The following is a 72089-nucleotide window of genomic DNA, read 5'->3' as shown; positions in this document are numbered from 1 at the left end:
GAAGCTCTGGAGAATGCATAGCTCAGTCCCAAACCAACAAAGATTTAAAGATTAGTTAATGTGAGTCTAGTACATCTGTTCAACCTACCAAGGTCCCAGTGAGAGGAACAAATGTGTATTTTGTCTCCTCAGTGGTGGAAGGGAAGGTGCTGCTCTGTTCTAGCTGACAAGCACACTGAAGATGAGGCCTGTGGTATCTTTCTGGAGGGGGAAGGCTGCAGATATCTCAGATGGCTCAGTACTACGTATGAATTATTGTAATTCCCATGGCTGCTACAGCCAGTGCCATGTCTTTATCCAGAACGTAGCTCAATGTTTGCAAAGATGATGTATAAATGACATTAAAGCTTCTCTGTGGTTACAGCTTGTGAAGTTATAGGACTGTCTTGCATTTGGTAAACTGCGATTAATTAAATTAGGATGTACATTAGGAAGTACCAAGGATGTAACAAGTAAATACATTGCAAATTAATTAACTATAGGAAAATACTGTCTGTTGGAAAAGTAAGCCGGACAATGAATAGCATCTGAAATCCAGCAACTGTTGTAGTTTAAGTGTTGGTGACTTGGACAAGGAGTTAGTGAGCAACAGGCCCTGACCAGCCACTGTTTGGAAGTCAGAACAGCCCACAGGTCAGCAGTCACCTGATGCAGCAATTCGGTGGGTCTCTTTCCCATGTCTCCAGCCACCACCCTGCCACCTTGTCACCTACATTTCTCTCCAACAGCATACAACATTACCTACCTCCCTTCCTGTCAGCAGCAACCTGGCTGTCCTTTATCCCTTCACTGACAGAGGCCTGGCCCTGACATGTACACCAGGCACAATGCTGTGCAGCGAGCGTACCCTGTGGCTGACATACTGCTCCGCCAGCCCTGGCTGCACGCCTGTGAGCTGCCTGGGTGAGCAGTGCATTCCCTCCCTGGCCATCCCACCCGTGTTATCTGTAAGGGTGGTAAGTGAAGGAAAATGCTTAGCAGGACATGGGAGGCCCATCTGCCATGTAGTCTACAGATAGGTTCAAAGGAATGCACAAAAACTATCAACTACACACACAAACAAATGACTTCCTTATAGGCAGCTTTCCATAGTTCCACAATCCATTTAATTTTTTTTCCCTGTTTCTTTTCAAGGCGAATCTTCTAAGTGTACAAGCACTTCAGAATCTGACTAAAACGTCCAGACAACTTTGCAAGCAATTTCTCTGTGGAAACTGTAAAGCTGAGGAGACTTTATAATGTCTCATGTTTATACTGTAGATGAAATATGGTACTCTGTGTTTTATTCTCCACATATGAACAGATGTGTTACCATAGTTTAAACACTACAGTAGGTCACTTAGATGAATTAACATTTACTTGGAAAAACAGAAGGCTTATTATTCAGTTTACGTTTATAAATAGTGTCAGTATCGTGTCAATCTGTATTTCTTTGTTTCCACGTGTCTCTCTCCCATAAGTGTCTTGAATTAATCTTACAATTACATTTTCTCATTCTTTGTAAAGAGGAATAAAAGATGCAAAATGTCATACCTATGGAGCAATATTCATTTTCAAACACTTTTACCTTTTTACATTTATTCAGTAAGATCTTATTTTGGAAGAATGTACATGAGAAAAATAGCAGAACTTAGCTCTTCATGACTGACTAATCATGCATAAGCTACAATTGCAGTTACAAGGAGTATGTGCAAAAGCATAGAAGAATATGCACAAGACAGAAATACTTCAGGAAAAAAAAATAAACTATGTCCTTGAGCATCTCCAAATAAAATCCATTCTATGTGTATTTATTAAAAGATAATGACACAATGCATAAGCTTTTCTCAATACCACTGTCCTTTAGGTTTGCAGTCCATAAAAGGTGCAATCCAAGGGGCTTGCATGCCCCAGATACATGCTAAATGGTCACTCGAACTCAGATATCCTCTCAGGTTAGATATTCTCTTCACAGCTGCTCTATAAACAAACAAAAAAAAAAAGATAAAACAATTCCACCAGACAGACCTCTCTTTGTATGACTCAGAACCACCCTTCCTGGCTGATTCCTTCCCCAGCCAAATGACATCTCACAGCTTTTCAGTCTTTCCCCTCCGTAGCACAGTCTCCATCTTGCCTAGCTCAGCACATCCCACAGTTGTAGGACCTTGTTAATGCAAGACCTACCAGCCAACCAGCTGTCTTCTGTGTCGTTTTACCTCTCAAACCTTTTCCTCAGGTTTAAGGCCTTCTCTGTGTAAGTAGGGCTCTACTAACAAAATCTTGCAGGAGGCATGAAGAGTAAGATTTTTGCTCAAAAAATCTTACTCTTCAGTTCTGCCCCCACTGCAGTCTATGGTAAAACTCACTTGGGCTTTAATGCTCACAAACTTCTGTGACATAGTCTGAGAGGCATATAAGAAAATAACAGGATAGTGTGAAATTGATCCAGGATTTCATAAAACTGAGAAGTCATAGATAGTGGCAGAGATAAGGGGTGCTGGAACTGATGTTCTCCCAAAATATGAGCCTGTTGCTGCAGACAGCTGTGAATAACTACAACTTGCAACTTCTCCCATGTATTTTAGAAAAGCCTTGTGCTGCTTTTACTGTTGCTACAAGAAATTGCCTAGCCAACAAAAGATACTGTGACAGAAATCTCATGCTTAAAGAGATTATAGATGAGGTATTTAACATGCATAGCACCTGGGATCCAGTTAAACGAGGAATGTAGACTGCAAATGCTCAAGGGGATCTATTAGCAACAACGTCCTGCAGTGAGAGTACCCAGCAAGGTAACAAAATCATTTGTAATAAGGGTATTCCCAAGAAAAAATAAATCATTAATGTGTTCCTGCTGTGCTAAGAGTATTCATGACTTATAGAGAGACAGTGGTGGTAACTGGGCTGGAGGAGCAAAACAAGGGGTTCTTTTTACAAGATTGATGGTGTTATTTTATACCAACCAGGTACAGAGGGCGAGTAAAACCAATATGTCTAATGACAACTCACTAGAGAGGTTATTTATGCTGTGCCAAAAGATTTCAGATGAATTTAAATAGCCACCCACCAAGGAGGTGTAGAGACTTGAGACTTAGTTTAGTTTCCAGGCTTATTGCCACTAAAAGCTGATTATTTGTTTTATAGAAGCAATGAGATTTGATGTGTGTTTGATCTTCTAGAATCTCTCTTAACCAGTATCATGGGGTAGAGTCCAGCAGGAGCTTGGCATGTGATCCAGAATTCTCAACATTTTGCGTGGCTCCCACCAAAGACATTACTCTCCTTTACATGACCAAGGGTGAGATTGCAGTCCTACATTCAAAAACAAACAAACAAATAAATAAAATAAAGCCATTTCAGATGCTTTTATTGTAATAGTCAGGTCAAATTTCAGAATCCTTTTTGAATGTGGGAGTTGAGTCCCATGAAAACAAGAGGCTTCCTATCAAGTCTAACACACATTTAATCAGAACCTGAAAGGAAAGGAAACTAACTTCATACATCAGCTCTTTCTCAAGTTATACACTTTTGACAGTAAGAGTCTGTGTAATCTGTGACTGACTTTCTTCTAACATACTCTATTTTTCATTGGCTTACTCTTTGGGATGCCCTTTGATAACAGGGAGCTAATGGATTTCCTGGCACTTACAGGCTTTTGAATTTTGACTATCTGCTTCACAGAGAATTACTTAAATTTGCTAATGTTTACTGAATGTTTCTGAATCCTCTAAAGGAAGGCTTTAGATAAGGCGATGGTATTGTTGTTTTTCAGCTCTGATAGCTTAACTTGGGATTTGCCTTGATGCTGAACAGTACATTCAGCATATAGATGAAAAGCTTCCAGACTTAGGAAAGATTCAGTCTTACTTGTTAAGCAAAAGAAGGGGGAAAAAAAAAAAGTTGGTATTAATTATTTTTAACCCCCTGATGATGATATATGCAGTTATAAAGTGTTTCATTTCTAAGTGCTGAGAAACCAAACATTCAGATTTGACAGCATCTCTCAATAGTGTCCTTTGAAAATGGTCCTAGGAGGGGGGGGGGACAAAAGATTGATTTATTCCAGAAGCTCAGCATTTACATTAACAGGAAATATACCCCAAGATGATCTGTTATAAATGACTACCTAGTTCCAGGAAATTAAATGCATTACTTTATGCTTTTCAACATGGGGTTTAGGAATTTAGATAAAGAGTGATTCTCTTTATGGAAGAACATGAAATTTTCTCATTTCCCATTCCTCTTGAGACTTTGGTTTCCTTTTTTTTTTTTTCCCCCTCTAGTGGCGTTGTTTTTTTCTATTCATTCATTCTGTCATGTCAAAATATATTAGCATTCTTTTGAAAAATTATAAACAGACTGAGAAGACAGATGCTTTCAGCATACTCATTAACTAGTTCAATAACTCCATTTTATTCCTCTCTCAGGTTTTTCTTCCTGGAGTACAGTAGGCAAGCCATTGTCTTCTCCCGCCCCCAGCCACTGCATCTGGAAAAGGGAAAATCTTGAGTAAAGAGATTGATACCTTTTGCATCAGCACAATAGTCTAATTTCTGTTGCAAAGGTGATCCAAAATGCCCAATTCTCATTTCCAGGTTACATGGATTTCTCTTAAAGAAAGCAGTTATTTCTTGCTTTCTAACAGTCACTTTTGTGTAACTTCTGCAGCTGTTGAAACCCACAGGTCTGGCACATTAATTCTAGCATATATGATAGTTTTGGAATGTTACTGGAGCTTCCGCTATATTACCCTTCCTATCTGCCTTCCAGTTAGTAATGGTACAGCAATGTGTCCAGCAGTGTGCACAACCTTCTGAACAACCCAGTACAGGATAGATGGACACACTGGTGCAAGCCCAGTGAAGGGCCGCAAAGATGACTAAGGCACCGGGGCATCTTTGGTATGAGAAAAGGCTGAAAGCTGGGACTTGTTAGCCTGGAGATGATGCTCAGGCAGATCTTATCCATGTGTAAATTATAGATTTGTTCTCCATGCAGCATCATGGCTTCAAGGGTGCTTGTGGCAATTAGAAGATAAAGGCTTAGTGCAGCTCTGCAGTTTCTAAAATAGTATCTCATCGACATATATATATATATATATTTATTTTTTTTTTTAATTTTTGACTGATCTGTGTTTAAACCTATCCTCCTCTCTGAAAAGTCCAAGAGCATGTCACAGGACAGTCACATTGAAAACATGTATATGATAATTTAGCCACAAACAAAGCAAACTGTCTTCAGAAGACAATGTGTTAAGGAATCCCTGTTGAGTTATGTTTGCAAAGTAACAAGTCCCACGATAAGAGGCAGAGTGGAAAGAAATGTAATTGAGCCAAACAGACTGGGGGAAAGGAAAAAAGAAACAAACACAAAAAAATACTAATCTTTAATTTTCTGTCTTAGAGCTTCACTTCGTTTTAGAGAAAATGTAACTATCTTCCAGATAGCTATATCTTTCTTATTATATTACAAAAACCTGTGATTAGATGAAAACCTGCACACTAAGTATCTTCTTCTGTGCAACACTTTTAGCAGCCCACTTGTTTATAGCTGTATTTGCAGTCATATTTCTACAGATTATTTTTTTATTTTTATTTCTGTAATCTGAATGCATATTCAGGAACTGAAATGGGATTTTTGTTTATAAATGATTGCTGAATTAAGTCCTTAATGATAAAGCTAGAGCAAAGCTATCAAAAAAATTATATATAGAGCTGACACTGGATTCTGGGCTGCCTTGTACCGTGTAAGACATAAACCAGAGAGCAAAATAATGCATATCCACAAAGTCTGTTATTCTGTTTTTATCTGCTTTTGGTTTAACTTTTTAATCCTTTGGACCTGAAAGCTGTCTGACAATATGCCTAGGAAGTAAGCAGTGATCTATATTGTAACAGCTATAAAATAAATGACAACACCAAGTGGAAGATTCTGCAAAGAATATGTTATATTAGAGTTTCAAAAATGCATCACAGGTACCATCAGATAAACAAGAATAGGCAGGAACCAGCAAAATGTTAGGAATAAGGAAAGAGGACTGAAAACAGCTGTGGAAACAAATATCCTCTCTACAAATAATATTTTTTATGTCATCTTCCAATTCTTTTATGTATAGCAGTATCTGCTTGAGGCAGTGCAGAAGGTTGCAAATGAATATATCCCCAGCACACCAGCTGTTGCTCCATGGTTAGATATGTTATTTTATGTCAGGCAATATTTAGGTTTACAAGAAACCTCCCCACATTGTTTTGGAATAGGTGGCTCGATGGGATTCCATTGCCAGAAGCAGCAAGATCAAATGTACTGTCTCGGATTACAATTACCAACTTACATCGCCGAAGCAGGAATTAAACCCACAGTCAAGAACAACAGGATGCAGAAGCAATAATCCCACCCTGTGTAGCCACCCTGCTGATTCTTCTTAAGCAAAATTAAATGGGTGGATATTCATTAAACTGCTTGGAACATGGTAACCTGCCAGGTCCACTGACCACACTTGATTTGGGTGGGTGGGCACCTTGGTGTGAAATCTGATTAGTAGGAGATAGCTCAAAACCCTCAATGAAATGTTTTGTGAAATAAGACAGCCCTGCTGTGCAATATTATTCTATCTCAGCCATGCCCTGCTGGGATTGCAAATAAAGCAAGAGTAGTTATAGCTATAAAAATTTACCATATGACTACAATGCAGCAAAATAATCGAACTTCTTTTACTGACAACACTCAACTTGAATTGTATCAACATCACCAGAAGGAGGAAAAACTATAGCATTCCCTATAAACTATTATTTTCACAGTTTTTAACATGGCTACGAAATGTGGGGACCCATTCTTGCGTAGCCAAGTTATTGGCCATCTTGATTGTTTACATCTGGGAAACTATTTGTTGCACATCAAGATGGTTATCCAATTGACATGGCAGCATTCAGACTGTGAAAGCATACAGACTTCTGAATATATACACTAGCATGCTGATGTAAAATTGTATGTCTTAGGTACTTTAACTTGAAATGTGCTTATTGTCATAAGACATACTAGGGTGCCCATGAACAACTTTAACTCATTTTTCCCAAGTGTTTTGGCTCAATCTCTTTGACCAATGCCACTTGTACTCCTGCTTTTAGCACCCATTTTCTAAAATCTTTTAAGAAACAGTGCAAAAATACCTCTCTGAAAAGCTCTTCTAAAAGCTAGTGTCCCTTTATGCTCCTGCTACTGAAGATACGTCAGTAAGAAAAATAAAGGCAATATAAAAAACAACAACAACAACAAAAACAACAAAACAAACAAACAAACAAAAAAAGGCACCTTAAGTTTCTAGGACATTTTACCTATTGACAGAGGGCATCAGTTTCTCACAGAATATCAGTATGTCAGTGGGCCCTGTCCAAGCTTCCTCCTACCTTTGACTGTCACTGTACCCTAAAATTTACTCTCAAGTTAGATTCATACTAACTAGGTACAATTTTACATTCATTGTTTTTATAGGATCACTCTGAAGGAAATCACAGCAGAGATGAAGGGTTGAATGAATGCTGCTTCATTATTGAAAGCCAAACAGCTGCACCAAGGAAAAAAAAAGAGGAAGAAAAAAAAAAAAAAAAAGAAAAACAAAACAAAACCAGGCATGGCAACTAGAAAAAAAAAATCTTAGGTATGTCCCTGCTTTACTATAGCCAAAGGAAATTTGTTGTACATTGAAGTGTTGGAGCTTTCATTACCTCACACTGCACAAGCACAGTTGCTGAGAAAAATCAGGTTTTCTAGAAGTACTGTTAGAATATGGCCCCTCCAGATGTCCCATTTAACAGCTTCTCTACTCTAAGCCTCAGTTTCTGAGGGTTACCTTTTTTATCCGTAGGTTCTTCCCACAGGAAATGAAAGTATTGACTCTGACTTTTTTAGCAAGATGCACAATGCACTTGAAGACCTAGACACAGAGGAGAAATGTTAGAAATGTTGTCTTTAATAAGGTGAGGAAGGTGACCTTAAGATCTGTGAATTCACTAAGAGCTAGGTTAAATTAGCAATGGAGAAAAACTCTAAGACTGTAATTTCTAGGGAGACTGCTGAATTTTCATTTTAAATAAGGTGTTGTTTTATTTTTAGTTTTGCAACCTAAAGAAATAACTAAGTCATGTGTTCCCTGTAGTAATTAAACCTGTAAGTAAATTGGGGCACTGGAACAGGCTCCCCAGGGCAGTGGTCACAGCACTGAGCCTGCTGGAGTTCAAGAAGGGTTTGGACAACACTGTCAGACACATGGTCTGATTTTTGGGTGGTCCTTTGTGGAGCCAGGAGTTGGACTCGATATTTGTGGGTCTCTTCCAACTCAGGATATTCTGTGATTATTCTGTGATTATGAAAGGCTGTTCCACAGAAAGGAGCCCACTCTGTGAGTGCTCAAACCTATGCAACCTAAATCCTGCAAGTCAGTAGGTCATAATCAAGTGGAACTCAAATGTATTTGTTGAGACATCAGATGAAGTAATGTCCTCATTTCAAGTTCATAAAAAATGTTTTCGTGTCTTAAAACACAGATAATCGATAAGTTATATCCATGATTTGTGCAAAGAGAAGACGCTTTGCTGTAGCAAAACCCACAGACATGCTCCTTTGGATGAAGGAGAGAGGCTTGTAAAAAACCTTGTCAGGGAAATTAAATCAAATGTGTTTTTGCAATTTTCATGTAAATCTGATGTTACATTGGTACAGGCCATAGGCATAAGTTAAAATCTGTCCCCTCTTCCTCCTAATCATATTGAAGACATACACGGTGTTATCTAGTTGTTCAAATGGACACTTCTCTTCTTCCCTGTGTCTGAGCTACTGATTTGGTAGCTTGCTTCTAAATGAACCTAAGCTTTGCGCACAAATAAAATAAGATTGGAGTTTGCCACTGAGCTGGCAATCAGGACAAAGCCAACAAGGAATCTTTGTTCAGTCTTTTACTGACCTCTTCTTCTTCTCAATTCCAGAGCTGGACAACAAGAGAGCTTCGATGTAAGAACTGTAGAGAAGAAATTGTCACAGGATGAAAAGTGGTAGAGCCAATAAAGCCACTTTGTCCTCTCCATGCCAACACCTTCTTGAGACTATGCAAATTCAAATATGTGCAATATGAGCTTCAGTAGAAGATTGAGCTCTATGCATAGGCAATTCCTTGCAAGAGCAAGGCCTCTTCCTCCCCTCCCCTTTGCTGTGTACATGAGACAATGAAACCCAAATACAAGGCACTTTCCACAGAAAATAGACATATTAAATTACACAGTAGTGAAAGAGATATTTCTGTGTGGCACCTTTCTTTCCTCCTCGTACAACCACATGAACTGCATCGGCATCTATGACTTTTTGATATTTGATTTTTCTTGAGGAGAGTAATTCTGGTACTGTTTCCAGGGACACAATAGGTGTTCTGTTTATCTGGTATGGGATCTGAGGGGTTATAATAAACTGTGTATTATATTAAGTTATTTTTGCAATAGTACTTGTTTAAGTCTACTCCTTACGCTGTATTTTTACTGTCAAGGTTAGCTCACATGCCACTAATTATTCTTTTTAATTAAGTTAAAATTTTAACTGTGTCATCAATCAATTTTGAGAAATTTAATTTTCTGTAACAATGGCTTTAGGAAACTGGTAACATCCACAGCCAGAATAGCCATTAGCATATGTAAATGGAAAAACATGGAAAAGAAGATGAGACCTGTCTGTGGCTCTGAAATTATCAATCTCCAAGACAAGATAAAAGAACAGCTTCCCTGTGGGAGACAATGACTTACTTCTTCATGACAGTTATTTAATGTCAGTGTACTTTATTTGGACAATAAATAAAAGGAGTTCCCCTGAGCCTGATTGCTTGTATAATGTACTGTCTTATATAATTATAAGTGAGTGAGAAGCCAAGCTGGTGTGTGAGGAAGCAAAGTAACTTCATCACCCACCAGCTCTTCCCATACTGTTGGCTGCTCACCCCAGGCAATTGGCAATGCTTCTGTGGCTAATACAGAGTTTTCCACCTGCAGGCTGCCCAGCCACTGTGCAAACACTAATTGCACAGCTGGCTACTCCTCTCAAAATGGGTATGAAATTGAATAATGACCACCTAGATTACAGTGAGGTAATAGCTTGGGTCTCTTCTCAAAATTGCTGATGTCTCTACTCCTCTGCCAGATTTGCTTGAAATTTGGTTAACAAGTCTCTGGAGTGGATAGAGACTAAAAGACAGGCACAAATATAACCTGCATAAACTTCATTTTTTAAATAAAACAAGCTTTAAAAATTCCATGAATTCATCCCTAATAAAAAAACTTTAGTAGATGCCTACATCTGGTGCAATAATCCCTAATTCAGAAAACTAAAAAACCTTTAAGGACCAACCCTATGGACCAATTAACTACAAGTTAGATAAGTGCTACTGCCTTCAGCAGAATTCAAGTGGGATTGATTCTGTTTTAAGATAAGAATACAACAATCTTAACATCCCAGTTCTGAGAGCCATGTAGGACCAGATGCTAAAGACATCAACAAATAAATGACATGCTAACATCCTCAGAAGCTGTTTAACTCTCAGTGAACAGCTAGGTGTTTATATTCAGCTAGAGATTCAAAATTTTAAGAGTCTAGATTTTTTACACTCATATATAGCAGATGAAGGATTTAACTTGCCCATTGATGTTTCTAACTTTAAATTTGTTGAAATATTCAAACTAAATCTGTCTATAATGTCTATATAAGTGTCACAACAGGACAACAATTTTTTATAAGGAACCCAAGATCCCCACAATATGTAAAATCCTTTTACAGAGGTGTAGGAGACTGATTCTGTCCCCAGTAAATTCAATTCCTGACAGTATAGTCATAAGGAGAAGTAATAATGAGGACATGCACTTCCTTTTGAGTAACCACAGCTGAATAGCAAAATAAGATGTGATATATCACATTGCTTAATTCAGCAAATAAGTTTGTCCATTTGTAGAGCCCTGTGTTAGAAATCTTCATCAAGGAGCTGTTTTTCATCATCACCAGAAGCAAAATACCCTTCAATCAGTCCATGCGCACTGCAGAAAGAAAAGATGACCAGGAAAACATTTACCCTGGAGTACATTCTGCATTTGACTTGGTGAAGAAAAGTTGGTTTCAAAGTCATCATTATTGTCTGAAGATCATCATTAAAGCTATTTTTAAAATTATATCCTTCACAAGAAGCTACCATGCTCTAAATCTTTACAGCACTCTTCATGCCTTCTGCATTTCTACTTAGTTCTATTGAGAAAGATTTTTTGAGATATGTGAAATGTTGTCATACAGTTTTGGTTCTCTTTAAGGTCCTGAACTGGTTCAATACTGACATCTAAGTAAAAGAATGCTATAAATATGTAAGGAATGTTTCTCATATTTTCAGAGTATTTGGACTTTTATTAAAGTAAATTCCAACTGTAGAAATTAAGCACATTAGGTTATCCTTAATAGGAAAATTAAATTATTACATACAGTCACCTCTTTGTCCACTTGTCCACATATGCTTTCTGCTATATCTGGCTTAGAAAGTTGCATAAAATAAGAGATATTCCTATATAAACAAACAAACTAACCAAAAAAAAAAAAAAAAGTGATCTTGTATGAGTGACATAAAAAATGTCTTCAAAATGAACTGTAAAATTAAAAAAAAAAAAAGTGTTGTCTCACATTTCATATTTCATGTGGGACTTCTGTTCAATGGGATTCATAGTCTTCAAGATTCTTCCAAATATACTGTTCTTTGAATGATGATTTGAACGATGGTTTCCTCCGTAATAGCTTGTATGGAAATAATGTAAATACCAGGGTAGTGGTGAATATGTTGATACAGTTCCAGTTTTGCAGCAGCTCTTTAAAGAGCCTGAATAACCTCCAGGAAAAAGTGTTTAGAAGGAAGGAAGAATTATTCCATGGCAGGATGCTGCTGTAGCTCTGTAAGCACAATCTACATGGATTGGAAAGCTTATGAGAAAAATGTTTATTCTTACATTTTTGTAGAATTTTGGCCCAAAGCGCTCTGTCTGCTTGAGAAAACAAAACAGAACTTGTCCTTAAGGTATTTACAATAACTCCTAGAGGTAACCAACCTTTCTGTCTGAAAGGTTCTCTAATCTTTTGCAGTTTTACAACAGAATATACAGCAGACCAACATTTTAACGGGAGGAAAAGCTAATCCTATCAATAACAAGAATGTAGCTTTTATTTTGTTATCATACTGCTATGAGCAATGCTTCCAGTTTCTCGGTTTGTATTGTTTTGTTTTAATTTTCTGGAGTGTGTGTTTTAAAAACCCGCAATAGCAGAGCTTTGTAAAAAATAAATAAATAAATAAATAAAAATAAACAGATGTTTTTACTTTTTAGTACAACTGGGTCTCAGTGGCTTGCAGCTATCCCATCTAGTGTTTTTGTAATGGCTATAACATTTATTCATTGAGCTTTTAATGGAATATTTTAACTGAAAACTACCTGTAGAAATAACCTACCACGGAAATAACCACAAACACACAAGCACACATGCACGCATGTGTAGCCCTCTCAGTTCCATAGGCTTCTAGTGGGGAATGCCTTCGATCACATTATTGGTTCCAAAGGGCGGTGCCACTAAGCAGAAGGGTCACACAGAGCCAAGGTCAGAGAGCACATCTTTGTCCTGAGCTGCTGACAAAATATGCCCTTCCCAAGCAGCTGAGAAATGCATCTCTAAACAGTTTTGACAATTGCTATTAGTCAGTTGACTCCTCTTGAGCCTGTGGGTTACAAACATTTACAAAAATGTCATGAAAAACGCTATATTCTTTGTTAGAGTATTAGTGAAAATCTACAAAACCTATCTTTTGATTTATGATGGGGTTCTGTAAAAGCAAGCACTTTGCAGACATATTCCAGTACTTTGTCTTCATTCATGGAAGTATGTCTAGACAGCTATTGGTATTCTGCAAGCTATACAAAAAAAAAAAAAAAAAAAAAATTCAATAAAATTTATAAATACTGCTAAAACTACTGAGTTTACACTTGTACATTAAGCTCAGAGTAAACTATAAGCAGTTACATTCATTGAAAAATGTGAATTTTGCCATGGAACAAGGCACAAGGTCTCATATGTGAATGTTAATTATTCCATGTACACACAGCAATGTTTTTCACAAATATGCTCCATTAGACTGACCATATCATGTTAATTATGTTTTGGTTTTATTTAGATAAATTTCCACAGGTTGGAGATGCAGCCTTAACATTTACTGTACAGAGAATAGCCCCAGAGTGAAATTACAGCTGAATAAAATGACCTCTGGATCAGAAGATATTCTGCTTTTATTCCCAGCGGACGTTACATTTGCAGTATCTGAAACTTCAGATCTTTTAAAAATATTATTCAGATTGTTTTGTAATAACTGATAATTCTTTACTGAGATACTGAAAGGTCCAGAAACAACTGTAGAAAATATTAAAGATTCAAAATTTTCAAAATCTAACAAATAAACCCAAGTAAATATTTAACTGATTTGGAAATAACTCTGTGGTAGAACAAGACCAGGTTAGAGAAAATTTAAACAAATTGGATGTACACAAATCTATGGGACCTGGTGGGATGCAGTCACATGTGCTGAGGGAGTTGACAAATGTCTCAGTTATTTTTGAAAAGTGATGGCCACCAGTGGAGAGTCCTGAGGATGGGAAGAAAGCAAGTGTCTCTCCTTTCCTAAAGAAGTGCAATGATGACCTGGGAACTACAGGCTGGTCAGCCTCCCTTTGATCCCAGAAATGGCAATGAAGCCAATCATCCTGGAAACCATTTCCATCCTGGAAATCATTACGTACACTTTATATGTGAAAGGCACACACACAAACAAATATATATATACATAATTCATGTGTGTGTAGATATATATATATAAAGTTAAAAAGAACTGCTTCAAAACAGTATGGGGGCAAGGGACAGGGCTCAGAGAACTGGAGATAAAATTTAATATGAGGAGAAAAAAAAAGGAAAAGGAAAATTCCTGGGGTTTAACTGTTTTCCGGTTTGTACACTAAATGGTAGTCAATGGTTTGGAATATTCAAAATTGCCCTGACCTCTGCTAGGCAGAGTGCAGGGAAGTGGTGGGTAATTTGTAGAACTGGCCAGAAGACAAAATGTTTTTAAATGTACAGAAAATAGGTGAAAATGTTTCAAATGTTATTTGATGTTTCCTTCTCCTGCTTTCTCCCTCCTCCCCCAAGCCTATTCTGGTCATTACCATGTCTACATATTTAAGTGCATGAATACACACATACACACTAAGGAGATTAGATCACTCAAACAAGATGAGAAATCCCAGATGCAAGCCATGGATGTCCTCTGTTTATACATAAAAGACAACCCCTTGGGGAATCTAACTGCTCTTCAATTCCAAAACATTTAATGGTTCAGAGAGGATGTGGATCTTAATCCTGCAAACACTTAAACGTGCTGCAGTGTAAGCTGTTAATAGTCTGAAGAAGTCAAGTGTGTAAAGCTAAGTACATAATTTAGTTGCAAATTTGAGGTCTTAAAATACTACAGAATGTATGGCTTTTAAAACTTTTAGTACCTTTTTTCCTTAGCAATAGCACACAAAGCAAGAAGAGATAATCACAGCTTGAAAATCTTCTCGCAAAATTCTTGTAAAACCTAAAATTACACTCGGAAGGGGCAACTTTTATAACCTTTATGGCCACAGATGCTGAAAATACAGTGGTCTATGGATTATCTTCAAATACACAATGCTAAGGGTCCAGCTGAACAGCAGGATATCTGTTCTTAGCACAGCAGCAAAACAGAAAACAGATAGGTAAGAGCATCACTAAGTTATAGATCTATAGAAGGGAATTCCTAGTTTTACAAACCAGCAAATGCAAGTAATATCTGTAATCTAAATGTGAATCATCAAGGGGGAAAGATGTCAAATAAGGAATGTCTGGTTATATTGCCTTTCCAGAGGTTTCAGAGATTGGATATTTTAACTTCAGTGAGCCTGCTCTTAATGGGTAGGGGAGTTTGAAATCCTCAAAATATAGATGAGCTGGTTCCTATGCATGTGGGGTTACTTGGAGAAGACAAAAAAAATAAATAAACCAAGGACTGATATGGAAAAATGCTACAGGGAACATCGCTGGTTTAAGAAGATACTTTTAGTTTGGAGACTGTAGTTACACACAAGAGGGACAAATATTTATCTCTGCCTCCCCTACAGTACTGTCATTCTTCTTGACTGAGAGCTCTTTTCCCTGTGAACAAGTCTGTATTACTATGTAGACAAAAATGAACAGATCTTAAAACAGCCTGTTCCTTTGTCACACATGCCTAAATACAGCAAAAATAAAGTGTTTCATTGTATTGATCACTTTGATTCTAAATATCTTCAGTTTTGAGCAACAGTCCCTTTAGGTTAGTAAATAATCAGATCGCATTTGCTTTCAGATAGTTGAAGTACAGCATTGACCAGGATACTTATTCTTCTCATCTGAATGCAGAGGGCATCAGCTAGGAATAGTCTTAGTGGGACGTAGTGGATGCATTTTAGATATAAACTCTTTGTTGACCTGTATATGATGCTATAAACTGTGATATTTTATATTCTGACAAGGGACTCATAAGCATTAATCTCCATTGCATGTCAGAGCAGGCTACAAAACAAAAATTTAACAGGTGTTTGAGGACTGTTGGGAGATATGGGAAGTTTTATTATCCAGTGTTTTTCATTAGACCCATGTTTTGATTTTATGTTTGTGGATTGTATTTGGAGTTCATGACAACAGATCATTAACAAAGTATTGTATGCAAAGGAGAACTAAAACCCCACAGATGAGACTTAAAAAAAAAAACACTTTAGTGTGAAGTCTTCTTTTCATAATTGCTTCAGCTGTATTAAAATCCTGTCAATCCCGCCCTATGACCAATTTCTGTCAGCACCAAGCCACACAGTTCACTGGGACCACACCAGTGAAACTGGGGCTTTTACAACACCTAGCATTCACCATTCTCCTCAACCTTTCTCCTCACTTTCTTTTCTCAACTTGCATTCAGACATTTCCGTAGTTTAATAGTACAATTTGTCTCTGCTTTTTACATTTTTTTTTGGTATCTTTTATGATGATTTCATCTGACAGTTTCTGAAATAACTTGATGAAGGCATTCTTTAAGCCCATGGGTGGTCTCTGAAACATAAAACCAAACAGTAGCCTAACAGGAAATTATTAGAAATAAGATAAATTTATTTAGAGATTTTCAGGCTCGTAAAGAAATATATTTAGATTATCAATAGGAATAGGATGCTCTACTACTGACAGTGACACAGCATTTGCACAACTTTGCAAAATTGTTTATGAACATTTTGTTTATTACAATTTCAAAATGAAGCCTGTGCTTTGTTCCTGTGTCAATAGATTTCTGTCAGTTCTAGTCATGTTCCTTTCCTTTAAGCATTTTAAAAAACAATGGTGTTAACCTAAAAATTCAGATGGCCAAACCATCAGAGAGGGAAGTTAAGAGGGCACCAGAGATTGTGCTTCCAGTTTCTTCAAACTACACATGATTAAAAAACTTTTTCATGATTTGCTGTGCCAAGAAAGTGCTATCTGCAGTCAGATATCTTACTCCTCTCCACGAGAAATATATAGATCTATCTGGGCAACAGACAGGAAACATATTTCCCATTAGTGTGTGATAGGGAGAATCTGTTTCTCTAATTACTTTCTTAAAGCCTTAGCAAAGTCCAGTGGAAAACTGCTCCTGTCTGTGAGGACTTGTTATTTCTCAGTTTCTCCTTACTGTTTGAAGAGACACATGAAAACAGAAATTCTGGGTGAATCCTCAGCAAGCTTCAATCAGTGCAACTCTAGCCAGCTAAAGCTGGTTGATGATCTGTTCTGCTCCTCCAGGGTCAATTTGTTGTTACCTTCCCATTCCTTATTGTATACATATAATTCCACTGGCTTCACATATGACATACACTAAGTAGAATTGCTGAGAAATTTTCCAAAACCATTTTTCAAAAATCAGGATATACTGTTTTGCTGAAGCTGTGATTTCTATGAGAAATGTATGAGTTTTCCTATAAGTATTGCCTGGAAAATGTTCACTTATTTCCATTTCCAGTCATAGCTGGGCTAACAGCACAGCAGCAAAAGCTGAGGAAACCTCACTCGTGTGCTATCTTTCTTTCATGATCCTCAGCCGCAAACTCTCTCCCCAAGCCAGGAACCAGACCTTTTTGTAACACAAACCCAAAGAATGTGCTTTTTCTGCTTTGGTGAATGTGTCTTTTCCTTGCCGAGCTAGCCACACTTTATTTATTTGAATATTTAGTGTTGTTAGTTAACCAGCAAATTTGGAAGTACTGCTACCAGTGGTGCCATGTCCGTGTTTGGCCACAGTTGGAGCTGGCTACTCAGTGAGACTCGCAGCCAAGTAAGCCAGTCCCACGCAAAAGGTAAAAACTTGGATGAGAAATGTAGGCCCAGAAAGAAAGAACAGAACTGTTAACACTACAGTCTGTGAGGTTTGGTTTTAAAATCCCCCTTCTTCTTGAGGGATTTCATCAAAATGCATTTTAGTCTTTGTAGGACCAAAGCCTTTGATACTAACAAAGGTAATCGGAAAATTTGAGAAACATATTTTGTTGGTTGTTTATCACATGAAAAGGTTATATGTGTCAAGAATATTTTCTTCACTTGCATTTTAGTAGAGCACATAATTTAGTCAAGACTTTTATCCAGTAATGTTAATTTTTATTTGACAAAAATCAAACATAGTAGTTCAAACAGAAACACACTACAGTCAGTAAGGTGAAGAATATGAAGTTTATGGCTACCCACAAGACTAATGCTTTGGACCTTATCCAAGTAGTGTACATAGTAGTGTACACAGTCTATACAGGCTAAAGAATTAATTCTATGTTTCTCTACTTTTTAAAAATTACAACTTATTAAGTTTAATTACACAAATATCACCAGAGATAGAAAGAGAAGAAATGATACTTGAGAGCTGTATCATACATAAGCGATCAATATAATTACATGTCACTGCTGCAGTTCAGTATGGGTAAAACAAAGATTATTCCCTTAATATCCCATCAGCCAGAGTACTTCCCAGACTTCAGAACATTCAGCACATTCTGCAAAAATACAGCTGATAGGCCTTTGAGTTAAGTTTCAAGCTATTATGTAATAAGCAATACAAAAGTACTTGAGAAACATAAAAGAGCACGGGGCTGATCCAAAGCAATTGAAGCTAATTAAAGCCTACCACTGATTTTATTTGGCTCTCAATAACCCCTTCAAGCACTGGAAATGGATTTCCTCTGATTTATACTAAACCTTATACTGCTTATCCAAACCAAATTACATTAGATTTTTACACTGAAGTCCTTTACTGCATAAGTCAAATGTAGTGTATACAAAAGGTCAAATATGAAAGAGGATTAGGAGCTAAAACATACCGAAGATGTCATTACTTCTGAAAGCTAAACAGACTGTCAACACCGAGTACATTTACAGAGCAGTTTAAAAAATCTTCTCTACAAATTTTAAAAGTGTTTTGAAAAACAAATGCCACTCAACAGCCATGCAATTTTCAGAAAAAGCTGCCAGCAGAATAAATATGAGCAAGTTTAACCTCTTGTAATGATGTAAAGTTAGCCAAAGAATAATCAAAATAAATAAATGCATATGACCATTACTGTTTCTCTGCTTCTATTTATTTGGTGTTGAAGATAGAAATGGGAGACAGAATCAAATGTCTCATTCTGAACTGAAACTGCCAGCGTCTTAGTGTGTCTTAGGGACATTTCAGGACATTAGTTTTAAAGCTGTTAGACCATGTTTTGAAATCCAATGAACCTTAGCTAAGTTAGAAGTCACATAACCCACAATTTGAAGGGAAGATTGGAATTTGACTTTAAGGACAGAATTGATTAGATTAGACAAAGAATGTTAGCGATTTATTGTTTCAGAAAGGACAAGTTCGCTTACCATTCACATATACAACCTGGCACAACTGAAAAATAAATTATTTTTACAAACAGAAAGAACTGAAAACACTAAAGGGCAAGAAAACTCGTCGCTCTCAGATGCTTTTGGATTTGCCCAGAGCTGTGGGCTATCTCTCAGCCATCTGCTCCTTACAGGAGGGATGTTATCTGCTGAAGGCAACTATTTCCAAACATTCTGCATTTGGCATTACTACAATGACCCTTTGAAGCTTTGCAGGGAAATCTTCCCCAGCTTCCAATTTCTGCTCACAGCTTTATTTGGAGTTACCATCTATGTTCTATCTCTGCACAGATAGCAAGTACAGCAACATAGGCTTAAAGGGCTTATTCAAATTTACTTTGCTGACAATAGTAGACAGGATTAATGGTATAGCACTGGAGATTCACTGAAGACAGACTTCCATTCATGCTCACAGTTTGAAAGAAAAGTCTTATAATAAATCACATACAGTGGGCAGTTTTAGCTTAAACTTAATTGGATTCTTCTCTAATTGTTCACCTTTATTTACAAAATATCTCTGAGAGCCTCTAAGTGTCAGAGCTGGGGATTCACCTCTCAAGACAACAACCACCTACCCAAGTGCTGCCCTCATCTTTCAACCCCTGTTTCCCTGCCTCTGTGCACCAGCACTCACACTAATCACTTGTTCATCCACCTAGCCTGCCACAAGCACTGCCTTTGTTCTAGATGATCCCCTTATTTACTTTGGAATTTAGGGATTGAATATAACTACAAAAAGCATTTGTGGCTTAGTCTGGAGCTAAATACTTTTAAGACTCACAGGTGATTTCTCGTTTCCAGTTCATACCTGAATATCTATGTGCACATTATTTGAGAATGTACATGTATTGGCAAATGACACTGGTTAATCTTCCTGACCTGTTTACCTAAAATGTTTAAAGCTAGTACTCTTTTATCCATAGTCACTTGCCTGCTGCCTACTCTGGCCTGCTCCCCCAAATGCAAGTTGAGATAATATAATCTTGTTAAATACTGTAAAAGACATGCATTTTGCGTATATGAATGATCTAAGGTGCACTGTTACAGAGATCACCAGCATGCTGTCAATAATGTTGTCTGTATTTATGAGAAAGACTCTTCTTTCTTTAATGTTTTCTCAAGGATTCCTGTTACATGTACACACATGACTGTGAAGTACACAGTCATGTACTTATATAGATAACCATTAAATCGGTCCAACCTAGCTGCAGTGCCTGAGACTTTTTATCAGCAGAGCCTTCTTTTTTATCTGAAATTTTAAACATCTGCAATAACTCTACTTTCAGCATTGCCTAAGTCCCTGCTCCTTGTCATCCAACACGGCTGTTTTCTCCAGTTTATCACTATCCTATTCCCTCCTTAATAAGTCAGCAAAAGCACTTCTGCTCAGGCTAAGCAAAGAATGAAGTTCATTTATAGATGGGACATAGGAGTCCACCTTAAATTTATATTCACTGAAAAGACTTAGATCGCTAAACTGGAAGTTAGCCCTGGGATGATTTTCAGAGCTAAACTTACCTCTCTCATTCTTCGTATGTCTTCATATAATCTGTGCTGTAATGTCTAAATGCTTCTTAGCGTTGATACTGTTGCTCCCTATGCTGTGTTTTCAGGAAAGCTTTAAAATGTTTACAACAGTGATGTCTTGCACTACATAATCATGTGCAGTATCTTAAATTTGTCCTCCACTCTACGGCCTTGTTTTCTTCTTCACAAATATGCTGCTACTTAGTAGTATGCTGCAAAATTGTAGCATGATTTCATATTACATCATGGGCGAAGGGTGCTTTCCATAGTGCAAACCTGTTTTACATAGTCTATGGTATGCTTTAATAAAACAATGTCAATAAATTACTGTCTAAAACTTTTTTCTTTTTTTGAAATTGCAATCTGCTGCAAAGACCTATAGTGACATAAACCTGCCCTAGAATTATTTTTTCATAAATCCACTGTCACTGACACAACTCTGTCCCCATGAGCGCCGAGAACTACATTTGGCCAATTGTCAGCTCTTTCAACCATACTACGCTCTTGCTCTCCTGTTGCTGTAAGAGACTGCAAGGCTGATAGCAGCAGAGGGAGCTGGTAGAGGAAAACCAAGGAAGAAAAGATGAAAGGTTTCTTTACTCCAGCAGGTATTATTTGTCTCTTTTGGTCTCCTGCATGATCCATGATGAAAGGTGTTAATCCTCCTGTAAATACCACTCCATCATGATTAGCAGGGGTCAAAGAAGTACCTTAATGTTTAAATTTTGTCAGAGATTCACAGTGTCTCTATTTCCAGTTCTTTATTTTGTGACTTGTTTGGTAAAATATCTCTTTCTTTCCTGTTGTCTTCTTTACAAATACATGCTTTAGGAAAAACAAATTGTAATTTCAGCCCTGCAGCTTTCTAGGATAAGTTTATCATATTTGGTAACAAACCAGAAAGTTCTCTTAGGAGAAACTTACATGCTTTAGAGAACTGACAGAAACACAGGACTGAATTCAATACTCAGGCTGTGCCAGTGATGCCTTTTAAAAACTTGCTGGTCTGATAGAGCTGACCTGCTTCTTCCAGCGAAGAGGCTCAGGGTGTGTGCACAGAAGACGGAGGCTGCAGACACTAGGGTGCCATGTCTCTGCCTCTGCTCCTGCCCTGGGACCTGCTGCAGGGACACCTGCTCTGCAAGGGACCACCGATGCCAGCACCTCCTGGAGGCAGCCCTCGCCCAATGTTTCCCCTTGCAGAGGTTCAGCAGGTGGCAGGATGCAGCGTTTTGGTGTGCAGGGCTCGGAGACTCACCAGACACCAGCAGCTACATGTTCCAGGTAGGTCTACACATCCTAAAGAAAGTGAGACGCATTTCTGTGGTCTGCTGTACACCCGTGCATGTGTGAAATGCTTTGGTGTCTGCAGGGGCTGGGGGCCTAGAAATAAAAATAACAAAAAAATTTACAAAATCTTAAACATTGGGCCACTTCTCTGTCCTCCGCTAGACGTTTCCAAAGAGGTGCATTTCCCATCAAGCCTTGAAGCACCACGTGCTTGAAACCACCAGCTACTTGCTGTAACACACCTTGCATTAATGGTGTCCAACGCAGGAGTTTGTGGTTATTAAAGCACAGTTACCAAACACCTTTGGTGATTTAAGGAAAGGACCGCAGGATTCATATCGAGCAACCTGAAACCGTCTCTTTCCTAGCACTTTACCACACGTTAGGGAAGTACAGGTAGCACCCCGCCGGGTACTTCCAGCAGCCCCTGAGGGGCAGCCCTCACCCTCATCACCTTCACGGCGGGGCCGGGACCGGGGGCGGTCTGAGGGCCGGCCCCGCCGCGGCCCCCTCGGGAGGGGCGGCATTAAAGCATTAAGGGGATGGGCGCCAAGAGCCGACACAAGCACGGCGGCTGCGGAGCGGAGCGGGGCCGGGCCATGGCGGGGGGCGGCCTCTGGCTGTGCGCGGCCGTGCTGGGCTGCCTGGCCGCTGCCACCGCCCGCCGCCCAGGTGAGCGGGGCCGGGGGGGCATGGCCGCCATCAGGGCAGCAGGGAGGTGCTGGGGGGCGGCGTGGCAGCGCCCCCGGCAGGGAAATGGTGTTCCCGGTCTGTGTTGTTTAATATTTCTGGGAGAAAAGCCCACTTAAGGAATAGATGCAACAGCGTTCTGTACGGGAAACTACTCGAAAACAGTCTATAAGCATATGCTTACGTGTATTTTTTTTTTTTTTTAAATACCTTTTCAAAGCATCTCCTCGTAAGTGGATGCGAGTGGTGGGAAGTGTTTTAACGCCTGTTCAAGTAGTGCTTCTTGTAAGGATGTATTAATGTGTGCATGCTGGTTGTACTTGCTTTGTTGCTTATTGTAGAGCATTCATCTTCCTGTTTCTCCACCTTGCAACATTGTAACTGCTACAACATTTATAATTGTGGGTTTTATGCGTCTCATGCAAGCAAAGGGTATATTTTGGGTGAATAGTTACATCTATTTTTATATTTCACTTTAAAAAGTGTTTCCCTAAATAATAATCTTAGACTAACTTCTTTCAAAAAGTCACCTTCTTTCTATTTTGGTGTTTTGTTGGAGTTTAAATCCACAAATCCATCTGAGCTCTCCTCTCTTAGAAGCAGTCCTACCTCCAATTAGTGCTGTGGGATGCTGATACGCAGTGTCCTTTGCAGTCAGTCAAAGCAATAATAAGGACATAAGATGAGATTGGCATGGACTATGTTCATGTTTGTTCACTTACAGTCACTGGTCAGATCTTGGCCCATGGAGAGCAGGAGATATAAACTGCTGGGCTATCCACACCCGAGTAGCTGCGCTGCCAGTCAGTGCCTGGACCACTGCTCCCTGGGGACCATTCCGCTTCGTTGGCCTGTGCCCAGCACTTTCTGACAGCTCCTTAGCCTGGACCCTGCACAAGAGCAGGTGGAAAACATGTATCAGCCCTTCCCTGCAGATGTGAAGGGGGAATTCAAATGTCTTTCCTTTTTAAAACTCTTTTTTCCATTTGAGCACCATGGAGGTGGTCAATGGGAAGCTGTTTAACATCTCTTTGTGGAAAATGGGCTCCCATTATTTTCAAGAACCTTTTGTTACCTTGTTCGTGTTCAGGGTACCTGTTACCTGACCCCGTCACTGTACAAACCCCAGTGTGTTGGCAGCAAGTCTAAGAGTGCAGTTCTCTGACACTCAGCGTAATGATCTGCCTAAAATAGTTTAATATTTTTGACTGGATGGAGCTTAAGTAGCCATGCCTCTCAGAAGAAAATCCTCCAGAAACGATTGCCATTGTCACTTTGGAAATTTCATTCTGTGTCTTCCAAAAAGGCCTAATCCATATCTTTTATTTTATTTTTAGTTTTTGCATTTTAATCTGTTCAGATAGAGAACGGAAAGATAGAGATAAGAAAAATCTGCCCAATATAGAAAGCAACCAGGAAAACAGCTCTCAGAATAACCTGACATAACAAATAGATACTATGAAGTATGGGAGCAAATGGAGCAGAGATGCATTAACCAATATGATTTATTAATCCTGAGCTGAGCTATTTGTACTGCTTAAGCAAGTTTTTGTTGTATAAGCTCAGGACTGGATTTAATAATGAGGCCTCAGTCTTTTAATTGAGAGCAGTAGCCTTGATCAAGCAGAGCGCTTCCTATTGCTTATCTCTAGCACAATGCCATCCTTGTGTTTAAGATGTTGCAAAAGTTAAATTATTTTCTGGATTAGGGTCACATTTCTCAGTATCTGACAGGACCTGGGAGGGATCCAAGCAAAGCTCACTGTATTAATCCTGACTATAGTCAGGAAACAGTAAATAGGGGATCACATTCTTCCTGAAAGGCAGAGACCTCTGTTAATGAGCAGCAGAGAGCTATGAGACAGCATATAGGGTGTTTGTGTGGGGCATTATTTTCAGTTGTTTTGTAGAGTGGGTGAGGAAACAGAAAAGAAATCAAGCAGGGTTAGACAACATGAGATTTCTAAGGAATAGCTCTGGAAATACTAGCATACTTTGAGAAAGGAAGAGAGAATATATGAAGAGCTGGGTGGCATTTTAAAGTGATGTGCATAATAATAAGAAACATATAATTTGATCTTTAGTAGGATTTATAACCCTATTACAAGTGAGTACAGTCAGCTGTTCTAGAGATCTATCAAACGATGATCTAATTAAACTGTAGAGGAAAAAAAAATAAAGACTTGTCTCATGTCTAGCTTGATTTATTAATGGGAAACATAATGGATATTAATTGTTTCAGGAGTGTTATGATTACAGGAAAGAAAACTAATGAGGGTGCTATAAGAAATGTAGAATTCCAATAAAAAATAGAAGACAGGAAGAAACTTTCACCATGGCTCATAAACTACTTGTGCTGAAGCTTGCTTGGGAAACATTTCAATAACACACACGACTGACCTTTGATTCTTCAAGGGCTTTTCTTCAAATTCCATCGAGGGATAAGTTCTCTATAAGGTCAACTTGTATGGACATGAATAGCCTACAGGCTACGACAGCCAACTCAGAAGCACAGTGGTGGCACAGTCAATCACATTGACTTCCATCTGCCCTTAGAGGATAGAAGATAAAGCTATTGTTACCTGGTTGGGTAGCCTAAAGCTATATCAGATTAAATCTTTAGTCTTTGAAACCAGGAAACTAGGAAAATAGGATTCTCACCCTGTGCTTGAAAGAGAAAAGGTCTGTTGTTTCACTAGTGCATCTTCTCCATTTAAAGGGTGGGAATTCACTGATTTGGGAACTGTCTTATAATTCTGGTTATCCAAACAATGATTTGAAAGACTATGCTAGATACTATTTGAACCAAAAATGTTTTTGTAATCCGTGACACAATTAGATCAAGCAAAATAAGGGACATATATAAAAACCAACCAAACAAAACAAACAATCTGTTTTGAGAACTGAGAGATCAGACTAATAATACTCAAAATATAATATTATGGAGCTTTGCTTACAGCTGTATTTTTTAATTCATTGTAGAGGCAAGAATTGTGATCAACTTTATCATCTAGTATAGCTTGAAATTCCTTTCACAGTCAGCATCAGATGTATCCACTTTTAAAAGGAAGAGTCTGCATTTTTAAAACTGATGCTAATACTCTTTCAGATTCCGAATCCTAATTTTACCTAGCAGTAATTCTGAGATTATTTTGAGGCCATAAGGTCATTTAAATGTCACAAAATATGTTTGTATTTATTACAGTTGAGCATGCCAGCTATGCAAATTGAATGTGTAATAAAGTATGGAAACGGATAGGTACTTATAGTATAATCCACATTTATACATTCAAACTATGTGCAACTACTGCATCCATTTGAGGGAATTCTTCACTTCATACACAGAGCCCCTGTAAAGTGGTAGCTTATATGCGAAGATGGACCTTTGGATAATCCTTTTTCCTCCTGAAGTAAGAGTTTGTTCCTCTTACGTATCAAACACCTCATTTTTCTTCAGGTTATTAGGTTTTGTAAACATCAGTGACAAGTCAAAATCCAGAGAGAAAGCCTAAACACTGTTTAAATTATAAAAGCTTTCCACCTTTTTAACATCTGGAGTAAATACTTAGCATACATATTAATCTGCATTTATTGCCCATTTAAATAAAGGAATGTTACCACGTGATGAATTTTATTAAATTTTAGAGTGCTAACATAGCTATTTGTTGTTGTTGTTTTTACTAAGATTTCAATATGTTTCTCAGTAAAAGTGATCTCGTACCATTTTGCGCTATCTCCATATTTTCCAGTTAAAAATACTTGAAATCTTTTTAACGCATTTGTTTGACATTTCGTCTCAATGCTCTTTCCCCGCAGTTCTTGAATGCCATCCTGGTGGACATCAGATCCTGCAGAGCCCTTACCGAAGTGTCGATTTTGACTCATCCTACATTCAGCAGTCAGCTATTCAGGATTTAATCTGTGACCATTCCCTAACACCAGGCTGGTATCGCTTTATGATTTTTGATAAGCCTGCTGAGATGCCGACCAAGTGTGTGGAGGTATTGTTACATCTCATTTGTTTAAGAAAAATATACATATCTTTGTTTATGAAAAATATACGTATTTTTCATAAGAATTTTTCAGTAAGATAGATATAAAAAGTGACACAGTTATGGAGACTGATGTGAAAGAATGTAAAGCACCTTTTTTTGTAAGTGTGTGGCATATTAAAGTATGTTAACTGAACAATAAAGTCTTATGTGTTGAAAAATTTTACACTGAATGGGCTATGGCAGAGGATGATAAATCGCTTCTAGCACGTTCAAAAAATGTCATTGACAGTCACTGCTACAAGTGATTTTTGCAGTGCTAGCATAGCAGGGGTATCATGTTGTCATGTTGTAAAGCTGCAGCTGTGTGATGGTCAGTCTTTTCCTAAAGCTATGTGCAAGTAGTATGAAGACTTGCAGCCACATAATCCCAGTAATTGTGGAGCTTTTAAAAAATGATCATGTCGGAGAGAAGAGATTACTCCTAAAATAAATTGAACTAACAGAACTATCTGCAGATTAATTCCCTTATAATCTGCAGGTCCAATGAGACTCAAGAACAACACTAGAGTATTTAACACTTTAGACTTGTGGTGCTTGATTTTGAAGCTATTTCAACATCTTTGTAATAGCTACATTTGAAGGAGATATCTTTGTAGCTTCCTATTTGAAAATATTTCATTATTTAAAAAAAAAAAAAGTCATTAAGTGTCATTAGAATATTTTACCTATAATCTTGTGATTTTCATTCTGAGTTGAAATTGCCTGGGTTTAGTTGCTTTAACAATAAAATAAAACCCTTATAAAAGGAAAGCAAAACAGTTAAATAAATAAATAAATACAAATATTAAATTGAGTTTGTAACACCTTGTCTTTTATTTATTTATATATTTTTTTAATCTTTAGAGCATTACAAAGCCACTGAAATACTTCTAATGTGCAGCTGACTCAAGGATTTAGAGTGTTGTGTTGCAGAGGCTATTGTCATCTATGCTGTTATACTGCAAGAAGCTTAAGCGAAGTCTGTTACCTGAAGGAAAGACCTCATTATCAGTTAGATTTAATAGAAACAAATTAGCTGAATAGTTTTATTTCCTCAAAATGGACACATCTACAAAAGAACCAATATGATAAACTAGGGGAAAAAAAAAGTGTTTTTCAGAACACAGGTTCATAGAATCACAGGATGGTTTGACATGGAAGAGATCTTAAGATCACCTGCTTCCAACTCCCCTGCCATGGGCAGGGACACCTCTCACTAGATCAGGTTGCCCAAAGGCTCATCCAACCTGGCCTTGGATTAAACCATCAGGATACCTACTCAGATAATCTAGAAGAGTATTAAAAATCTGACCCAAACTCTCAGTGCTTAGTAAATGTATAGTAAAAATAGGTTACCATCCAAATACAGAAGAGCCCAGGTAATTACTGTTGGCAAGAGATTGATCTGAATCTTATTCAGCAAATGAAATTTATGTTCTGACAACTGCCTCTTTGCATGTGTCAACAAAACCAAGACAATTATTTTGAAGCATTGAAGTCAAAACATTAAAACTGAACTAAAATGAATATCTTCTTTGGGAAGTTTCCTCCTTTCCTTCCCTTTAGGAGAAGTTTTATTACAGCTATACTTAATACTTGTCAAAGATTCAGGCTGTGTTAAACAATCCATCCCATTTGTGTCTACTTTTCATAGATTGTGTCTGTCTGATGGATTGATGACGCTCGATCTGATGGCTCAGACACTATAAAGAAAAATGTACTTTTGAGATGAGTTTTGTGTACAACGAGCCTGCAATAGTCTTTAGACTTTAGACTAAGAGGTATTAAGATGATCTGAGACCTTGTTTCACTATCAGGTCAAAGAGTATTTGAGACATTGTAATAAGAAAAAGAGGTTCTCAGAATCTTAAAAGTTCAAATTTATAGTTATCTTGTAAATATTTTGCAAATCCTGGCTTTTACATACTTTAGGAACTTTCACAGAAAATTCTGAGTTTATTTTGGTTTACTGGTTAGCTGAGAAAAATCTGTAAGCTTTTGTGAGGAAAAATAACATACTTACTTCCACAGTCCTTCTGTGTTTCTCCTGTGCTTGCTTTCTGCATCACAAGACAGGCTGTGAACTTGAACACATTCTGGTAACCTGTGAACCAGATTCCCTCATCTCCTTTCATCAGAATTAATTTTCTGTATTCCATTGTTAAACTCCAATGTCTGCTAGATCAGACTTAGATTTTGGTTATTATGAGGGATGTTACTGTGGTGACCTGCATGGCAGCTTCCCTGACCTGAAGACCTCATATAGCCAAAGTGGTGGCAGGAGGACGGGGGCTATTCCACAGCACAGCTCTCCTCACACCTTGGCATAAAGCAAGACTTTAGTTTGGAAGAAAGGAAGCAACAACTCTTACATCACCTGCTGCATCAGCATCTGAACCACAGACCTTGTAACATCCACTGCTTCATAAGCACCAAAGGATTTATGGTTTCTACAAAATCACTGTTGTTGGTGCAGGGGTGCTACAAGCATGTTCACTTCTAGAGGTAGGGAACTGAAAGACAGACAATGCTTAATAGGTGTCTTGTAGCTGGGGTGCAAGCGAGTAACCTTGCATCATCTGATGATTAGATGAAATCTAGAAGTTCAGTTGAGACTTGAGTCCATACCAAATGGCAGTAAAGTGCTTTAATACCCTTAATTGATAGTCAGTGCAGGTGTGTTCTACCCTTTGTGTTCCAATAGCCTTCACACAGTCGGTTGCTGTAGGTTAACTCGTTGTGCCATAACACAACTGGTAGCTCTTTGGGGCAGAAAGCTAATGTGTGGTGGCTCCTGCTTCAGGGACTAAATTTTATCCTGTCTTTAGAAAGCCAAATTCATGAGACCCAAATAAGGACTTAAGTCTCTTTTGTGTTTATTTGTATTCAACTTTGAAGGGGAAAAAGCAAACCCTCAATTACATTATCTGAATTTTGCTAAAAGCTCAAGCAGGAAATTGAATACATACTTCCTTAAACCCCAGCAACAATTTGTTACAGCATTAACCATCTTCTGGTGTTTTTTTTCTGGTGCTTCAGATGAATCACTGTGGTACTCAAGCCCCTGTCTGGTTATCTCTGAGGGAGTCAGAATCCATGCCCCAACGTGGTGAGATCAAGCAGCTAACAGCCTGTGCGACATGGCAGTTCTTCTTCAGCACTTCAAGAGACTGCTGTCTTTTTCAAATCCCTGTCAGTGTGAGGAACTGCGGAGACTTCTTTGTTTACCTGCTGCAGCCCACTCAAGGATGCATGGGGTATTGTGCAGAAGGTGAGAAAGTACACGCTGTAACTCAATTAAGAGTATATGTTTATTAATGTGTTTTACAAGTTTTCTCACGTTCTGAACAGCGGTGTTCTTCACTTCAGCATTTCTTTCACGTTAACCTTCTTAAAAATAATGTATCTTCAGTAGCTGTTCTCTGGTGTTTGATTATTTTATTGATTATTGATTAGTTATTCAAAAATAGCTGAAAATAACAAAATAAAAACAGTAACTGATGTTTCAGTGAAAACATGGTATTTTATAAGCTATTTTGCTGAGCATGTCTGGCAATAGTTATACAGATATTTTCTACATTCTTAGTTTTGATGCGATAGAAAATGATTTGTTATAGCCAAGTGCAATCACACCACCCCTTTTTAATTTTCATTTGGCAATCAAGAGTTGTACAAAGCCCCAAATCTTAGGAATTTATTTTTTCCATTTAGTCAGGTGGGGTTATAAGACACATCCAGAAGTCAAAATTCAGAGTACCTGTGTTGGCACTGATACTGTATGAATCACCGTTACTGAATGTCTACAGAGCCATGTATAAAAGTAAATGTTGTTTAAGAACTTGATGAAAATATATTTATGTCAATTATTGTTTGTTTTAATTAGGCATATCCTTCTTGCTCTAATTCTTTTATCTTATTTTTGGAGAGTACATTCATTGTTGCCAGAAGAAAGTTCAACACAGAAATACTCTACTGATACACACTTCTTAGTGTGGTGAGAAAGAATTGAAGTGAGTCCTTCTGCAATGCCTTGTGATGTTCTGAACCCTTGTGCTGCAGAACAGTGTTGTTCACAATCTGAAACTTGAGTATTTCATTATTCCTTCTGGATACTTTCGATAACTTAAGGAAAGTATTGCTAAACTCACAGTTACGGATATTGATAAATAGTGACAAGCCATTGTGGTAGGAGATTTTTATTAGTTCTGTAAAACACTTTTGATGAAAATACTTGCAATACTTTTATGCATGAAATAATGTATTGCTCTAAGTCATATTCTGTGTCACTGACTGCTTGCAAAAGCTTAGTAGCGACACTGCTGGTAGTTTTTACTGTGCTTTATTGGCCCATCATTATCCCTTTAGGACCAATTGTTAAGTCATTCTCTAAGAGTTTATTGACAGAAAAAAATGCCAGCAATGGAACTGAATGTCAGAATGCAAGTGACTGAAACAACAAAGAACGCCTGCACAATATGACTTTGTATTTGCCTTGGATGATGGGTTCATGAAGAGGAAAGAGGATATAAAAACTATAGGCAGCTGGCTAGCAAATTTCTACTGCTTCAAAGCAGAGAAGAAACATAACTCTGGGTTGACTCTGGTGAATACTCCAAGTCCAAAACACATTTTGAGTTTAAAAGCCCTTTGCTAAGGTGACGTTTTTTGCATGCTAAGTGTTCTGTATTTTTGTGCTGCTTTTTGTATGTAGGCTACCATATGTACTGCATTTTTCCTTTAATGCTTGATAGCTGTAAATGCTTGATAGCTGTAAATGCTTGATGCAGATTTTCAAGCAGTTACTCCTGTACATGCTGAGGAATACAAATGTATTGCTGAAGCATGGAACACCAAAATCTGATTTTCATTCTTTCTAATGAATGAGTTTTTCAGTTTTGCTGCTGCCCTTTCAACTTTGAACAAATAACCTCTTCCTACTCCTGCTAAAATACTGCTATTTACATGTTTAATCAATTTACATGTTTAATACTGCTATTTACATGTTTAATCAAAATACTGCTATTTACATGTTTAATTTACATGTTTAATCAACCTTGATTAAAATAAACTACCTCTGTAGTTTATTTTGTTGTTGTTGTGTTTGTTTTTAATGACCATCAAAGCTAACAATAGCAGTGCATGAATATGTTTTTTGTGGCCCATGTAGGAAGATACATATTTTTTTACAAAGCAAGTCTGCACTCAATTTGGCTGTCATAGGTTACCACTAATAAATAAGCATCCAGATGGGGACTTTGGGAGACAAAATAGGTATTATAGAGAATAATTTAATTCCTTATTTATTTATTTATTATTAGCAACATCTCCAGGTATTTGCTGGGTACATCTGTATAAAAAGATGTGAAAGTGCTAAAATGTTCTGTACCCTTGCTCCTAGATGCAGCCATGCAACTTGTGGTCTCTGGCTTAGGGTTTTGTACTGACCACTACTGTAATTGTGTATGAATCCAGTTTAAAGATTTATTGTCTTTTGGGAAGTTACACATCAGTTAGTGTCCTGTGATATTTGTTTTGTTGTTGTCATTGTTGTTGTTGATTTAACCTGGGGCAATAATTTCTAAGCTTTGGTATAGGAATATTCTGTACATATGTCGATATCTGATTTAGGAAGAATTTATAGATGTTGCAGATGCAAAGCCACAGACCTGTGATGCTGAGGGAATGAAAATTCAAGGCTTCTGTAGCAGTATTTTCTTTTTTTTTTTTTTTTTTTTTTTTTTGAGACTTTCTTTGCATCCAGGATGCAATAAAACTTTCTAAACACTTTCTAAATATACACTTTCTAAAATATACACTTTCTTAAATAAAAAAGGTGTTCATTTATCAATGGTATTGCTTGGTCTAATGCAACATGACAAGTTAGGATGTAACTTCAGAACTGCAATTGCAAAAGCAGCTTCTCAACATAGTGTTCAGAGTAAGTACTGTAATATTAAAAAGTAGTTTTAATAATGCTAATTTATTGATTACTTTGATTGGCAGATTCATGTTATATGTAACTCCCAAGGAATCATACTGTTGCTTATTCTTTTCCTTTTTTACATAGCCCGTTCTATTTTTTTTTTTCTTCATAAGTAGGCAAATTCCTTTGGATGTTGCTATTTCCTGTCTGGTAAAATTATTCATAGCATTTAACTCACTCAGTTTTTTTCTTCTTCAGCGCCTTTGTATGGTATAGAATATAACCAGTTTTTCTCATTTTAATAACTAATGAAAGCAAAACACATACTTTCTCTGGTTTCCTAAGCAATTACGTGAGATCTCCACATGTGAAAAAAGGTAAATATTATTAGTGTATTAATTGATAAAGTATATGCCAATCTTGTTTCATCTAATATCATTTTTGCACAGAATAAAAAGCATAAACCACACTTTTGTTTAACTAGGTAAGCTGGCTCCTTCATCATCTCCATCTGTGTCACCACCACTACCAGACATTCCTGAGGTTGTAGCAGAGTTGATCAAAGGCAGCATTTACCTAAGGTGTACCTTTGACGTTCCTTTTGCAAACAGCTCGGTTGGATTCATTGTGACTTGGTCAAGACTTTCTCCTGAAGGTATCAAAGAAGAACTGAAACGTGAGACAGCAGTTCATACATTCTCACTTCTAGAGCTAGATGGGATAAACATCAGACTTGGAGACAGAGTATGTTAAAAATGATTATAATCTCTTTTTATTTTTGTAAATGTGTTATTTCTCCACTGCAGCTGTTTTGTCTAAAGGTTTATGATTTCATAAATGATCAGCAAATATTAACAGTTGTTAGGGATGGAGTCCTAGCATCTTTCTGTATTTTTTTTCTTGGCAGAAATATACTGCCTCTAGTTCTTGTTTACATCAACAGTGTCCATATGAATGTGGAAATGTCACAGAATATATCAATAATTATCAGTGCCATTATCATTTTGAGACTGTGTCAGTACAGTATACTGTGCCGTCAGTAGATAAATGTTTATTCAAGTTGAATCTTCTTTACCTTTACTACAATTTTGTTTGATACAGTAAATTAAGAATATTTTGATGTTACTATCTAATTGAGAAGCTATGTGAGGTAGCGGTTTTGAGAAGCTGTGCTATTTATTCAGCAGATAGATTTATTTTTTTTCAGAATCAATAATGAGCTGCTGCTTGATGATTTTGTCTCTGGTATCAGATTAAATAGTATAATTCTCAAAAGCAGTGTGAGTATTTAGACAGTACATGTGAGAAAGTAACTTCAGTCATAGCAGAATGAAGATCTAGGTTTATATGGTAACTTTTGAGAAGCTTAAGCATTGGAAAGTCCATAGACTTTCTACCTGCATATACCAAAACAGAGGCTTTCTTAGCCAAAATAAAAAACATAAGAAAGTTTTGTGTTTGTGTGTGTGTTTGTGTACATATACTAACACCCAATTGAAGTCTGTTTTCCCAAGCTGTTTTATGTTGATAGTGCAGTGGGGTTCAAGCCAAAAGCAGGCTGCTTGAATGGTTTACAGGCAGTAGTAATTGCTAATCCTCAAAAATCCTTCAGAGAATTTGTGAATAGTTGCCTGATGGTGTTAGCTCAGTGACAGTCAAAAGAAAAGGCACAGTTATCAACTATCTGCTGCTGTGATGAATCTTTGCTTTTCTCAAGATCTCAAATATTGCATGCATGGTCATCACATCTCAAAAAAAAGGATACAGCTAAACAAACTACCACCAACAAAAAAACAGCATATAGAAAGCATGGAACTGGTTCAGTGGAGGGAAATCACAGCAAACTTTCTCATCTTAAAAAAGATAATCCTGGCCCATAACACCAGGAAAAAAAACTGTACTGAGAAGAGAGAAAGAGAGGATGATTGTTTTGCATAATGTATGATCTAGTGAGTACTCAACAAAATTAAAAGGCAACAAACATAATTCTGACAAAAAGAAATAAATAACGTTTAAGAAAGTATAGATTGCATTTCCACAAGGTGTTGTGGAGTGCAGAAATGCTCCAGAAGGGATTAGTTAAATACATGGAGATTTAGGTGCTTATTAAACATGGTGGTTTGTATGCAGCCTTTAGTTCAAGAAGTGTCTGAGTCATGAGTGGAGTATGCCAGGAACAGATCTTAGAATATTCAATCTAATCCAATCAATTAAGCAGCACCACTGGCAACTGGTAACTTCTGATGCAAACAGAAGAGCAGGTTTGATGAGCTCATCAAACTGAGGTATTATGGCTGGGTTATGTATTCACGTGACCACTTCATACAAAAAATGTATTCTACTATGTTGATTTTGTTCTACAGGTCTACTGTAGCAGTTCTGCTTTTTTCGTTGAGAAGCCAGGCATACAAAGTTCTCCAGTTGAGAGCAAGGAATTTTTTGCTGGCATTAAGGTAATTTGAAAAGAAAAGAGCGTTTTACTTTATTGTAGTGGGAGTCTTTCTGCGTATGAATGCAGCAGATATGTAACTACTTGGTCTTTTTCTGTGGGTAAACTAGAACATTTACATGGGTAGATAGTTTGAACATTTATGCAATTACTGTGTGTTCCAGTCTGATAAGACCATGTAGAATGCTGAACAAAAGCAAGTAAATCACAATAGCCACAGCAGACAGTGAGTCCTCTGACTAGAAGGTACTCACAATTTATTAATTGTTAATGAATAAAACACGTTATTGGCTGTAGTGAACTGAGTCAATGATGTTTCTGTATTCCCCATATAATCAAAATGCAGGAAGACTGAATGAAGAACTTGTGCAAGCTATAACAACCCACTGAAAGTCTTGACCTCTAGCAACTAGAGTAAATTCTGCTGCTTCCTCTGTATTTGTAAACTAAGGAGGGCCATGAATCAGACTTGAGCCCTGGCATATTTTGGCCATTATGTTTAGCTACTTTTACCCTCTCTGGCTTGATTTTGGCCTATGCCAAGTGGTTGTCCCAGAGCATGGCTGACATAAGGCCTGTTCACAGCTGTCTGTGGGGAAGAAGACTGGGTTTAGAGAGAAAAACTGGAAAAAGTTTAATTATGTAGATATGGGCTGTGTGATGCCACCTGATAAGTGGCCAGAGAACAGGTCCAAAACGAAACTTTAATTTGTACTGTAGATTTATGTACTAGTTTGCTGGCCAGGAGTTGGGACCCTGATCCCACAAGGACAGGCTGCACACAAGTACATATTGGGAGTCATCCTGTTGATTTGAGTGAGGATTTGCCTGCCATAAAGAATTTACCTTTCTGCAGGATCAGGGCCAGATTAATTTCATGTAAGTGCAAGTAAGTAGCACATGCTATAAAATCTGAATGCATTTCCTTTTTATGTGAGGGCTGTATGTAATTTTTTTCCCAGATAAGAGGATACAGTAAATTACTTGTATACTGACTTCCAGAAGTTATCCAGAGAATGCATTTTAATAGTGTTAGTGTGCTTTGCTAATCCCTTGCCTATTTAGCTAGCTTTACTTTATCCTTACCCCTTATTCTCACACTTTCCAGACTCTTGTTACAGTGTCCTCATCTTCTTCCCAGTATGCCACTGCTCTTCAGACTGTCTAGATAACCCTGATCAAGTAGGGTGGGCCATGCACTGTGTCTTTAGTTTTTTGTATTTATTTCTACCTGGTCAGTAGCAGTGCTGTAGTTCAGAAAGGATGTTTGCATTTTAAGTATACTTTCTTCTGTGCTAGATACATCCAGAAACATATGATATATCAGAAGATGGCAAGGAATACAGGCTGGCAATAGAAAGTAGAATTCCTATTCCTTGCCCTGAATTTAACCAGCTTGAAAGTGATTGTAAAATATCACTAACATTGAGTACTGTTGATGAAGGTAAGTAAGTATTATCCTGCTTTTTAATGTGTTGCATTTTGTATGTTTGTTGTGTTTTTCCAAATATTCCTTCTGGTCTGCTTCTTGGCAGAAGCAGATACATTGTAAAATACTGTGAAATACTTCCTAAAATATTAAAATGTTCACAGACTGTATATTCTATTGTTGAAAGTATGGAAGAATGTGGCCGTAATCCATTAGTAGAAGGAGAAATAGATTTGGCAACTCTGGCTATCAGAGCCGCATTGATTTGAATAGACAGAGTACCATAATGCTTACAAAATTTATTATTTAGTTCATTTTTGACCTGTTTTGGAAGTATTGTATATACAGTCATGAAGTCCTCAGTTTTTACAATTATTATCTTTTTCTGTAGTACTTTGTCAAGCCCAAGTCCCACACAAGGGGCACTTGTGAGCCAAGAACCTCACAAGGAGTCTTGCTTATACAGACAGCCATTTTTGTCACATCAGCAAGACTTCTGTGGTTTTAATTTGGCTATCACTGTGGAAAGTTAAAGCCATTTTCTTGGGTGTGTGCATGAAGGTGTAGAGAGATAGGTATGCATGACCAAACCCAAGGAAAATGCATAGTTATTTTAATTTATGAACACAAAAATCTTTGCTATTTGCAAATAAATCAGCATTTATGTTAACAGTAATATAAAAATGTGACCTCTTTAGAGGAAAGATCACTAATGATGTGTTTTCATTAAAACAGGTAAAGAGCAGTTAGGTTTAAACTTGGCTCTTTCTTCTTGTCATGTGGATCTTCTCCAGAAACCCTGCAATAATGGAATCTGTAGTCAAGCTATAATTTATTTCACTGCTGTGACAGACTTTATGCAGGATGGAGACAGAATTACCAGAATTGCTGTTGAACCTATATCCAGTGAGAATTTTCTGTGGAATGGCTATGTTCCAGAAAGCATACAGGTTGAAAATCTTCATGTTAAGCTCTGTAAAACCAACAGGCCAGAAATATAATGTAAATAAGGTTTCTATTTCAATTGTGACATGCTGATCACACCAAGATTTCTAAGCAGTCAATTTTCTCTTGGTTTATTTTTATTCAAATGCTGCATTTTCATTTGGATTAATTTTTTATATATTTGAATATTAACATAATCACTTAGCTTGGTTAAAAAGTACAATATAACCTATTTATTACAAAGTTACTTGTCTCATGATAGTAATTTATGTGCCTGAGACTGTTTATGTCTTAACCTGACATGACTTAACTATGTACTTCTTTGTTTTGAAGATTACAGTGAAGGATCTACCAACTGCCTACTGTTACTCATTTACTGACCCTCATATAATTACATTTGATGGAAGGTAATCACTGGATTGTTGCTCTTAATTTCAAGATTTCTTTTTTTGTGTTCTGTTTTAATCTATGCTGATGATGCAAACTGTAGTTTTCTGTAATTGTGCTGTGTGTTTTACACTCTTTCTTGGACATTAATGATAAACGTGCTTCAGTTAGTTAAAGCTTGCTAGTATGTTTGTAATATTTATATTTCAAAATATAAGATTTAGGTTGTGCCAAAAAGGGGAAGCAAGTGAACTATTTCCCTTTTCAGAGGAGTATGCCATGAGAGGAATGGTGGCTGTACAGTCTGAATATGAAAGATGGAAATATCATTAAGTATGAACAATGATAAAATTAGGCAAAACCGTTCTAATGCAAAAGTGTTTTCAGTCTGCAGCATAGTTTCCATATTTACGGTGTAAGTATCCGAATTCCTGTAAGGATCAAGTTGCTAGAAGCTATCTACTGTCTGTATAACATAGTGCTAGGTTCATTAATGGCATTGACAGCAATTTATTCACTGCTGTCACTTGCACATCACTAAACCTTCTTTCCAAAGTGAAGACAGCTTCCTTAGCCACAGCTGGCATGGTTTTGGTATGCTTCTGTCTTTCTAAGTGTTTCAAATGCATGGAAGGAATCAAAACAACTACAGCTTCCATCTGAGGGACTTGTGTATTCCCTGCTCAACAGAGGCATGTCTTCAAGTGACAGGGTGAGAAGAAGACGTATTGCCTCCAAATAAGGGTGTTCAGCCCACAGCATGGTTCTTCTTGTGAATTTGATAAAAGAATGGAAAAGACAGGTTGTAATGGCTGCTCTGATAGCACTGTGACTTGTACTAATAATAAAGTCAGAGGAGTAATGCAGATTTGCAGCTCTTTCTTCAGTAGAAATTATAGGGATGCCTTCAGTGGGCATTTTAACATTCAGTGCATTGTGATCAAGCTTTCTTGTGAAGCGGTGATTTACTGTGATATGTTCTTGCTGGAAGCATGGGGCTTCGGGGAAGGAACTTTATTTTTAATGATAAACAGTGTTGCTAATTTATTTTACAAACTGGGGAAACAAATAGAAAGGGAGCTGTCCTTACTGAATCACAGGTAATCTCGTGCAGTCCCAGCAAGGTAGCCATCTGCAGTTTGTCTGCTGGGCCTTTAAACAGAAAGCAAATCACCATCCTGCAATTAACTATCAAATGCCATTTATAGCCAAGAGGCTGTTAGACTTGCTGCAAAAGTTTTTTTCTTTGTTGTTCCTTTCCTTTCTTATTTTTTTTCCTCCTTCTCACCACTGAATCATTAAATTGGCTATTCTAACCTTGCTTCAGGGAACAGATGGCTAACCCTAAGGGGAAAAAATGGAAGTGACTATTTATGGTTTTCATCTTAAATCATTTTCAAATCTTTGGGAATACGCATTCCCCATCTCCATCTTAATAATGTAGACCTTTTAAAAAGTATGTGACTTTCTAAATCATTTTTTCAAGGGTACTTGTTCAATCTTCTGCACCTGCCCCCCACATGCACACAGTTAAGCTCTTGCTCTTTCTGTCTGGGTGCATTGCAACAGTAATACAAAGAGTGAGAAGCACCTATGATTCCCTTTTAAGGTATGCATAAGCACAATTAAAAAACATCAAAGAATCAAAGTGGCTTTATGGTTACATTTCCATTTGCAAACATTGTCTACATATACTCCACTTGTGACCCTTCTCCCTTCTTTTTCTGCTGTAGAACAGGTTTGAAATTTTTGATTTAGAGCTTCACAGGAGATACAATGGTGTTTGTTCGGAACAAAGTTGTGCATTGTTTTGTGGGCTGAATTTTTTTTTTCTTTTTTTTTTTTCCGATGCATGAAAATGAATTGTGGTATCAAAGCCCACCAAATACTATAAATCTGATATAAATCTGATTTAAGGTAAAGTTTCTGACACATGGTAATACTGTTTTATAACCAAAGTGACATCACATGCTTTTCTTTTGATTCCAGACTCTATGACAATTTTAAAACAGGAACATTTGTTCTCTCTAAGAGCACGTCTCGAGATTTTGAAGTTCATGTTCGCCAGTGGGACTGTGGAAGTCTTCACTATCCAGCATCCTGTAACTGTGGCTTTGTAGCCAAAGAAGGGAGTGATATAATTGCATTTGACATGTGCAGTGGTCAGCTACATGAGTCACAGCCACACTTATCCATAATAAGTAGAGACACAACAGGAAGCCATGTCAGAATCACTGAATCTTACCTAGGAAGGAAAGTAACAGTAAGTAAATATTGCTTATGAAGGTAACAGTTACTTCAGCAATTATTTTTACCAGTTCACACCAACTTCAGAACTAAAACATTCTTTAGTTTCTGCAATTAAGCAATAGCATAATGTTTATTTTATGATCATAGTCCTTTAGCCAATGTTTTGCTTGTAAGTGATGGACATTGTCCTCAAAAACAAGGATGTGTCAATGTGCACACCTTTCTGGAACAGTGTCGTCAGTCGCAATATATGGCCTTTGTGTGGACAGTGCAGTTTTCTGATCTAATATGCACTTATTTAGCAGTTCTAATTTTCTGAAATGGGATTTCTGTGTGCTGTTTGCTCACACCAGTATCATATGGGAAGATATTGTAGGCACATAATGAAGTATGCCAGGTGATATCCACAGAATTGGAAGTGTAGGTGGTTTCTCTACAGAGTTTGGCCCTCAGATAAAACATCCATGTTTGCTTTTATAATTCCCTGTAGCTTTTCTTTTGTATAAAATTGCCATAGGACTCTACTGAGTTTGAAACAAAGCAGAATTTTAAAATGAAACACTGAATTGCTCTTAATCCTTCTGTTGGTCTGGAAAGCAAGCCATAAAAACAGATATGCCTTTTCAATGTAGATTTGGCTATTAGCATAAGAATACTTTAAATATTTCGCTGTTATCTGAAGACTTCAGATTTTAAATATTAAGATATCATTAGACAATGGAGAAATAAAATTTCTTATGTTTTAGAGGTAAAAATACTGAGAAACAGAAAAATTAAGTGACTTACTGAGGTTTGTGCACCATTAATAATAGAAACAGCATTTCAACTTGGAAGTTTAAATCCTCACAACAGCCATAAAATTCTCCATGGATTCCCATTAATGATTAGTGTTTCTTTCTCCTTTATGTGGAAAAGAGCATCTTCTCCTTTGGCACAACACTCATAAGCTTTTTATTCTCTCTTTTTTTTTTTCTTTTTTTTTTTTTCTTTTTTTTTTTTTTCTGTGAGTAAAAATGTATCTGGATTGTGTTTTTTAATTCTTCAGATTAGTAAATTAAAAATTTCAATTCTCAGTTTATATTCAAGATAGTAATATTTCTCCTGATCAAGAAGAATTACCGAGCATTGTAGAATAAAATAATGAATATTTGAGACTACTCTAGTCTGTCTAGAACACGTAGGGTTGCATCTGCAGGTAGAAAGTTATTTTATTTTAAGCTACTAACACAGAGAATCATGTAGTTACACAAAGAAAGTGAGAAGGGTGCTCCCCAAAAGTCAATTCACGTTACCAGAATTATCCCTTTACACATGAAGAGTGAGTGGCCTTTTTTTGCTTTGCCCAGCTGATCTTTGATTCCCTGTAGTTTTGTAGTCATTGACCTTCTACAGTATATCTGATAATGATGGATGAAGCTTATTGACCTGTAGTGCACCATCTAGCTGCTTGCTAAGACTGAGATGCATTGGATTTGCATTTACAGCATTTCTCCAGAAGAAGAAACAACAAAATTTGTCAGATTTAGAATAGTTAGAGCCAAAATTTAATGGGATAACTTGGTATGGCTGGCTTTGCAAATTGTTCCTTGGCAACAAACATACTTGATTTTATTAGGTAAATTAAAAGTCATGCTTCTCACAATGATATCATCAATCTCTTTTTAGGTTTTGTTTTCTTCTGGAGCTTTTGTTCGTGCTGATGTGAGTGAATGGGGGATGAGCATAACACTTAGGGCACCCAGTTCAGATTACAGAAATACAATGGGACTCTGTGGCACCTTTGACGGAATTGCAGAGAATGACTATCACACTGCCAGTGGGGTGGAAATCCCAAACAATTCTAATGCTCCTTTTTCTTTTATTAAGGAATGGAGGTAACAAAACACTTATGTTTCAATCAAACATCATCGGTTTTGGTTCAGCTTTGCCCTTGTGCTGTTTAAAAACTTGTTGAAATTAAAAAAAAAAAAATCCTTCCAACTTTTTAAGTTAAAATCAGACTGAAGTGCCAAATCAGTATTTAAATACTAAGTGTGATGTAAGATTAGTTTGAGCAGGTTTTGAAGAAAATATCAGAAAAGATCTGTTTTCCTAAACTTTTTTATAAAACTAATTTTTTCCTTAACTATTTTATTAAAGTTATTCTTATGGGTTTTGTGATTTAACTGGGGTCCATAATCATAGCTGTATATTGCAGATTCTGTAATCAATCCTGTAGAAGTATGAAATAACAAAAAGTAAAACAAGCTCTGATTCTTTATGAGGAAAAAAAATGGTCAAGGAAATTGAGATACAGATTCTTCTTTTTGTTTCTTCTGTAGAATTCCACCAGGAGATAGCTTGTTTGACAGGATACCACCTTCTTTACCGTCTTCTAGGAAAACAGCCTTTTGTGACTGCACACTTGAAGTTGCTGGATTATATCAATCAGTGAATAAACTAGAGACAGTCTCTAAATCAGAACTTTCTCTGTCTTGCAAAGAAAGTGAAAATGGAAGATTTCTTTCTTTGATACCAGGACTGGATGTCACTGCTGAGTATCTCAGTTCTGTTGAGCTTGTCAGAGGCTTAAAGAAACGTTCACCTGCACATGAAATGGATTCCTCTACACTTCTGCAGAGGGAGGATAATCAAACCTTACTTCACAAAACTTTATTAGTAAACACACGTGTCTCTGCAACCTCACAGGTCAGTTCTGGTGCAGAAAGAGAAGAAACTTCAAGATCAGGAATGAAAATAATTTCTCCCAGTTACAGTAGTAATCTTCAGGAAAGTCAATCTATTACAAGTAGAGGGAAGCGCCAAAATTATTACGAATATCATCCAGTATTTCTATTCCAACGTCTTAGCCAAACAGACTTGGAGGGCTACAGGTACTTTTTCCCAGAGGACCATGCCACTGACACAGACCAGAAGTTTCTTCCTTCTTGGCCCACACCTTCTGGGCTCACTGAGTCTAGAGCTTTGGGACTGTGCCAGCAAGCAATAGCCAATTCCAGTATAGGAAGATCTTGTGGTGGCCTTCTTGGCAGGCGAATAGAAGATGCAATCAGTATGTGTATTAAAGATTTGCTGCTTAAAGATGACCTCAGATGGGCAGAAGCTTCTTTAGCTCTTCTAGAGAATGAATGTGAAAAGAGAGTTTTAGAAGAAATAAATGACAACCAACAGGAGCTTCAAGGTTCTATTGAGAACCTACTTATTGCACTGAAATGTCCCAGTCTCTGTAGTGGTAACGGAGAATGTACAGACTGGGGTTGTGCCTGCTTTAAAGGCTATGGCTCATATGACTGCAGCATACTATCTGGTAAGTGGGAAAAGCAATGAGATCTCCTTAACATTTTCCATATTTGTGCAACATCTTGCTGTCTTTCTCTCCTGCTTTTTATACACTGGCAGGGGGTTCCCTATCGTGGGACTCTGTTCAGCAGTCTAGTTCCAATTTAATACAGCCGTTATTGTTCTCTATTCAGCCTTCTTGTTTCCCAAGGGCAAAACGTGGGCTTAGTTTCTGGTGTGTCAGATTTTAAAAAATTACTACTCAGTTTGCAATCCAGAGTACTGCCTCAAGAGATTACCATGTTTCCGCATGCTGCCTTCTTCAAGGAAGATCTGATGTACAGTCCTGCGGACCTGTTTATTAACTGCAAGTGGGATGTTTTTGGTGGCTATATGTCTGTAAGCTAACTGTTAAATGTGGTGGAAACAGAATTGATGGTGAAGAAAGAGGTATAGCAAATAGAGCTGGGCAGGGGTTTTTTTGGTAAAAAAAGATAGTGACTGAAAATGCAGGCAAGCAGCTATACTATAAAAATACGAGAAGTACTAGAAAATGTGAAACACTTTCAAATAAAAAAAAATATTTTGTTTTGCAATAACATTTTTGTTTTAGTAACCTATTTCCACTTCTAAAAAGAAGTGGAAAATAGAAGAGGGTAATAAAAATAAATATTAGCTTCCCCTTTAAATCAAATAAGTTAATTTTACTTCCAAAAAAATCTGAATATTCTAATTTTTGTAAATTTAGTTCATGAACTAACCTCTACCTGCGATGTTTTTGTTTGATATTTAAACAAAAAAATCCGATTATAAATTACTGTATAATTCTAGTCTTTCCAATTCTTATTAGAGTCTGAGTTTCAATTATATTTTATACTGCAAGTGTGATGTAAGAACCGTGGATGAAAAAACAACCCACTTATTCACAAGTGTTTATTATGGCATGAATGTTTTTTCTGCTTTATGATACTGAAGTTCCAAGAGAAGATAAAAAGTCTAGCTTTAAAGCTAAAACATTTTAACAACACAAAATGTTTCTGTTTGTACCTTTCATCAACCAGTTCCAGGTTTTATTGTTCACATAGTTTACTAAGTTAGATAGATAAAGAAACATATTGCTTAAAGTAAATGCATATGAATGAGTTCAATGTACCTTCATTTTATAACCTCTACTTTGAAGACCAGGCTCCAGAAATTACGGAACTGGAAAATGCTGGGCTATGTGATATTCGGCAGTATGACTGCACATCAGTGAGAGTTTTTGGACATGGCTTCAGGGAGTCATCAAGTCTGAAGTGTGAAATTATCAAGTTGCAGGTATATCTCATTGTATGGTAACAATTATGTTTAAACTTCTCAGCAAATGAGCAAAAACTGTCTGACATCTACTAATCATTTGTGTGTACAACCTAATGCTTTAGTAGAAACTAAAAGCAGAGGCACTGAATACTTTGCAGCAGACACTCAAGTCTTTGCAAGAATGCTATTTCCTCAATGATAAGAGAAATAGGAAACATAATGGGAATGTTCATCAGCTAAGAGGGAGATAACAGCATACAGCAGCTATCCATCAGGAAAGGGCAAGGGCAGACCTATTAGTAGCAACCAGTACATTACCAGTACATTGCAGTACATTGTTGTTCATTTTTCTTTTTTTTTTTTTCTTTTTTTCTTTTTTTCTTTTATTAAGTGCTTATGGAGAGAAAGTGAAGTACCACTTCTTTGAGAAAGGACAGCAAGGTTAAAGACATTACTAGATTTCCGTCTCAAATCTAATGCTCAAAATAGCCCTGTTAAAAACATAATAAATCTGTTACAAAAAGGGAAAGACATTTTTGATGTGTTGTCCATTTCCCTGGGGTAGAATGCCATGGCTATTTAATAATATGTTGGTTCTATACCCCAGGTTTGAACATGAGATTAAGAATACTACACTGCAAAGTAAGAGGAGTCTGTACAGACAGAATGCTGTTACTCAGAATTTGCCCAAAGGAAAATTACAAGCTGTTTACAAGTGTTAGCCTGAAATGAACAATCTGTAATTACAAGTTTTTACATCATGTTAGACATGAGAATAAAAAAGCAAAAAGCTTCCAAGTAAAACTGGATTTCACTGGTGTGATGTTCTGGGGGAGGGGATGGCAAAAGGAGAAACATTCAGTGGGAAACTTCTGTCCCTGACACACACAAAAAAAACCACCTTTCCTTAGGTAGTGGATACTGAAGTTATTTAAAGTTATATTTGAAAGATTAAGCAATATGGGCTATAGATATATATATTTTTTTTTTCCTCAGCACAATATGTATTCACTCATCTGCAAGTTGGCTTGAAATGAGAAAGTTGAGAGTACGTTTACACTCCATTAGGTTAAAAGACTTTTAGACCACTCTCACAGTGAGACAATTGTTGGGAGTTCACTTGTCACAGCTTGAAATGTCTCAGTCTTAACTCATGGCAAGATACTCTGGTATAACATTCTTTGTGGTAGAATACTTGGCTTCTAACTACCCAAACCTCCTAGTTAATCACTTTTATTGATGATCTTCTTACTGTCAAGAGCCAGGTTAGAAAGTGAACAACACTGATACTATCTGAAATTAAGGAAGAGGCTTGGAGGTATTTTGTTTTGTTTTGTTTCTTGAAAATACCACAGAAAGGTGATTTGTTTTTTGATTTTCAGGCTCGCATAATGATGGTTTTATGCAAATGCCAGTGGAGTCACAACAGTACGGAACTCCTTGTATTTTGAGATAAACTTAAATGATCAAAATTTCACAGAAGAAGCATTTTGGCAGAATTTAGAGCTAATGCACACTGAAATAATCATTTTTAATATTTTCACTTTTGAAAGACTAAATCAAATCCATTGTCCATGGACTGGCCTACCATGTTAGAAAGGATGTAGGCCTTGTGTATTCATGATGCTAAAAGAGGGGATTCAGAGAAGTCTGTATTGGAATACCTCAGAGATGAAGTAATGTATGTTTCTTGGTAGGGGTTTGGGTAGAACATAGCCAAGGAGCCTATAATTACACAGATCCAGAATTTTCTTAGATTTTGTACAGGATAAGAGTGCATTTAAACCCCCAAAATAAAAATAGAGGTTTAGTTTTTTCTTATTTACGTTGAATTACAGAAGCAAATTTTTATATGAACCTTATTCTAGTAGAAATTTTTGTTTCTTTTTTTTTCTTTTTTTTTTTTTTTTTTGTATGGTTAATATGTTTCTGAAAAAAATATCTGAATGTGCTTCCAGCTAATAACAAAAGGTTTCTGCAGGAAAAGACTGCATCATATTTTGAAGGTTAAATGCTTTCAGAAACACCTACTTAGAAATATTTAGTTGTTACATTTTTAAGTCACCCTTGCCATGAATTTCTTAACTTAGTATAGGATGAAAGAAGAAAAAGATTGGTTTGAACAGAAATAGTTCATGTCTTTTCAGGTTTTTTATTTTTTATGGGACTATTTTTCTGTTAGTAAAAATGCAAGGCCATGTTTCCCATTTCAGGATAGGGATTAAGTAAATGCCTCACTTGCCTCCAAACTGAAAAAAGTAGCCAGCACTGTAAAACCTAGTTAAGCTCAAAATAATTTTGAACTTGCTGTTCTCTTGATTCTTAGTCTGCCTAAGTATTTTCAATATGCTTAACCCTGCTTCCTATTGCAATCAATACTTCAATCAAATATTACCATCCCTATTTTGTTATCTTGGTCTCTCAAGACGTGGATGACTTGCCCTCGCTGTAGTTTAGAAGTCTACAGGGGTTAATGGTGTAATCTATTGGCTTGTGCAGGGGTTCAGTGGCTAACTGCCAGTATCGCCTGGCACCTAAAATTATAGCGGAGCCCTGCCAAAACCTCATTGGTTCATTTGACTAAAGCTTGTCCTCTCCTGGGAGCAGGGATGGAGAAGGATAAAGGCACTGATACATCAGATCAGTGCTACTAGAGGATCACCCTCCCGTTAATCTCCAGATGCAAGCACTCCTCTTCCTCAGTAAGGCCATGCCAAGTACCAGGGAAGACTTTTCAGCCTCTTCTCCCACAGGAACAGGCTAGAAATCTAGTTGTGAGAAAAAAAATTGGCATTTAATATTTCCCACAACATTCTAATCCAGAGATAGTAGACACATTGAAACACTATGCAATACTTTTATTTATTTTATTTATTTATTTGTTTGTTTTTTTCCTCTGATTAAAAATATTTTCATATTGCATTTCACTGAAAAACAGATTCTCTGTCCTAAAATTTAGTATAGTGATAGCCAATGGATTCCTGGAGAACCTCTAACTATGTCAGCTGCCTTCCAAAATGCCAGGACCGTCGACTGCCAGTTACCAAATGATGGCCAGCAGTCTGATGCCATAGATCTGGTTGATGATAAACCCATTGCCTGGTGGCAAATAAAGGTAGTTGTAGAAATTTCAAATGTTCACTTACAGATAAGATAAAAATATATTTTTAATATATAAAAATATCTGTTAATATTTATATTTATATTTAATATTTTTAATATATATATATATATATATCTGTTAATATCTATTAGATAAAAATATATTCCATAGATACTCTCTTTTCTTTAACGGTACTGTGGGTAGAACTCATTTTGCTTTAACTTGTGGTCTCATTTTTGTCACCTAAGCTTAAGCATTGAGAGCCATTTGAGAGTGAAGTCCTGCAAGGGAACTGTCCACTCTAAAGGGGTAGATATGACCTAGAATCTACAGAGGCACACATCATTCAAGAGCAGAAGGCAAGAGCCTTCTGTGCATATCAAATTATGTCAGACATGTTCATGGAAAAAATTAGTTAAGCCCAGTCTGCATGCACAAGTGTCTGTTGGAGGTAGACATCTTGAGTCAATAAGGTCAACAGAGCCTAGAAATTATTCAGTCTACCATAATGTAAACACATATCTGTGGTCAGTTAAGTATCTGCCTTGACTTACTGACAGGATTGATCAGATTTCTGCTACTGTGAGAGTTTAAAAAGATGAATGTAATGTCTATCACTGAGTTGAATCCCATGCTAGCAATCTGTGCTGGTGAGATGTTGATACCTATATGGGTTAATCCATTTTCACTCTACATCTTGCAGATTTCTAATGACGGATTCATTTATAGCAACTCTAAAACAATGATTATATATGATGGAGCCTGTCAGACATGTGAATCACAGGAATCTGGGTTATGTACGCTAAAGGTATATATGCCATTATTCTGTGTTTAGTATGAAAATATGCATCTCTTCAGATAGAAAAAAATCTAAAAAAAAAAAATCATACCCTGTTTACAGCAGGATTTTTTTTTTCTTTTCACAGAAATAAAAAATACAGAAAGAGAAGCTCAGGTAGAGCAATTTTGAACAAACAAACAGGAACAAACAAAAAAAAACACAAATTCTATATAATACCAAATAAAATCATTCTGTCAGTTGTTTAGTTCTAACAGTAGTGGAAATGTAAGATAGATTAGATTTTATTTGACACTTAAAAAAATTACAAATACAAATCCTGTGCTTCTGTGATTTACTGTTTGACAACAATCAATGAATCACATTGTCATTTCTATAAAAGGAGAAAACATGCAACATAGATGGACTCTGTTATGGTGAAGGTGACACAAATCCAACCAGCCCTTGCTTACTGTGCAGACCTGACATCTCAAGGTTAACGTGGTCAGTTGTTGAAAGTAAGTTCTAAATAGCTGTTTTTTTTTTGTTTTTTTTTGTTTTTTTTTTGTTTGTTTGTTTGTTTTAAGTACCAAGAAGTTTTGAAACTAAGAATTTTCAAAATCTATGGAAGTACTGAAATTTTGAGTTTAACTACTTAAGAGTTTTAGATAAAGCACTATTTTTGCTTGTGATTTGATCTTGGTTTTCATCTTGCATTTCTCCTAATTTCTGAAAAAGATGTTTTCTTTTCTAGACTAGTCTTGTCAATTTGTGTTTTGTTTTTTGCCCTTTTTACTACCATTCAACTGCTGAAATTTAACAGCTCTTTAAGCCTAATTAGCTGGCTACAGTCTTTTGATGTTTGGAACAGCTATGTCCACAAATGTTTATCTTCAACATTTATGAATAAAAGATACTTTCCAACAATCAGATACATGTTCTTCGGTGTTTTTGTGTTGTTTTTTTTTTTTTTTCATTATTTGAATGGATAGTCTATATAAAAATATTAGATAGCCTACATATGAAGAATTTTGTCATAGGAAAATTCAGACTAGAAGGGGTCTCAGGATACTATCAACTCCATCCTCCTGCTTAGAGTTGTGAGCTCTGTTCAACTCACTCGACAGTTAATTTAGGGTGTTAATAGCAGCATATAAGCAGCTATTCTTTTCATATTACCTTATGTGAAAATTCATAGTGAAAGAAGGTAGCTATATCCCTGTTCCAAAAGAATGAAATGTGAACTCCTGCAGCAGCTGGGGAATCAAGGGATTTCCGTGTTAGATCCCTAGACTATAATTCAGTATTACCAAAGTCAGAAATGGGAGAAGAATGTAAAACAGGTCACTTCACTGGAAACCTTAATTTAATAATCTTAATCCCCTTCCTACATCCCAGCTGCAAAACCTACACTCTCCCCTGGCTCCTGCTTCTCCTCACTTCCCTGACCTTTCCTGATCTTTCACTGACCTTGTCCTGGTGTTGGTGGTTTTGCCTGTTTATTTTCACCTGTTGTCTTTAGAGCTCTGAAGTGAGTAAGCTGTGTGGTTGAAATGCTTATGAAGAGTGAGTGCTTTACTTATTCCATCGCTGTATTGTTTTGTTAAGATAACAAAAGATAACTTCATATCTTCATATCTATCATAACTTGTTAAGATAACAAAAGATAACTTCAGCCCGTTCCCAAGTAGTGCTTAACAATGTCTGTTCCTTTATTAACAAAAACGCCAATCAACTCTGAGTTTCATGGCTTTCTGTACTTTGATCTGCAAACTGTAACTCTTCATAGTTAAGACAGTGTTTAATTTCAATAAAATCCCAATTCTTTTTGTGTGTAGATGCAATGCATTTTTACAAGCCCTTGAATAAAGTAATTTTTTGTTAATTAATGTTGTCACATCTATAATGAAAATATCTACTCTTTTTGCTGTGCCATTCAAATAATATTAGAATTTATAGAAATAATCACATATGACTTTCTTAACAGAAGTTTATGTTCATTTTTTATTTTTATAAGTATGTTGCAACTCTTGCTTAAAGGAGAAAATATCTCTTTTGTTACAGACAACCAACCTCCAGTGCTTGAAACTTTTCAGGATATGCTGCAGACTTTTTATGGAGAAGACTTTGTATATCAGTTCTTGGCTTCAGATCCAGAGGGCTCTGCTATTCTTTTCACATTGGAGTCTGGTCCTGAAGGTGCCAGTCTTTCCCCATCAGGTCTCCTTTTGTGGAAAGCTGTGTCAAAGAATCCCCATAAATTAACATTTTCTTTGACAGATGACTGCAATGCGGAGACTAAGGTAGAAATAGAGGTAATTAATTTTATAGTAAAAAGACACATGCTAGTAAGATGTTTACAATACCTAATTACAAAGTCATTGGTAGTTCATAAAAAGAGAAAACTGTCTTATTGGGCATGTCTTGTAGGTCAGGGTAAAATCGTGTGATTGCCTAAATAATGGCTCATGTGTGACAAACATTAATTTCCCACCTGGAAGTGGAAGATACCTCTGTGTGTGTGTGGCTGGATTTGAAGGTGATCTCTGTCAAGTGAATACTGATGACTGTAAACTTAACCAGTGTGGTATTGGCAGATGTGTGGATGGAATAAACAGCTATTACTGTGAATGTCCACCTGAACTTCAAGGTAAACTACTACTTTATTTACACACATTTATCACACTTAGTGACAAATAGGAGTTTTTAATTTCATGTCTGATTATTTTTAATTTTTTGACTGAAAAGAGCTTACTGTTTCTATGAAGAAATTTTAAAGTCTTGTGATTTATGATATACTTCAAGATTTTTCTTGCATGAATGCAATGGTAGATTATAGTGAAAGAACAAGTGATTATGAGAGCAAATTTTCCATGTTTTCCTCTGGTGAACATAGTGAAATAGGAGTGGTGGGTTTGGTTACAGTGTGGTTCCTCCCATGCCTGCAGATAAAACAGTTCACAGAGCCCATCCTCTTCATTTTCCTTAATAAGCAAGATATTTGGCATATGATGGAAAAACATGCATAGCAAACCTAGTCGTCTGTACACAGTAGATGTACTGAAATACTTTGATGTACTTAATAGATACACTTCTTTGTGTTCATCATCTGCATACACTGTGTTTTTATCGCTTATAGACATATTGTCAAAGTCTGGTAACAATATCATGAAAATATGTATTTGAATGCAGGTAAAAATTGTCAGGATGATGTAGATGAATGCCTTTCCAGTCCTTGCTTTCCTGGAGTATTTTGCTTCAACACTTTTGGTTCTTATTATTGTGGTCCATGTCCAAATAACCTACATGGAGATGGGAAGTCCTGTTACGGTAAAATGATCTATTTTTCAGAAGAATGCTTATTACTGACTGTAATCAGATAAAATATCTTTGGTTGTGCTATATATTCTGAGTAACTTAGAAATGCTCAGTAACTGGCAAAAAAAAAAAAGGATTCTTTCTCTGACTGTTGACTGCTGGGATCAAATTTCAGTTGTTCATGACATTGGAAGGCAGTGGGTCACATAGCTGCAAAATATCCAAAAATGTTTATCTAGAACTAGAATGGCATGTGATGTATTTTTTTTTTCTGCATTATTTTCATAATATGAGTAGTTGTTGACAAAACACTTTCCTAAGACTGTTTGACATAGAACTGTTTATTCAAAGCAAGACAGTTGCGAAATAAGGTGCCGAAACATTTATTTTCTGTCTATTAAGCAAGTCCTGAATAACTTGTATTTTTAAAACACTCAACTGAAAACCTTTAAGAAACAATTTTTACTCTTCACCTGCTTTCTAAATTCTGACTTATTTTATGTACTAAAGCTTTGCAATTTATTTGCTGTTGAAACAAAAGTGACTATTACCATTCCTCCTCATCTGTTGTTTTTAGAAACCTTTGAAGACATTTCTGCTGAAAGAAAGGATTCCGCAGGAGAAGTTGAAGGTAATAAAGGTGATTTTTTTATTAAATGAAAATAGTGAAATTTCTGATTCATACTGATAAGAATATAGCTGGCAAATTAAAGGCTTGAGTAAGTTTTATTTTACTCACTTTTATTTTTCAGTTTTAATTTAATTCATTACTTGGGTTGCATTCCTATTTCTGATCTTACAAATGACACTGAAATGTCAATATCAACAAATCCCTTAGGTCTGTCAAGTCATTTCATTGACAGGGTGATGTATGACATTCTTTCTGTTGCCTTTTGTTTTTGTGACTAACCACAGACATACAATAGGTAACATGGGGATAGGGACATCTGTTATATGAGATAAGCAAAAGTTTATGGCATTATGTTGAATGCCATTTTCGTACTTCAACTCAAAAGAAAGGTGAAGGATATGGCAAATGGATGTCCTTAATTCCAAACCTCTGTAAATGCTCTTGCTGGCATTTCCAGATCTGTGCCTGCTGGGGCTTTATTCACAGGGAATTCTCATTGGGTGTCTTTTCCCTTTATCACTGACATGTTAGCAGGGCACGAGGAATGTTCTCTCACTAATTGCCAGTGCTGGATAATTCTTCATCAACTGCAAAATCGGTTTTTAGTTTTCAGCAAATAAAAATAAATAAATAAATAGATCAGAGAAATAGCACTTTGCAATAAGATTTGAGGAAGTTTAACTTTTTGTTGACAGATTTCTAATACTGTTCAAACTGGGGTTAGGGACAAATCTTAGGTTAGGTTGAACAATCTCCTCCAACTCAATTCCTGCTCAGACCCATAATGCTAAAAGCCCATATAATTGATTATATGATAATAATTACAATGCCTCATTCCTTTCCACAATCCACCAAAAGACCTTCTTTTCCTGGGCAGAACAAGGGGCCCATCTCGTTCATTTTACACTACTGTCAAAGAAAAGGCTAAGTCCATCCCTGTCACTTATAAACCACATGTAACATCCCAGTAATAAAAACCTTTACAAAAGTGAAGAAAAAAGTTTGGAGAATTCTCAGAGTTCTCTGAAATAATTAAACTGATAAAGTAATGTTTAATACTTTTGCTAAAAGGAGATGGATTATTCATGGAAATACTGTTGATAATGCATCAGTAAGTATAAATGTATGTAAGTATTTTTTGTGACTAAATATCTGCTTCTAGACTCTAGGTTTATTGCCTGCACTTAGATACACACGTGAACAACAAGCAGTATCTTCTGTTTAAGCTCTCTGTTGCAGTTATCTAGGTGGTAGCAATATATGGTGCTGGCAATTTGCTCTGACAGTAAAGCTCTTTATTGCCGCTAGCTGCGTGCCTCATACATGTGGTGCTTTCTCCTTATCTTCCATCCATGAAAAGGCCATGGTGAGTGTGGGAAAGGAGGTAGCCAGAGTATCTTCATCTACTCTCATTATGCCAGCAATTAGTTATGTTCTACTGGGTATATGTGTTCTGGTGTAGCACATAGGAAGATAGGCTTCCTGAAGCACATAATAAATGTGTTGTATGTTTTTCTGCTCAGATGTTCCCCACCCTTGAATGAAATAAGTCCTGTTATATTTCTGTATTTTTCTTCTCCTTTATTTCTAATATCCTGTAGGTTTTCAACAGTCATCCTTTGACAAGGTTTTCAGCATCTCAAGCTATATTCCCAATTCTACAGATGTCCCTGAGAAACAGGGAAACATTTCTATAGAAATGGCCAGTAGAAGCACTCCACCTTCCTACACAGTAAAAACAGTCACCTCTTGGAAGTCATTTAATTTGCAGAGAAGTGCTTCTGTACAACCAGCTGGTACTGGAAATGTTGCTCATGCTCTCAGCACCACCAACAGTCCCCTTTCTAACACAGAAGGGAGTTCCTTAGTGAACACTGTGGTGACCACTTCATCAAGGAGCCATGCTTTATCACCTGAGAAGAAAACAAGGGCAGAAGTTGAGCGCTACAGTTATTCTGAGACTCACAAGAAGGCTTCTTTTAGCAGCACAATAGATACAAGCAAAGAGCTTTCTTTGCCAAACAAAGTGTTCAGAGGCAGAAATGCTCACAGGGTTCAGTACCTGTTAGCCAAGCATAAAGCAAGTCCTTTACCTGTTGTTCTTGTTAAAGTGACTGTCTCACCAAAAATACTTCCTGAAGATGCTGATGAAATCACGGTTCCTAAAGCAGTCACCTGTGCTGATTTACCCTGTTTTCCTGGAGTACCTTGTGAGCCAAGTCAGGATGGAAATGTCAAGTGTGGTCGTTGTCCTTATGGCTACTATGGAGATGGCTTCACTTGCAGAGGTATTGCAAATAACTGTACCAAATTTATTTATTTATTTATTTATTTTTCTGAAGAAGGATCCCATGATCTCTTTTAACCTGAAAGTTCATTATTACTGTGTGATCACTGAAATGCAAATAGCATTGAATTTCCTAATTTCTGCATATTGACATTGACATAGCTTACAGGCTGTTAGTTGTATGGATGCACTTAATATTTTTCTAATGTACCTTAGGCTCCTCATGTACAGGAAGGGACATAACTGATTGTATGTGATATGTTTACCTTGCTAGGCAAGACACAATTATGCTGAAATGCCACCGTCTGTTTCCTTATTCCTTCCATTGTTCTCTTAATTGCCTTTCAGCAATATGTAGACAAACATGTGGCAAAAATATGGAGTGTGTGGCGCCCAATATTTGCAAATGCATGCCTGGTTATGCTGGTTATAACTGTCAGACTGGTGAGTATGGTATTTTGATTTAGTCCGTGGTAACTCGTATCAATGAATTAATGATTTCAAGATTGTTGTTGATTTTGCACAGCTCTATGCAGACCTGATTGCAAAAACCATGGGAAGTGCATTAAGCCCAATGTCTGTGAATGTCTATCAGGATACAGTGGCTCCACTTGTGAGGAAGGTAAACAAAATATTTTCTACTTTTGAATGAATAAATATCCAAAGGGTACTGTAAATGACTTCTGTAATTGTGCATTCTAACAGGAAAGATGTGTGTTAATTTTAGTTTTCCTTTAACAGAGATTCCTATATTTAGTAAGTTATGACAGCAAAATACCATATTTTGATTTAACCTCTAGCTCCTTCAGTACAATGCTAATCTAAAAATCATGAAAAAACTGTTTGGTTGTTTTTTATTTATTACTCACTTCTGAGTAAGCAAATTTACTATGCTTTATCCACTGGACATTTGTTCAGAGTTGCCTTTCTCCACTTCACCCTTTCAGCACCTTTTAGGAAAACGAAGGCTTTCACACCTCACTTTCATGTGCATGTATGTGCATTCCCAGCAGACAATGATTTACAGCGAAAATCCAGTCCCTCTAAGCTAGACACCTTCACTTAGGCATTGGCACATACGAATCTCTATCTCTTTGAGGATTTGGGTAAGAATACAAAAGGATGTCTCAAACAACCCTCTGAATTCTTTATCATTCAGTGAAGAATAATTTTGAAATCACACACAGAATCACACACAGAATTTCTAGGTTGGAAGAGACCTCAAGGTCATCGAGTCCAACCTCCAACCTAACGCTAACAGCCCTCCACTAAACCATATCCCTAAGCTCTACATCTAAACGTCTTTTGAAGACTTCCAGGGATGGTGACTCCACCACTTCCCTGGGCAGCCTGTTCCAGTGCCTCACAACCCTTTCAGTGAAGAAGTTCTTCCTAACATCTAACCTAAAACTCCCCTGGCTCAACTTAAGCCCATTCCCCCTCGTCCTGTCACCAGGCACGTGGGAGAACAGGCCAACCCCCACCTCGCTACAGCCTCCCTTGAGGTACCTAAAAAGAGCGATAAGGTCACCCCTGAGCCTCCTCTTCTCCAGGCTGAACAAGCCCAGCTCCCTCAGCCGCTCCTCGTAGGACTTGTTCTCCAGGCCCCTCACCAGCTTTGTCGCCCTTCTCTGCACCCGCTCAAGCACCTCCATGTCCTTCTTGTAGCGAGGGGCCCAAAACTGAACACAGTACTCGAGGTGCGGCCTCACCAGAGCTGAGTACAGGGGGACGATCACCTCCCTAGCCCTGCTGGTCACGCTGTTCCTGATACAAGCCAGGATGCTGTTGGCCTTCTTGGCTACCTGAGCACACTGCTGGCTCATATTCAGCCGACTATCCACCATCACTCCCAGGTCCTTCTCTGCCTGGCAGCTCTCCAACCATTCCTCTCCCAGTCTGTAGCTCTGCTTGGGGTTATTGCGCCCCAGGTGCAGGACCCGGCACTTGGCCTTGTTGAACTTCATGCAGTTGACCTCAGCCCATCGGTGCAGCCTATCCAGATCCTCCTGCAGAGCTTTCCTACCCTCGAGCAGATCGACACACGCACCTAACTTGGTGTCATCTGCGAACTTACTGAGGGTGCACTCGATGCCCTCGTCCAGATCATCGATGAAGATATTAAAGAGGACCGGCCCCAGCACCGAGCCCTGGGGGACGCCACTAGTGACTGGCCTCCAACTGGACTTGGCTCCATTCACCACGACTCTTTGGGCCCGGCTATCCAGCCAGTTTCTAACCCAGCGAAGCGTGCGCCAGTCTAAGCCAAGAGCAGCCAGTTTCTTGAGGAGAATGCTGTGGGAGACGGTGTCAAAAGCCTTGCTGAAGTCAAGGTAGACCACATCCACAGCCTTTCCCTCATCCACCCAGCGCGTCACTCTGTCATAGAAGGAGATCAGGTTCGTCAGGCATGACCTGCCTTTCATAAAGCCATGCTGACTGGGCCTGATCGCCTGCTTCCCCTGCAATTGCTGCATGATGACTCTCAGGAGGATCTGCTCCATGAGCTTCCCTGGCACTGAGGTCAAACTGACAGGCCTGTAGTTTCCCGGGTCTGCCCTCCGGCCCTTCTTGTAGATGGGCGTCACGTTTGCTAGCCGCCAGTCGATTGGAACCTCCCCTGATAGCCAGGACTGTTGATAAATGATGGAAAGTGGCTTGGCCAGCTCCTCTGCCAGTTCCCTCAGTACCCTTGGGTGGATCCCATCCGGCCCCATCGACTTGTGCACATCTAAGTGCCGTAGCAGGTCACCAACCAGTTCTTCATGGATAATGAGGGCCACATCCTGCTCCCCATCCCCTTCCACCAGCTCAGGGTACTGAGTATCCAGAGAACATCCGGTATTGCCGCTAAAGACTGAGGCAAAGAAGGCATTGAGCACCTCCGCCTTTTCCTCATCTCTTGTAACTAAGTTTCCCCCCGCATCCAGTAAAGGATGGAGATTCTCCTTAGTCCTCCTTTTTGTGTTGATGTATTTATAGAAACGTTTTTTGTTATCTTTAACGGCAGTAGCCAGATTGAGCTCCAGATGAGCTTTGGCCTTCCTAATTTTGTCCCTGCACAGCCTCGCTACTTCTTTAAAGTCCTCCTTAGTGGCCTGCCCACTTTTCCAAAGCTTATAAACCCTCTTTTTCCTCCTAAGATCAAGCCACAATTCTCTGTTGAGCCAGGCCGGTCTTCTTCCCCGCCAGCTCGTCTTTGGGCACGTGGGGACAGACCGTTCCTGCGCCATTAAGACTTCCCTCTTGAAGAGCGCCCAGCCTTCCTGGACCCCTCTGCCCTTCAGAACCACCTCCCAAGGGACTCCACCAACCAGTGTCCTGAGCAGCTCAAAGTCAGCCCTTCGAAAGTCCAATACAGCGGTTTTACTGGTCCCCTTCCTGGCCTCGCCAAGAATAGTGAACTCCACCATTTTGTGGTCACTCTGCCCAAGACAGCTCCCGACGATCACGTCCTCCACCAGTCCTTCTCTGTTTGTGAAGAGAAGGTCTAGCGGGGCACCACCCCTGGTAGGTTCACTAACCAGCTGCGTCAGGAAGCTATCTTCCTGCATGTAAATACTGTCTTCTCTCTGCTGACTGTACAGAGAATACTAGTTGTCTTCAGGTGGTGATCCACTTTCCTTACTTGTGATATACATGTATTTCTCTAAGTACAAGTGTTCCAAATCCTCTTAGGAAGAGCTCCTAATGGCACATAAGGGTGACACCCTGTGGTGGTTTCACACCACTGGGCAGCTTAAACTCCATGACAACCACTCTCTCACTCCTCCAAGGAAGAGAGAAGGAAAATGGAAGAGGGCTCAGGGGTTAAGATAAGAGCAGGGAGATAACTCATCAGTTACCGTCACAGACAAAACAGATCCAGCATATGGAGATGTATGTAATTTTTTGCCTATTGCTAATAACAATCAAGAGCAGTGAGAACTAAAGGCAAACTAAAACCACCTTTACCCCCGATCCACCCTCTTCTACCTTCCTCCCCCTTCCTCTCCCCCCATGCAGTGCAGGACAATGGGGAATGGGGGCTGTGGTCAGCCCCTGATGCTTCATCTCCACCACTCCTTCACAGTCACTCTTTGCCCTTGCTCCACGTGGGGATGCCGTCCTTCCCAAACTCATCCTGTGTGGACTGCCCCAGCCCACACAGGCAGCAGCTCTTGAAGAACTGCTCCCACATAGCTCTGTACCACAGGGTCCATCCATCAGTAGCAAACTGCTCCAGCATGGGTCCCCCCAGACCCCCTGCTCCTGTGTGGGCTCCTCTCTATGGGTTGCAGCTCCGGCCCGGGGCCTGCTCCTGCGGGGGCTCTCCATGGGCTGCAGCCTCCTCCAGGCCACATCCACCTGCTCCACTGGGGGCTCCTCCACAGGCTGCAGTGTGGAGATCTGCTCCATGTGGGACCCATGGGCTGCAGGGGGACAGCCTGCTCCACCAGGGACCTCTCCACAGGCTGCAGGGGAACTGCTGCTCTGTGCCTGGAGCACCTCCTGCCCTCCTTTTCCATTGACCATGGGGGCTGCAGGGCTGCTTCTAACTCCTTTCTCCCAACATTTATTTATTTATTTATTTATTTATTTATTTATTTATTTATTTATTTATTTATTTTTAATGACTATTTGTTCATTTTAACTGTAATTCTGGGCACATCTAACTTCTGAGCTTCCCCAGCTTTCTCTTTGGTGGATTTGTGGTACACATTTCCTTAAACCTCTACCATAATAAAGGTTTAATCTTTAGTATTTTTTTTTTCTGCAGTATTTGTGGTAATGTGCAGTTACATAAAGATGGTAACCAGGTTTAGTTTCACGGCAACTAGAAAAGTTCACCAGTGACTGCAGACGCCTTTAAGTTAAACACTCCCCAAAACTGGGAAGACTAAGGTCCTGTCTGGAATTTGTCACGTTTCCTTTCTTTGGGATGACCACCGATGTTGGGACTCTGTGTACTCTGTTGGAATTACGTTCTCATTGTTTGTTCTTGTCATAAAACGTTACGTATGCTCCTTTATTTCCAGTTCTTTTCTCACTGTCAACTATTAACATTTCCCTTTTGCTAAAGCATAACCAACCCATGCATCTTCTTAGAGGCAGTTTCTTGAACAGCAAAATTCTGTATCTGCAGCACATTGTAAACCACCCTGTAAAAATGGAGGCACGTGCTTGGCCAGAAACCTCTGTACCTGCCCATATGGTTTTGTGGGACCAAGATGTGATACACGTAAGTGAAAAAGCATAAGTGAAAAATACAGAACACTTCTCCTGTTTTTTGGGAACAACAAAGCAAATTATGGTTAATATTTTTGATGTGCTTAGTTTAATGTTAGCAAATAATGTAAAACTATGCCCCTTTGAAGGCTACCAAACTTGGGCTTTATGAATATTTATTAGATAGCATTCATCTATAACTTTTTAAAAACATAATGCGCTATAAAAATTGCAAATGTTTTTAATTTAGGGAACAGGAACATGGAAACATTGAGCTTGTGAAGCATGAGACGCCTACCTTCATAACAAATGATTAATTTTAAATTGATTAATTGCTGAGATATGTCCAGAAGCTAGTATCAGTGAATGGCAGATAGAAAAACCATGATACCAGAAAACTGAATTAAGAAGCGCATTGTGGGGTCTTTTTTGAGCTGGCATGAAAATTGGAGAACTTGCTGTGATTGTAGCTGAAAAATTGAAATTAGTCTCACACCAATCATCTTTTATATACTAAATTCTACATGCTACAATTTGGCAATCCCAGATTTGGGGTAGATTTCATACTGGAAATTTATGTAATTCAGAGACTCCAAATTTAGTCATGCTGTTTGTATATAATTCACCTGAATGAGCTACTGCATTACTGACATTTTACTAGAGAAAGTTTTATTTGTCTTTTCCTCAAATCCCAGGATTCTGCACTCTCACTTTTCCTTATTTTGGTTTCAATTGTGACACAAAAATAGTCTGTTAGGTAAGACTAAAGAGATGTTGTCCTGAAAAAAATGATTCATGGTTTTCCACAGCCCTGGTAATTTAATGTCTTTGCCCGTTAGTCTTGTGTTGCTCTATCCATGCAGCTACACTTGCTGAAGTAATGGACACTTGAGTGACCTTCCTTGGTGCTCATCAAATCCATAGTGTAATCTGAACATATCTTAGTCTTGGATTTCCTTTTCCTAGATTTGTTTAGGGCTTTAACACTGAATAAAACCAGCTGGATAGTGGATAATTATGTGTAAGGATGTGTCATATACTTCTAGTGCGAGCTTAGGGACTGGGTCAATCTGTTCAGTAATTCCTCTGGAATTGTGGAATAGTGGAATTGTATGTAATTTCCAGTTATAGTATCTGGGAAAGAACTCAAAAATGAATTAATTGTAAAGCTGTAGCATATTTACTTTTTTTTTTTTTTTTTTTTAATTGTTTTCCTTTTCTACTTGGATGGCAGTGGTTTGCAACAGGCACTGTGAAAATGGTGGTGAATGTCTTGCTCCAGACACCTGCCAGTGTAAACCTGGATGGTACGGACCTACATGCAGTACAGGTAACACAGGATAGTCCCCACTGTGGACTCCTGCACATTCCACAGTCCTGGGAGAGTGTATGCAGAACACTCTCTTCATAGTTTGAAATTTGGAACCATGTGGCTCAGACAGCAGCACTGGGTGGCTGCTGACTGCTGGGAAGCTCCTGCATGTCTCATCTCTGCATGTTAGTTCTGCAGCTCTAGGAAATCTAGTACTGATCCCAAAGGTTGCGTAGAAATTTTAAGTTGACAGTGTAATGTGCACTTATCTGAGGTATTTAACCTGAATCCTTGCAACAGAAGCAGATATCTTATAGACTTCATTTTGTTGTCACACTTTTTACTCCTCCTCACCCTGTTTGTGCAGCAGTGTGTGACCCTGTGTGTCTTAACGGTGGCTCCTGTACTAAGCCAGATGTTTGCCTCTGTCCACGTGGATTCTTTGGTGCCCAGTGTCAGAATGGTAATCTTTTTTTCCTATTAGCTGCAATTAAATCTATGAGAAAACATTGTTAGCTTAAGACACAGAATTCATAATCCAGTCACATACCTGAAAAGTGGTGCAAAACAGATGTCTTTTTTTTAAATTGCCTTCTGTGTCTTGCGCTCAACTCTTGAGCAGTGTTAACCAGTTGACCTGCTGTATTGTACATTATGTATATGCATTATGTATATGCATACATACACAAGACTACATAATACTTGTATACGTAGTCTTATGTATGCATACAAAACCAAGACACCTCCTTATTTTATTCCGTATTTGTTTTTGATGGCCATCAGTATGATTTTTACTAGACAGGCCTGATAGTTCTGAAGATCTATATAAACTATCTGCATTTTATTGTTGCACTGTTGTTTCCTACAAGTATTTTACAAAGGCAAACAAAATGCAAACCACAGGCTTTCTCTTCTGTATCTTTTAGCTGTCTGCAGCCCACCCTGTAAGAACAGTGGTCATTGCATGAGAAACAATGTGTGTGCTTGTCCAGATGGCTACACAGGCAGAAGATGTGAAAAAAGTAAGCCAGTGTTGAAATCCTTCCAGGGTCTGAAAATAACTGATAAATTATTCTGTAAACCATTAAATGTATTAAACAGCAACTGTTTTTGACTTCAAGGTATCTGTGAGCCAAGGTGCATGAACGGAGGAAGATGTGTAGGGCCAAATGTTTGCTCTTGTCCTTCAGGGTGGGAAGGAAAAAGATGTAACACACGTAAGTATTGTAGTTACAAGAAGAACCCCACCTTAAATGTAATACATGATTAAAGGACCACTTTGTCCACACAGATAATATGAAGTTAGTGCCAAAGAACTCTTAAATATACATACATTGGAAAATAATGGTCTATAACTTTGCAATAAAATTTTGGATAGGGAACTAATAGTACCATGCAGTCCTTAGTCCAAATCATGAGACCAAAATATCTTTTTAACTCTTGCATAGCGTATAATATTTGTTTCTTTCTCGATTCTTGTCTAAATAAGAAGCATCTGTATTTCTGAATACATACAACAGCAGAGAGCTAGGTCAATGAAATGAAAGAATTTCAATTTGTTCTGTAGGTAATAGAATCAAATATAGAAAGAGAAGTACAGTGAAACACTGGAAAACTGGGAACATAGTGGGAAATAAGTGGAATAGAAGAGGCAATGGCCATAAACTCTGTAGGAAAGGTAGAAATAAGACTGATGCTAGCACAGCTGTGGTTCACATTGTATCTTAATGAAGTTATTGATGGCACATAAATAAAATGTGGCAGCTTGAATAAAAGCATAGTCTGCATGAAAATCAGCATGAGGATGGATGATAGAAATCCAATAGATAAAATGTTAATGTCTGTCATAGTACCCCACCTGAGGCTCAGATATTGATGTGGCCAGTGAGTTCTCTAATGACATGGAAGAAAGGACATTTCCCATGATTTTCCTTAATTCTTGGAAAGTTTTACTGAAAAAAAAAAAGACCCATATTGACAGGGGTTAGATATTCTTGGACATAGTAGAAAAGAGATTTCATCATCAAATAGTCAGTTAACAAGTGAGAAATAATAGTTCTTTAGATTGTGCTTTAATAAGCAGGAAAGAATGTGCAGAAAACATGGGTCATGGAAAATAATTTTGGATCAAATATTAATGGGTTAACTCGCTATGAATTAAATTGCATTAAATTGAAGACAAAAGATCTTCCACTAAGGTTTGGATTTTAGAAAGGTATATTTGGGAAAAAAACAAAAAACAAAACTATTTAGTGGCATTAACTGAATTCAGTATATCCAGCTTTTATAGCTGTCTGTGATGCATCAGAACATCTCAGTGTCTTTGTGGGCCTTTTTATTCTGGTTCCCACTTTAATAACATGTTGATCTTACATTTTCAGTGAAGGGGAGGTGACTTTTGTGCATGAAAAGCATTCAACATCTTCTGAACAACCTGAAATGTATATAATAAGTAACAACTTGGGATATAACCAAACTTTGTGATGATGTTTGTGCAGCCATCTGTCTTCAGGAATGTAAGAATGGAGGGGAATGTATTGGACCAAGCATGTGCCATTGTCCTCCACAGTGGGAAGGAATCCAGTGTCAAACACGTAAGTTTACAGTATGGGCCACATCGTTCTTTCTGCTTCAGCACATTTTAGAATGCTTCAGAAATCCCAGAAGTCCTAGTCCCTGGTTGTATTTTAACCCAAATCTGTGCCAAAAGCAGGACAGAGAGTAGATATTCCTGTGCCCATTTTGAAGCCCTCAAGAATACAAACATTCCCTGTGACCATGGCTGTATGCATTGGATTACTAACACCATAGGCTGCTGAAAAACCCTAAGAGAGCATTGCAATAGCCTGAAACAGTAGGATGCTTTAAAATACACCTTACTTATGTCTCCACACACTTATGCTTTTAGTATGTTCCCACATTAAATCTGTATCTTTATATAAATGGACAGGCATGAAAGCATTGTCGGTTTCCTTGCACTGAGGGTTTTTCTGCTGTGAAAATACCTACCAAGCCCTTACCTCCTTTATGCTAGCAAAATATGAAGAGATCATAACCACTTTCTTCACTAAGTTTTCATTACTAAAGCTCTGTCTCTCTTGGTATAGCTGTGTGCAGTCAGAAATGTCTGTTTGGAGGCAAGTGTGTGTCACCTAACGTATGCTCCTGTCGTCCTGGTTACACTGGACTCCTCTGTGGGAAGAGAATTCAGGTAAGTTAATGTCAAGGTAATGTAATCAGGTAATGTAATCACAGATGTGGAAACTTGGAAGTCATTATTTAGCCCTCACCCAATGAAGCAGCACCAAATATACCAAGCGTGTTTGTCTAATTTTTTCATTTCAATCTCCAGTGAGGGAAAGTTCCTAAAATTATTGAGTTATTCCAGTATTTTATGAACTCTCATACTTACAGAATTCTCTCCAACGCTTAAAGTAAATTTCCTTTGTTTCTAATTAAGGTGATTATTGCTTTTCCTGCTGCAGGTGATGACTTGATATGTACTCTTTTCATAATGACTTTCATTCTTTTGTGGAATCTGGCCCCATTTTGGGGAAAAGTATCCCACTGCTGAATTGCTTGGCTTGTGGGCTTGTGTGACATCAAGCCCTGATTTGATTTTTTTTTTTTTTTTTTAACTAATTAACTACACTGTCATTCATTTCATCCCTGTTTCATGCAAACATTTATTATTCCCAGGTATGAGGTTTGGCATAGTTTTGCTTTTTTTTTTTTTTTTTTTGCATGATAGTGAATGATGACCATTTCTCTGCTTTGCCTAGTCATTTTCTGTTACATTCCTTTGCTTGGGCACTATCTTTCACTGAAGTTATTTAATTAAACATTTGATTACAACTTCTTTGTGACATCTGAAGTAGAAAGCATTCTACATTTCTCTGCATCATCTCACTTTCTTCTTCTTTTAATTTCAGCATATTTAGACATTTTTCTGATGACAGTAGAATTCACTTGGAGGAGCTGGAACATACCTGATTTTCATACTGCATGCTGGTGCTATTCCTTTACACCCATCTTTAATTACATGACGTTGTATGACGTTGTTCACACATGCACTGTGTTTGTTTGTTTATTTGTTTGTTTTTAAAGAAATATTCAGTTCTTTGGTCTCCTGCTGCATCAGAGTATAACTGATTCTTTCCCTCTTTCCTTCCTTTGCCACGTACTGTCTTTTAAGGTGAAGTCTACACTGTGACTACTAGATATGCAGATTTTTATTTTTATTTTTTTTTAAGTGAGGAATAAGTTTAAAAAAAAAAAAGGGGGGGGGGGGGGGGAAACAGCACTAGCTTTACTTTCATCTAAGCCTTAATTTCTCCCAGTTGAAACTACTGGGAGTTCAGATCCTCTTTCTGCTTTATCAAGTACCATATATAATGCCATTAACGTTTGTGTTCAGGTATCAGATAATTAGATAATTGGACAGAGATGGGGTAAATATATTTAAGAAATTGAAACCATAAATAACTGCTCATATACACTTCGAAAATACAAAACTACACATATTGATCACCATAAAGATGATAGAACTGTAATGTTTGTGGTCTAGATTTCCAAAATGCAACTTAAAATTAAATAATTTAGATTAAATGTCTACATAAATATGTCTTCAATGCATTAGTATATCTTTAATCTAGAAAATACATTGCTGGTCATTTGGACAGTGCTATACATTGATGAAAATGGCACATTTTCTTTCTCAAATTTTACTTTCTCAAACAAATGAAAAATCTATATGCACAAACTGACCTTGACATTGTTTCTTTCCGTATCAGGAAAGCAGAGATTCATTGAAATTATTTCTTCAACAAGCAGGTCCTGTTAAAGTCTCTTTACATTTATTTATTTTTCCCTCCAAGGTACAAAGACATCATGGTTGAAGAAAAGAATTAAATGCTGCACAGATGTATGAGACTTGAAAATAGCAAGAAGTTTTGAAGGCATTCACAGAGTTTATTTAAATGAAAGGAATATCCGGAACATTATTTTAAAAAATTCATGTTGCAGTCATGAATTTTTGAAGAGCTTTAGTACAACAATCTTGTATTAATCGTAACACGTGTTTCTATATTTTTTTTTGCTACCTCAGAGCCTCTGATTCTTCACTGGACTCACAGATTTCATGAACCATACACACCCAAAATTCTTCAGTCTGTTGATATAGTCAGCTGGACTATGATCTTTCCTTTATGGGAGTGAGACTGTAATATCTGCTGAACATCTCCAGGAAAGTAGGCAACACATAATCACTTGTGAATGGTACATTCTGTTTTCAAATGTTGTTTACATTGATATTATTTGGCTGGATACAGAAGGAAAAGCAGAGGTATTTTTTTCTTCGTCTTGTATTTGCATTGCTCTGACTTCCTGGTAGTGAGGAAGGAAGGGGAACCCAAAACAAGACTTAAGTAGTAGCAGTGCAGGCAGTGCCCTATGTCTCGTGGACAGTCAACCAAGTCAAGCAGCAGAATAATTCTGGTTTCAAGGTAACAAGCCTCCTTCATTACTTAAACACACACACACGTGAGTATAGGATGAACGCTGTATCCATAAGACTTTTATGCTTCTGTTTTGAAATAGCATTCAAAAAGATGAGGAAATGGAGTCTTTTAGAGAAAAATGACAATGTTTTACTCAGAGATGTCCCATGCTGAACCTTAAAATAGGAACTAACAAGAGTAGTCATTTGCTGCACATCATGTCATCTGTCTCTATCAAATCAGAAACCATTTGTAAGAAATCCATATGGATTTTTTTTTTCACATTACCAATTGTTCCAACCAATTGTTATCACCAACCACAAGCCAGAGAACTTCTGTACAAATAAAATTTTAGTTTTTCTGAAGTTTCTTTCTTTCTTCTACCTTCCTCTAGAGGTGCGAAAGCCATTTCAATTCCTGCAGCAACTGAGTTCAGGTGATGGACACAAACTTCCCTTTACCTAAGCCATCTAACTTTACCACTTTGACTTGTTTTGGGCTGTGGGTTATTTTTCTTACCAAAAAATAAGCTTCACTATTTTCTGATCTCATTACCAATATCCCATTTACATGCACTAATTCTGAATGAGAAGAAAATCAAGCTCATCTTGCCATTTAGTGCCACTGTTGGATGCCAACTGCCAACTCATAGTTGTTAGAGGAGTTCTGAGCCTAGATTTTTCCTCACCTTTAGGTAGTCCTCTTAATCCATAATCCATTTTGCAAAGTAAGTTCGCATATGTGAATCTCAGCATCATTCAGAATGATGCCTGATGGATTTCTAAGTGCTTGATGTTTATTTCAAAAATACTTTTGATCTCCCACCTGCGTTCTAAGTTTCAGTGGTTCAACAGTTTGTTTGTTTGCTTGTTTTGTTTTCTGTAATCCAGTGTCCACGTGGCTGGTAGCCAGACACGCTGGGAACTGTTCTGTTATTTAAAACCTACTTCACTTGAACTGTTTCCTTTTTCACAGCTCACAATGATCTCCGTGAACAAAACCTGACTAGCTTTTGCCTCAGGATGAAGCCCTGAATACACAGTATCTGTAAAACGTAGGCACAAAGATAATGCGTAGGCTCATCTTGTAACAACCCCTACTCCATGTGTCATTTAGCTACAGAGTTAAGGTAACAACTGTCAGGAACAGTATTTGGTTAATGATTTTGTACAACCCTCCATTCACAAAACTGACCCAATACAGATGCCTTTCTAGGATTTCAGGCTGAATAAAGTTTTTTAAAAATCACAATATGTAGTATTTCCCATTAATTTTCAATGTTTCTAGCAGCGGATATTATTTCTTCTGTATCTTCAAAATACATGCTGAACAAACAAAAGAATTTTTGCTACACTGGTTAAAAATTACATGCTCCATGCAAAGTTAAGCTGTGTTCCAATAAGCACGTGAAACAGAAAAATTACTAGTACGTGCATAGAGACAGATAATTACTAGGCAGTTTTGAAATACATGAAACTTTTGTTTCTGGATTGTTCATCATACACATGGAATAGAATTTGTTTATTGTAATTTGAAAAGCAGAATGCAGTAACGTTGCTCCGTTTAACGCAAGCTTTGTCAGCAGAAGCACGTAAACAGCTTCTGTTAATGAAATTGTTCTAAGACTACATAGCCTGATCAAAAATTAGGCCAAAAAGAATTTAAGGACACGGAATGGGGGTTGCAGGGGTTTACTGCAGAAGTTGCCACAGTACCAGTCAGATGGAATAAAGGGTAACCTGTGCCAAACAGTTACCCTTTGGTAATGGTGCTGATTCTTAGCACATTAGCAAGGTTGCAGTAACAGGAAAGGGTTTTTGAAGAAGTTATATTATATTACATTATATTATTATATTTTTGAAGAAGTTATATTACATTGTTATAGTCTGCATATGTCAGTTCTTCCATCAGATTTGGAGTCAGAAGTCAATAGGTAGAGAAAAAGTGGAACAAACAAGAGGAAAAATAAATCAATATGGCATACAAGAATACTGGTCATTTCACTGAACTCTGTCTTTAAATACTGAAGATACCTATGTACATCATCCATCATCCAATGTACAGCATCTGGCTGGACTAAAACTGTTGTGCAAACCAGTAGAAACTCTCCTAAGCACAGACTGAATTTTACCCAAGATGTTTAAAATGCTGTATGATGAGTATTTTTGGAAGGAAGGAGCCACTCATATTACAGAATATACCACAAATCTTAGCAAGGACTCACCTTCGTATATTTATATCCATATTGGTTAAGACTTAAAAAAAAAAAAAAAAAAAAAAAAAAAAAAAAAAAAAAAAAAAAGGTCCACAATTACTCTTTTTATAGAAATTAATTATATATTGTCTTTTCTGAGAATAGAAAGTGATTTAACATTTCCACCTAGCAAAAGCAAACCCTCAAAGAAGAATCAGTGCAAACACTAACGTAAATAAGTATAAAGGCTTTAGCTACCTGAGAAATTGGATATATCCAACTCCATTACTTGCCCAAATGGAAAAATTCAAAGTTTAAATTCTCACTAAAACAATAACACTGGGGTATATAAACAGAATCGCACAGAAATGTTTATGTTAGAAAGTATTTTCAAGACTTAAGATGTTTCTGCTCTTTCTCTTGTAATATCACATATCATTGTTGGGTTATTCTGTTCAACTTTCACAAACAGCTCAGTTTAGAAAAATTATTTGCTGAAATTCTTTGTCAATAAAAGATATTTCACAGATAAACCAAGCAGCTCCATTCTTGGTACAAACACTGACAACAAGAGAAAATATAAACAGTAAAGTGCAAATATAGGTACATTAAAAAGAAACACTTCTCATTCTTTCACACACACTCTAAAATGACAGAATATCAAAAATGCAACCAGCAGACCTCCCCTACAATTTTCCCAGTCATTTTAATGAACATCAGAGCATCTATATAAGGTGTTGTAGTTAGCTCCAATAAATAACCTGTTCTGTCTCGTTTTTCTTGACCTTTGAGCTGTGTGCATAACTCTCTGTTCACAGGAAGATATGCCTAGCTCCAAAAATCACATGCTGTAAGCATGTTCAACCTTCCAGTGGGTGGGAGGGGATGGAGAAACAAACAAAAGAAAATGAGCACTGACAGCTCTTCAAGCAGATATATGTGGGACCATAGAAACAATTATTTGGGGACATGGATGTCATTTGTAATACATTATGGTTCTGTTCTATTTCAAGATAACTACGAGGAAATTCACTTTTAAATCGATTTAAAATATTGTGGAGATCTAAATGATTTTTCTTATAAACAACAGAATGAAAAGAAAAAGCAAATCCTTCAGCCAGCAGATGGTGCTACATTCAAGCTATTTCTAAAATATGCCATCGCACTTCGGGTGTTCCATCAAATTACTGCTTACTTCACTTTAGTCATTCCTCAACAGGGAACTATTTAAATCAGCAGTTGTTCTGGCAAGCTCAGAACATGAATTAAAGGTCTGCTTCACTGACTGTTCCTCGCCTTATATTCCTAATGATATTAGTATCTCTTTTTTTTCAGTTCTAATCACCATTATTGTCACTTTTGGCTTTATTATTAGAAGCCAGGCTTTTTGGGAACAGAGCTGAGATACACCTCCTTGCATTTACATACTGCTTATTTACTGTGAAACCTTGGGTCTGAACCTTGGGTCTGATGCTTTTTTTTTTTCTTTTTCTTATTCATTTCCCTGCAACCAGTATTTCATCTGAAGTATTCAGCTTCACTCCTGAATTTCTCAATTAGGGCCTGATTACTGCAGTGTGCTGCGATAGACACAGCATCTCATCATCATATATCCTACTCCTGAACTGTTGTTCCATGCATGAAAATCACATTTTTCATCAGCAGGTCTGAAATATCCAGTGTATCATAGCAAAAGCAGCACAAAACCATACAGTCCCCTTACTCTGTCCCACACCTCTGGCAACAAAACCTCCACAGGGCCTGTAGCAGGTTTCATCTGAACCAGAACACAACAGCCTCCAAAGCACAGGAGGAGAAAGGCTTCTCAGCTACACAACACAGCAAATGCTTCATAGTAGAAAAAAGCAGCCCCATGACCTATAACACAGTCTTTGCTCTGCCCGCAGTATGCTTTGTTTATCCCTTTTAGACACATTTGGTAAAGGAGGATGGTCCATTTCTTTTGCTTCTGCTCAATGTTGGGTAGCTTGTGATCCCTGGGGAAACAAGTCCATGTAATTCACTCTGCCTATGAAGGGTACACGTTTTGATAAGAGAATTAATTCACAGATACAATCTTCTTTTATCACATGGATTAAAATAACGCATACTTGAATAGATCAAAAAAATGCAAAGCTGAAACTCTCCCACTGAAAATTCCATGTTACCTAGAACACAATGAAAATCAATCTAAAAAAGATTTGGACATTATTTAGAAAATTGCATGGTTCAACTTGCATGTTTTGGCAAAACCTTCCTCAACTGTAGCCTTCGAGAAACAGCACAGCTGAACCATGGAGCAATGCCTGTTGAAGTCTGTCAGATCTACAGCCCACCCAGAATGCTGCAAAACCTAAATGAAGCCAGACTGGAGCATGGCCAGAAGGCAAACCTTGGCATCCTCCACACAGGTGATTCGTGGCAAACAAGGCTTTTCCTTGCTGCCAGCCCGTAGCCCCCTATTTTGTTGCTTCTGCAAAGACACAGCCTTGAGCAGAAATGTATCAACATCTACATCTCCAGAATGGAGATAAAGACGTTTCCCTATATTGCTGGAATAACAAAAATAAAGAAATTGGAAGCACAGAAATAATCAGATACTACGATAGTAAAAGTAGTCAAGATAAAGATTCTGTCAGAGTATCTGTAAGGAATAAGCTTTCAGAAGGAACTGTCTGAACAAGTATTTTTTTTTCTTTTGTTTTAAATAAAGCTTAACTGATCAAAATCCAAATCTGATTGGGGGTGAGGGGCAGGAAGCACACAAAAAGCAAGGATCAGTGTTTTAATAAAATGCTTTGCTCTTTGCTGTTATTCCACAGAGATGCAAACTCTGCAAGCTTCATCTTGCAACTGTGTCATCTTATCAAAGGTAAATCAGACTTGAACTAACATCCACTTCTGACGATCTGAATTAGGATGCTTTGTTTCATGTGCTTTTTTAAAAACACACCACTAATATAAAACATCAATTCTAGTCAGAAAAAAAAAAAAAAAAAAAAAAAAGAATAGATCCATTTTGAAGTTCTTTATTTGAAGAGTAAATTTTATTTCAAGGTCAGTTCTATCAACCAAGACATAATACTGCTGCTTATGAAGAAAAATGAGAACAGCAGAAAATCATACACTACACACACAGGAGTGTGCACCACACACTAAGCACACTTGGATACTTATAACAGCTTTGTTACAATCAGCAATACTTCTCTTTCATAGAGAAAAGCATTCACTTAATATACTG

At 37.6% G+C, this 72089-nt stretch overlaps 1 protein-coding gene across 1 annotated transcript; it reads left to right on the top strand.

The window, feature by feature from the left end:
• Positions 1–22376: 22376 nt before the first annotated feature.
• VWDE (von Willebrand factor D and EGF domains) lies at positions 22377–66054 on the top strand (the record flags this gene model as incomplete). The annotated part of the gene is made up of 31 exons (XM_084283048.1): positions 22377–22506; positions 26341–26525; positions 29598–29829; positions 32200–32265; positions 32966–33225; positions 34845–34934; positions 36230–36374; positions 37095–37309; positions 37638–37711; positions 39681–39954; positions 41607–41815; positions 42263–43248; positions 44401–44537; positions 47479–47634; positions 48326–48430; positions 48804–48918; positions 50465–50715; positions 50831–51050; positions 51593–51730; positions 52296–52358; positions 53951–54637; positions 54985–55080; positions 55163–55258; positions 59762–59857; positions 61079–61174; positions 61524–61619; positions 62083–62178; positions 62278–62373; positions 63655–63750; positions 64264–64367; positions 66034–66054. The coding sequence occupies 31 exons, from the start codon at positions 22377–22379 to the stop codon at positions 66052–66054; spliced, it is 5631 nt and encodes a 1876-aa protein (XP_084139174.1).
• Between the last annotated feature and the right edge of the window lie 6035 nt (positions 66055–72089).

Source organism: Netta rufina (assembly GCF_964035555.1).
Source record: "Netta rufina genome assembly, chromosome: 2".
Lineage (NCBI taxonomy): Eukaryota > Metazoa > Chordata > Aves > Anseriformes > Anatidae > Netta > Netta rufina.
The sequence above is the reverse complement of the archived record's forward strand: the minus strand, read 5'-3'. Positions and strand labels throughout refer to the sequence as shown.